The 72,089-nt window shown below is 39.2% G+C and overlaps 1 protein-coding gene across 2 annotated transcripts; it reads left to right on the top strand.

Moving 5' to 3' along the window:
• Positions 1 to 16,863: 16,863 nt before the first annotated feature.
• On the top strand, positions 16,864 to 42,548 carry OPRK1 (opioid receptor kappa 1). 2 transcript variants are annotated; one of them, XM_070749160.1, is made up of 3 exons: positions 16,864 to 17,126; positions 38,904 to 39,256; positions 41,695 to 42,548. In XM_070749160.1, the coding sequence occupies exons 1-3, from the start codon at positions 16,864 to 16,866 to the stop codon at positions 42,225 to 42,227; spliced, it is 1,149 nt and encodes a 382-aa protein (XP_070605261.1). In that variant the 3' UTR covers positions 42,228 to 42,548. The 2 variants fall into 2 exon arrangements, with proteins under 2 accessions (XP_070605261.1, XP_070605262.1); XM_070749161.1 differs by having other exon boundaries at positions 38,904 to 39,260; positions 41,705 to 42,548.
• Positions 42,549 to 72,089: the final 29,541 nt, after the last annotated feature.

Genomic DNA, 72,089 nt, shown 5'->3' with positions numbered 1-72,089 from the left:
AAAAATATAAGGAAAGTTTGGCTCCTAAATGATAAGCAATGTAGTGATATAATAAAATAAGAAATCTGAAAAAAGGTCCTTACCCTCATCATATTCTGAAGTTTATATTTTGATCACTTTGAGAATAGGAAAGAATGGCAGAACCTGAGTAAATTATATTCTGATATCTTTGTTAAATATAGATGTCAGAGTTCTGACAGTTATCTTGTAACAACTATTATAGAAGATATTGCTTTCAATAATTCACCCAGCACATTGTGGCTTCATGAAAGGATATAAATCCTCTGACAATATTAGAAGATTGGAGATATTTTAGCATTGTATTCAGATAATACTCAATAAGTCACAATAACTTTGCAAGATGCAAAGAAAACCTTAAGGTTGGGAACAAATTATGAAAAAATAGGTTTCTAGAAAATGTAATTCTTCAATAAAAAGTATTCAAAAGTTTTTGGGAGGGTAATTACCAATAGAATCTCTTCTATTAGTAGAATAATATCTCTTTTTTTGGTAGAATAACAGCTATTCATTAAGATGTTATATAAAATGCATCAAAAGTACTCCTTGTCTACTTTAATATTTAACTTGGTATTGGCAGATTAACCTCTGGCATGCTTAATATGACACTTTGATGGTATTTAAGGTTCTTGGATAACAGGAATTAAACACAAGTATTTTTTTTTCAATTGATACTAAGATATGCCTATAAATACATACAAATGACTTTTGTTTTCCATCTAGATTCTGTTACATATTTGGGATAATTCTCCCTAAAAAAAGGGGGACATTAAGAAGTGGACAAGATTTCCTATGAGTCCCCAAGGAAGATTAAATACAGTGATCCCCCGATTATCGCGAGGGTTCCGTTCCAAGACCCCTTGCGATAATCGTAAACTCGCGATGTAGCGGCACGGAAGTAAAAACACCATCTGCGCATGCGCGTCCTGTTTTCCATGGCCGCACATGCGCAGATGGTGGAGTTTGCATGTGGGCGGCGGGGAAGACCCCTTCGGCCGCCCAACAGCTGATCTGCTCCGCAGCGCGGCAGCAGCGAGGAGCCGAAGATGGGGTTTCCCTGTTGCCCGGGCAACGGGGAAACCCCAAGAACGCTTGCCGCTTGCCCGTTTGCCCACCCGCCCGGCTGCTCGCTTGCAGCAGCTGAGTCCTGAAGCCAGACGGCAAAGGCGAACTTCCGCGTTTGGCTTCGGGACTCAGCTGGGAAGCGGCGCTGGGGTTTCCCCACCGCCCACGCAAACTCCTCGCTGCCGCTCGCCCGCCCTTCGCCCGCCCACGCCGTTCGCTCGCGCCGCTTCCCAGCTGAGTCCTGAAGCCAGACGGCAAAGGCGAACTTCCGCGTTTGGCTTCGGGACTCAGCTGGGAAGCGGCGCTGGGGTCTTACTGGCCGCCCACGCAAAGGGGAAACCCCGGCTCCTCGCTGATGCCCGCTGCTCGCCCTCCCGCCAGCAAGAGGGGGAAGACCCAGGGAAGCCGCCCAGCAGCTGATCTGCCCGGGGAACGCAAACTCCACCATCTACGCATGCGTGGCCATAGAAAAAAGGGGCACGCATGCGCAGATGGTGTTTTTACTTCCGGGTGGAAAAATCGCGATATAGCGATTAGCGATGATCGAGAGCGCGAAACTCGGGGGATCACTGTATAGTAAAAATGAAAATGGTTTTATATATATGTGGAGAATAATAGCCATGTTGATTGCATTCAGATATTTTAAACTATTAGATAAGTTAATCTTTACTTTTTAACATTGTAAGATCCTATGGAAGTCTTTTTTAAAAACTGTTCTGCCGGGCTCTCTGGTAGGAGCCTCCCAAAAATTCAAGGGTACAAATTTCAGACACACACACATTTGAAAATTCAAAACAATGTTCTTTATCACAAAATACAAAATAAACTAAGCACACATTTTGTATTGCAAAGAGCACTCTTCCCAAAACAACCGGGTAGTCTGTACAATTTCCCTTAAGCAGTCATTAAGTATTTAGCTAGCAGCTGTGAAGAAACTTCACACCCCTTCTTCTTCCGACGAAGTGAGACACACACACACACACGTTGCTCTGCTTTGGTTTCAAAGGCATGAAAAAGCAACAAAGTCCAGCAAAGCAAAATTCCTGACGAATTCCGATCAGATATTCTTCCACAATGGCCAAACCCACATGCTGCTATTTATAGTAGCAGCCCTAATTACTGGAGCCCCACCCAAACACAGGTGGCCTCTCTTATCTCCTGTAATATGTCCTTACTTGGTCTCTTCTATGCATAATTCTGCGCTTGTGTGGGTCCAAGATGTCTTCATCCGAATCAATGGAAGATAATGGGGATTGACTGCCTTGGCTGTGTGCCAAGCCCCCCTCTTCCAAGTCACTCCCACCTTCTTCTTCGTCAGAGAAAACTAAACTCTGAACTGACTCTGTCGGCAATAACACAGGCCTATGACATGTTGAAGTTTCCCCTGCATCCACCTCCACATTCCCTGGGGCAGGAGCTGGACCAGACCCAACCACAACAAAAAACTATGCCTCTCATAAAAAAACAGAGACTTTAATTTTCCTGACTCATTTATGCCATTAACTTCAGTGATAGTTGTAATTGTACTATTATGATCCTAGTGGACTGTTACTATGTGGAATTTCTGGCAAGTACAGATAATCCTTATTACAAACCACGACTGAGACCAGCCATTATAAGTGATGCAGCAGTAAAGTGAAATGTCACATCACCAGTCTCGATTTCAGCTACCATCTGCTACAATCATTCAACAAATCACTATGCGTAAGTGTGACATCACATAACCATAACTGGCAACTTGCTGCAGGCTTCCCCGTTAACTTTGCTGTTGGAAACGTACTCTGAAGGTCGCCAAAGGCGATCATGTGCCTGCAAGCATTATGAATGTGTGCTGGTTCTCAAGTGCCTGAATCACGATCACATGACATTGACAGGTGCAACTTCAAGGATCAGCTGTAAATCTACTTTTTGAACATTATTGTAACTTTGAACAGCTTAAACTATTTAGGTTCTAGGTACATTAGGATTTTTGTGGTATTTTCAACATTTTAGAGTAGTTATACCTATTTTGGCGTTGTTGGATAACAAATTAAAATTTGATTTACTGGTAGATCTCTTGAGTAAGAAATGCTTTGGAATAATTCTTATTTTAAAATGTCAGGAAAAGAAAAAATAGTAACTACTACCATGGGTGGATGTTATTAATAATATTTTCAAAAGTTTTGAAATATTGAAAAGTAATACAATTTACCAAAAACTATTCAATGGAGCTTTGCACAGTTAAAGCCTTCGTAATGTGTCTTTGTTGGTCTGGATCTTTTAACTGCCTCTGAAGTTTTGGTAGCTTTAAATGAAAAAAGTTAGAAGCAAATCCAACAGAGAAAGGATTAATAATTAATTAATTAATTAACAATATACAAGAAGTTTAGAATAGAGAATTAGAATATCACATATTGGTTGGTGGCTGCAAGTTTTTAACAACCATTAAATATATTCCTTGTGGTTTGAAAACAAAATTCATGATATAAAATATATTTTCCAGTTGATTGGATTTCCCAATGACTGCTAAAAAAAAGGTTAATGTTTTCGTAGATTTTCACGGGTACAGGTATGTAGGTCTTGGCATATTTGGGTTTCTTCCCGTGTAAGGTTCAGAGATTTCTGGCGACGTAAGCATAAACCTACAAGCCTGAAATTCGGCACATATGTCCCTCTTGGCTTCTAGGTGCTCGCTAAGAAAGAAGTTTTCAAAATGATCATCTGATCATTATTAATTCTTATACAGTAATTAACACGCTCTTAAGCTAAGTTAGACATTCTGCTCCCCCTTCCTACCTGAAAAGAATTCTGTTCCAAATGCCAGTGCGTGACTTATCCAGCCTGTGGGCATGCTGCTCCATGCTAAGGAATTAGACATTCTACTCCCCCTCCCCACCTGAAAGGGAGAGAAGAAGATAAAATAGGAGAGGCTTCTGTGGAGCAAGCCTGAGGTAGAAAGGGGGATAAGAGAGGATCAATTGAGCCAGCCTGGGGGAGAAAAGGGGATAAGATAGGAAAGGCTTCTGTGGGGCAAGCCTGAGGGAGAGAAGGAGAGAAAAGGGGAGAGGAGAGGCCAATTATAACTACTCATTAATTTTCAAGCTTTAAGTGACAATTTATCATCACATAGTTTCATAGTGAAGCAGGGGTATCCAGTTAGTATATTCTATATTCAAAATGCAGTAAATGGGAAGGCACATGGATATATTTTCTTTGGCAGTACCATTTATGTTAGACAAGTAGTTTTCAAACTTGGCAATCTTAAGATGTGTAGACTTCGATTCCCAAAATTCCCCAGCTAGCATGATTCACATCTCTTAAAGTTGTCAGTTTGAAAAATCCTAATTAACTTGTCCCACTTATATGTTTATATGTAATACTGTTTTATTTGAAAATTAATATATGTTCAATTTTACAGTTTGTATTCCCAAAATAAGAACAGTCATATTAGAGAAGTATGACCCTATGGGTAATTATCAAAAAAATTGTAAAGCACTGCTATTAATTTTTATAATTTAATTTTGCATGACAAAAGGCTCTGGGACCAAACTAAACTCTGCATGTAATATTTATAGGTAACCTTTGTTTCATTCCATGTATGTCAATACACATTTAATGAAGTTCATCCCTGCTCCAATTTCTCTCTGTCTTTTTCCATATGAGTTGCACGACATTGAAATGTGTCCCAGGGATTTTTTTTTTGAATATTCATAAGCAGGAAAACTGGGTTCCCTTAGCAACAAGAAAGAATTTCATGAAAACTCTTAAAACACCTTCCAGTACTTTTCCTTTGTTGGCCCAGAGATACCTAAAGAATAATACTGTAGAGAAGTCAAATATATCGATTCCTAGATAATGAAAACTGGATAATGGATTTTCTCTCTTCTGTCAATTTCTAGGTTGCAATGCCCAAGAAGCAGGGATATATCATTTCATAATTTTAAATTGATTTTTTTAATGGATCATAATTTTAATTGATGTTGCAAAAGAATTAATAAATATCTATTACTTCTGAATAAAATATAAATACTACAACTTCTCACTGAAAATTATATTCATCTCAGAGAAAAGTTATGGCAAATACAACTTTGCATTTACTGCATAACTTAAATAAACATAACTTAATGGACTCAATATGTATAGTCTGGAGGACAGAAGGGAAAGGGGGGAAATGATCGAAACATTTAAATATGTTAAAGGGTTAAATAAGGTTCAGGAGGGAAGTGTTTTTAATAGGAAAGTGAACACAAGAATAAGGAGACACAATCTGAGGTTAGTTGGAGGAAAGATCAGAAGCAATGTGAGAAAATATTATTTTACTGAAAGAGTAGTAGATGCTTGGAACAAACTTCCAGCAGATGTGGTTGGTAAATCCACAGTAACTGAATTTAAACATGCCTGGGATAAAAATATATCCATCCTAAGATAAAATATAGGAAATAGTATAAGGGCAGAGTAGATGGACCATGAGGTCTTTTTCTGCCATCAATCTTCTATGTTTCTATATGGGGATTAGAATTTGTATACTATGACACTGTTGTATTTAAAAAATAATTTGGAAATGATGTTTCAGAATGCGCACATGTGCACACACGCATTTTTGTGCATTCTGATGCTACTGTATATGCTATTTAAAGAGCTGCTGTCTGAGTGTGTGTGTATTTTCCCTATCCCAGGAGCTTAAAATGGTTTTTATAAAGAGGTGCAGCCTGGTATTTAACATAATGTAATGTGTCTTATAATACAATATAATATAATAAAATATCCATATCCCAGCGACCAGTTAGGTCCCACAGAGTGGGTCTTCTCCGGGTCCCGTCAACTAAACAATGTCACTTGGCAGGACCCAGGGGAAGAGCCTTCTCTGTGGCGGCCCGAACCCTCTGGAACCAACTCCCCCCAGAGATTAGAATTGCTTCCACCCTCCTTGCCTTTCGTAAGCTTCTTAAAACCCACCTCTGCCACCAGGCATGGGAGAATTGAGATATTCTTTCCCCTAGGCCTCTACAATTTTATGCATGGCATGTCTGTATGTATGTTAGGTTTTACAATAGGGGTTTTTAACTGTTTGTATTGGATTGTCATATGCTGTTTACTACTGTTGTTAGCCGCCCCGAGTCTATGGAGAGGGGCGGCATACAAATCCAATAAGATAAAATCAAATCAAATCAAATATGCACAGTAACATGCAGATATAATAAAAGTAATATTATTAATAATTATTTTAATTTAATAATTAGATTAAATAAACAACTGGCAAGTTTAAATATGAAAGAATGAAGTCATCAAATATTGCTGAATTAATATGACTAATTTTACAACATGTCCAATTTAGGATTTGTATTCCCAATCCATCAGAAGTTCAGTGAAACATTTATCATTATAGAAAAACATTTACCATTATAGCACAATATTTTTGTTGATATTTTAAGGTTATGATATACAGTGACATCATAGGCAGAAAGTGAAGTTCTATCTCAAGTTTGGTTATCATCATTTGTCACACAAAGATTAATGGAATGTCCTTATTGGTTCTGTGCATCAGATGATGCCAAGGTCCATCCTGGTGGTCTGGATAGTTGAGGACAAGTCTGTTATTGTTCCAATTATTTTGCCACCTTTGTATATCTTACTGCTGCATGTTTATAATTATATGGCTCCATTTTCTCATCCAGTGGTTATAACTTACCCGTTCTTTAGAGTACATTCTGCTATAAGACAATCATTTTGGAAATATTTGGGACTTTGATTGGATCTTTTGCTTGTCCATAAACTGGTCAGCATTTATTAGGCTCTACATGGCTATTGGCGTTTTACTGATTATCTTCTTTTCGTTGCTGTTGTTGAGCATTCTTTCATCAGTCTTTATTCTATTTATCCTATCTTAATTTTCATTAACTATCTAAAAATCCTAGCTTTTCTCTATGTACCTGTGTGTGTGTGTGTTTGTGCCTTTGAGTCAGCTTTGATTCTTAATGATTGCATGGATTAATCCTTGCAGGTTTTTCTGGCAAGATTTTGGAAGTGTTATGTGCTTGCCATCTTCCTAGTATTGAGAGAAAGTGACTGGCCCCAAATCACGCCTCTGATTTTGTGCCTATGGTAGCTCAAGAATCACAGTCTCCTACATTCTATCTTGATGTCTTAACCACTACACTAACTTGCTCTGTAATTGGCTTTTTATAGTTAGGATATATGCATACGTTTTATGACACTATGCAAGTTTCATCCAACATGAATTTGACCAAGATGAAAAAGGGACAATTAAATAAACTGTTGACCATAGTTCTATGCTTCCCATTCTATAAAACCTCATTAAAAAATACAAAACTTAAATTAAAATGGATTCATCTTAAGTTTTATTGCCCACAATAAAGAAATTCTCAAATAAATGTTGGGATTTAATCAGATATGAACAAACAATTTATAAAATCGTTTACTTGCTAAGAATCATAGAGCACAATGTTAAATCTTATGATTATAACAGCTCACTATAATATTATTGCATCAGATGTGGAATAATCACATAGACACCAGAGCTGGATAGTATGGGTCACTTTATTAATGTTTCATTATAGACCTGCAGAGGTAAACCAAATGGGGCGGAATTCCTTGTCCATAACATCCCTGGCAACTATGGGTGAAGCTCCTTGCTGGGCAAAGGGAGGTTCTCTTTGGCCTTCCCTTGCTCTCAGCCCCTCCCAATGGCATGTGGGAAGGCTCAGGCCTGGTTCCTTGTCTGAAGCCCTGGCGCAGGTGAGCCCCAAGGGTACCCCCTCTCCAACACTCAGGCTGGATGTGCCCAAAATGTCTGGCAAGGGGCAGCCCATCACCTTCCAAAAGGTGCCCTAAAGGAGATCACACAGTTGCGGTTAACCCCCCCCCCCTTTCTCCCACCTCTTGCTTGTCCTGTTGCTCTGATGGGTTTGGGAGGGGGTATCTGGACTTCCCATATGACTCTGCTAAATACTCGTCAACCTACAACGGGGCAGACGAGTAGTGAAAAGGGGTGATGGGCTGTGTGCCAGCCTCTCTTATACTGGGCTCACTACCCTGCCCTCTGGCTCCCACTGTCCATGTGCTGTATGCCAGGCCTCCTGGGTGATCTCATGTGTTCACGCGAGATCACCCATCCTGCCTGCAACAGTGGCCATGTTTTCTGGCCCCGCCGCAAATGCCATCCAGCCACTACTCAGACGACCACACGGTTCTCAGAAAAAAGAGGATTTTATTCAGTTCCACCAATATATGAACAGTTTACTTTAGTGGGCATATATATTTCTCTTGCACATACTACACATTAAGGTCTTATTTGGGAAAGGGGGATATTAAAAAATAAATCTGCCGAAAACATACTTAGCCGGACAGGAAGACGTTCTCAGTTAAATAAGAATCTTTTATTTGTGCAATAAAAACAAAGCTTAGTTACTTTGTGAAATAAAAACAAAGTTAAGTTTTGGTGTGTTTAAAGAAAAAAGAAATTCAGAATTCTGATATGTGTACAGGTTTTCTGGATTTAGTTTCTTCAGAAAAATACTTCCTACTTTCAGCTTTGTTTTTAATGTAATTCAGATGTTCTCATTTTCTTAGATTATTAAAAGTTAATGATATGCCTCAATTAGCACAGGAACATCATCTTATAAATGTTATGAATGCTCAGTGGAGGCCATGATGTACTTTAAGGCCACAATTTGGCTATTTTTGGAATGCAAATTTATTTCATCAGGGTAAATTTACATGTTTATTTTTTTTAAATTAGCCAAGGTTTGGTTGTTTTTGGATTTTATTGAAGAAAGCTGATGCACACATGTTTTTCTTCATATAAAGTTTATCTTCAAGGATGAAGGAATACTGTACATTTATTATTTTCTTTTGTGTATTTTGTATCTGAAAAATGTTAAAGTTTGAGAAATGATGTGATTATAAATTCATTAATTTTGCTGTGTACTAATAGTCTCTTGGTTCTATTATAATAATGTGGCAAGTAGTATCTCTTAAAGATGAGATATTTTGTATAGCATAAGACAGACAAAATGTTAGTTTAATAGCTATCTTTATAGTTATAGCATAAGAGTGAAATCCAGCATTTCTAATAAGTTCTGGAGAACTGGTAGATGAAATTTTGAGTAATTTGGACAACCAAGAGCAGAAATTTTAAGTAGTCTGAAGAACTGGCAAATACTATCTTTGGCTGTCCCCAGAGAGGGATGGCTTATGCAGGATGTCCTGCATTTTCTTTCAATATCTTTCAGTGCAAATTGGGTTCTCTCAGATGGAGCTCTATTTTTGCTACCCCACTGCGTTCCCGCCCCCCGGGCAGTAGCCCACCCCTGGGGGTGGACTGGAGATTTTTCAATATCTTTTCTCCAGCAGTGGGGAGGGAATGGGGATTACCCTGCCATGCCCTCCAAGCCACACCACACTCACCAAGCTTCACCCCCAGAACCAGTAGTAAAAAAAATGGGATTTCACTAGTTATAACAGTGCCTAATGTTAAAAGTAGAATTAAACTATGGGTTATATGTCAGTATTGATATATGTTTGTGTATGTGTGTATGTATTATGCCATTACTAAAGCATTTGGATAATATTTGCATGATCAAACTTTATACACCTAGCGCACCCTTTATTTCTCTTTCAGTATACTGTATGATTATAGCATATATTTATGTCAAATGACCAGAGTGTGAATTAAAAATCAGCAGATCTACTTTTTATTCAAGTTGTTTCTTAAAACAATTTCATTTTTCAGTTTACTTGCTTTATTTCAGTCCTTGAAATACAAGCTTTCTTACTGTCATCATTTCTGATTGGAGTAGCATAATTTTGGAATAGTAATGGAGAAATCATTACTTTTAGCTGATCTGTACAAAAAATCATTGGCCTCTGTATTACCTTCTGTTAGCCAGAAATGGAGATAAATGTCCCCCCCCCCCCCCATATGACTGTATACCATGGAAATTCAATTCTCAAACTACCTGGAAATTTTCTGGCTAATTTATGTGTTGATGTCTCTAAAATTTCATTACATCTTTCTTGTCTATTTTTCTTCAACTTTTATTCTTTTCTTGCCCTTCTGTTTTTTCTTTGATTTCCCCCCCTTATTTGTGTTAGTTTTTTTCCTTCTTGTTTAATTTTTTAATAAAAATATATATTAAAATAAAGGTAAAAATATTTTGGTTTAACTAAGTTTAACTTTCCCCTGTCATATATACTTCACTATTACCAAGGGCTTTAAATATATACAGGAAGTCCTTGACTTAAGATCACAATTGACCCCAAAATTTCTGACATTTCTTAAGTAAGAAATGGAATACTGTGTTCAGTTCTGGAGACATCACCTACAAAAAGATATTGACAAAATTGAACGGGTCCAAAGACGGGCTACAAGAATGGTGGAAGGTCTTAAGCATAAAACGTATCAGGAAAGACTTAATGAACTCAATCTGTATAGTCTGGAGGACAGAAGGAAAAGGGGGGACATGATCGAAACATTTAAATATATTAAAGGGTTAAATAAGGTCCAGGAGGGAAGTGTTTTTAATAGGAAAGTGAACACAAGAACAAGGGGACACAATCTGAAGTTAGTTGGGGGAAAGATCAAAAGCAACATGAGAAAATATTATTTTACTGAAAGAGTAGTAGATCCTTGGAACAAACTTCCAGCAGATGTGGTAGATAAATCCACAGTAACTGAATTTAAACATGCCTGGGATAAACATATATCCATCCTAAGATAAAATACAGAAAATAGTATAAGGGCAGACTAGATAGACCATGAGGTCTTTTTCTGCCGTCAGACTTCTATGTTTCTATGTAAGTTTTCCTTGGGTTTATTACCTTTCTTGCCTCAGCTGTTAAGTGAATCATTACAGTTGATATGTTAGTAACCTGGTTGTTAAGTGAACCGGATCACCCCATTGACTTTGCTTATCAGAAGGTCACAAAAGGTGATCACAGGAATGATCACAAATATGAACCGGATTGCCAAGCATCTGAATTTTGATCACATGATCATGGGGATGTTGCAAAGATCATCACTGTGCAAAACAATCATTAGTCACTTTTTTTCAGTGCCATTGTGACTTTGAATGGCCACTAAATAAACTAGTGATAGCCAAAGACTATCTGTACTACTATTTCATTCACTTATTTATTTATTCAGTAAAACCTCCTGTTTTTCTTTTGGAGCCTTTGGCATTTTAGGAAGTTGTGCTTTCCTTTCAAGAATTAATGACATTTTTTCATTTCTGATCTTAATATCTACAAATTGCCCACAGTTATCATGACAGGGAATGCCTTTGTGTATAAACCTCCATATAAATTAAAATCTTATGTGATTCAGAGTTGCAGCTCACATTTGCAGAAATGTGTGTTTAAGGCTTCATCACTGCAGACATCCTCACACTGATTATCTCGATTGTACAACACAGTGGGAAATGGAGAAGATTCAGCCAAACAGTACAACCAGGTTGTTTAGGAAAGCATGGGACATCCTATCTATTCACTTAAAACATGTATGTACTGTATTCACCCATCTTACAGTATATCAACCTCTAGATGGCTCCAAATCAATTAAACCTATCAATAAGGAAAAAGACACAATACATATCTTACATGGAATATCCTATTAAAATCAAAGCCAACATTATCCTACAAATGTATCCATTTGTAAGATCAATGCATATATATGTGTGTGTATGTCTGATAAGTGAAAAGGGAGCGAGACTAGTATAGATCATATATACATATGCATTTACACATACACATACACATATACATATATGTTTTTGTTTTTGTTTAAAGCTGCCGCCTTGCAAGGCAGACCCCACAGATTCAAATCCCGGTGAGGATATGGCTAGCTGAAGAGAGCAAAAGAGCTCGAAATAGATCTATACTAGTCTCCCTTCCTTTTCATTATCAGCAAAAATATCTTACACACAGAGATACACAGACACATAGACACACACACACACACGTGGCTGAGAGGCAAAAAGGAAGCTGTGATGCTCCTTCAATATAATAGGTTGACTCAACAAAAAAATCACACATAACCCTTCCCTGCTTCAAGCTGATACAGGAGACGACCCTGTAGTCTAATGGCAGAGGCTCCAGGTTCAAATCCCAGTAAGGGTGTTGCCACCTGATGAAGGCAAATAAGCCGGAAATAGATCTATAGTCTCCCTTCCTTTTCATTATCAGCAAAATATATTAGACACACACACACACACACACACACATACACACATTATGGTTGTTTTCTGCCTCCCTTTTCAGTTATCAGCAAAAATATGTATATGCATATTTATAGAGGGAAGGCAGCTCAGACCACGCTTTGGTCACTCTAGCACAAAGCCAAAACCACCATCCTGAAGATGACGAGTCAGACCTCATTGAAATGTTGCCAGGAATCTCTGAAACTTACACAGGAAGAAACCTGAATATGCCAAGACTTTCATACCTGTACCCGTGAAAATCTATGAAAACACACACACACACGCACGCACACACTGCTCAAAAAAATAAAGATAACACTCAAATAACACATCCTAGATCTGAATGAATGAAATATTCTCATTGAATGCTTGTTCTGTACAAAGTTGAAAGTGCACAACAGCATGTGAAATTGATAATCAATCAGTGTTGCATCCTAAGTGGACAGTTTGATTTCATGGAAGTTTGATTTAGTTGGAGTTATATTGTATTGTTTAAGTGTTTCCTTTATTTTTTTTGAGCAGTGCATATATGCAGATTGATTTTTTTTCAAATACAGACTACACAATGAAAATAGAACCAAAGACAAAAAGTATGCTTGGGATAGTTGCGTAGAATATGTCACTATAATATTATGGTACCTGGAATTCTTCTTCTGAATGTAATTTGGATTTTTTTCCCCATCCTCATAATCCTCCTGTTCTGTAGCACTCAATATTGCAAAGTACCTTTTAACAATAACCTTTATCCTGGATATCCTTTAACTCCAGATTGATGAGTTACTTTGAATCCCATCAAACGAAAAGAAAAAACACATTATTCATCTCTACAAGGGTAGAATATGTAGTATATTTACCTACTAGGAAGCATACAAATGACCTTGATACATGTAAAACCAATAGATTAAAAAAAATCTGGGAAGGAGCAAGGAAAGATATCAATGATGGGCCAGGAGAATTGAAACAGAACAGAACCAGGGGACTCCTGGGTATTGTCAGAATACAATTGGGTGTTTCAATGATGCGATGTAATAAAACTCAACAAAAATGGTTAAAGCAAAATAGACAGGCAGGTAATTAGATCATCTTTTCATCTCTGAAACCTACTAATTAGTTTGAATTGCATTTTAGCAGTAAAATACCACATAAGCCAAAGAAAAGACAGCTGAGGAAAATACAGAAATATATATAGTTAAAAATAAAATAACACATAGTCAAATCGTATCATTTTTTTGAATTTTAAGTCAGTGGCTTGAATCAATGATTCAAAAGGGTAGTTGGACCGTCTAAAAACTAACTTGCCTGTGAGTTAGTACACCAGCTCACTGAGGAAATTTCTCACCCAATAAATTTTGCAGACTATATATACCGTGTTTCCCCGAAAGTAAGACAGTGTCTTACTTTCTTTTTATCCCCAAAAGCCCCACTATGTCTTACTTTCGGGGTATGTCTTATATTGTTAAAGGGGCACTGACAGCTAAAAAACCTGTGTAAAATGTGTTTTTTTAGTATATATGCATTTTACCTTCTGTGACGGGCGGGGGGGGGGAGGTTTCTTTGGAGTAGGGACGTGCCCAAGTAAATTTGCAGAGGCGGCAGTGACAAGTGCAGGGGACGGCGCGGCGACGTATGGAGAGGGGGACGGTGTGGACGTGGGCAGGAGGCGTCGCGCAGCTAGATGAGAGGGAGGCGGCAATACCCCCCGTGTTTCCCCGAAAGTAAGACATATGTCTTACTTTCGGGGTACGGCTTATATTAGCTGACCCCCCTGAAACCCCCGATATGTCTTACAATCGGGGGTGTCTTACTATCGGGGAAACAGGGTATATAGTCCAGAACTAGGTTGGCAAAATTGGGTGAGAAATTTCCTCAATGAGCTGGTGAACCAGTAACTCACAGTCAAGTTAGTTTTTAGACAGTCCAACTTCCCTTTTCATGTACAGTATTTCTGCCTCAATAGTAGGTCTGAACAAAAAATAATCAAATAAACCAAATAAATCTTTTTTTCTGATACAGATTTAGACCCAGTTTCTGTTTCTGCAAATAGAAAGGCTTACGGTAGAGGTCCTGGGATCAGGATTTAATCCATAAGGGACAATCAATTTTCTATGCTACAATTATGTTGGCTGTGACCAGTGATGGGCTACCAATTTTTTTACTATCAAACTCTGGGTGCAGCTTATGTAGGACACCCGGCATTTTCTTTCAACATCTTTCAGTGCAAATTGGGTGCTCCGGGGTGGAGCTCCATTTTCGCTACCCTACTGCATTCCCCCCACCTCCCTCAGTTCAGACAGTAGCCTACCCTGGCTGTGATCAATTTAGACCAATATATCTCAATTTTAAGATGTCTTGACTTCAATTCCCAGTATTCCCCAGTCAATACATTAGGTAGTGATGTCCATACCTTTTAAAATTGCCAAAGTTTAAAAACAGTAGTATAGACTGACTTTCAGATGAGAATATACTTTTGTAAACTGGAGCCCAAAATTAGAGGTTTTTCTTTTCTGTGGCTTTTGTGACTCAGAATCAATTTGACTAAGCCTTTCCTGGTTCCAGAATTTTCATTTTTGGAAATTTATTACAAATCATATAAATATGGTCTCTAAATACCATGTTATTTGTGTTATGAATGATTGAATGTGCATGACTGTACATGGGGTTTTCTAAACACTTTTAGTTATTTTGTATAATTTTGTATAAATCTTTTAAAACTAATTTAGATGTCTTTATATATATTGTTGCATTTATAATGTTATAGTCGCATCAAGAAGGGCGGCATAGAAATCTAATAAACAAACAAAGAAAGAAACAAATATTTATTTAAAACTAATTACTGAAGTATGCTCACTATAACACTAAAATGTATAACAAAAATATAACTTTGTATAACAAAAAGGGAAAGTGAGAAAATATTATTCAATGCATGTTCAATGTACAGATATGAATGTTAATCTATCTCTGAGATATTTGGGATGAAAGATAACTTTATCTTCCTTTCTTAATATGGAATGAACAAAGGTGTGTGTGGATGTGTTGTGAAATGCCAGCAAATTAGGGAGCAATCTTGAACGCTTAAATATGTGTCATGGGCAATCAGATATGCTTTATAGGAAATGTGTGTTTATCATAGCCTCTCATAGCCTTAACCCTAAGCTAATTAACTGCCATGGAGAGTGGGATTCAATTGTTTGAAAATCTAAAGCACTGGGAAGCAATTACGGTACAGAGCAAGAAAGCAACGTGGAGGTTGGGGGGAAATAATCTTCCAGAAGCTGTTAGATTGGCTGTCTCGCCTCTTACTTAATACTGTGTCTGCCTTTTGGGGCTTAGGAAGCAGTCATGTGAACGTGGAAGAGTGTGTGTGTAAGGACTGATAGAATACGGAGCTTGTAGAGTGAGAGGGGAGTCAGGGAAGTGCATTAGAGACGGTTTAGTAGAAGGGGAAAGTGCAGCCTGCTGCAGTTACAGCTCCTGCAGCTTTGGAGTGAAAGCTTGCGATCCAGCTTGATAGCCCATCTGCTCTGCATGCCCAGAAGTGCAAACCTTTTCATGGGGCGAAAATACTCCAGTGCCACGAAGGCAGAGGAATAGGGAAAGGAGGCTTTTCAACTTAATGAAAATATCTGCTGGGAGACCCTCCTAGTTTTCCTACACTGAAGGTAATGCTGTGACTTATTTTATTTCTCTGCCTTTTAATTTTCCAAGGGGACAGAATCCCTTCTTCCTTTGAAAAGGAATAATTTAGCAAACTTTTGGAGCTATCTCATATTTTTAAAAGTCCCTAAAAGTATCAGATCTTTTTATGTCTTATTGTTTCACACAGCATCTAAACAGAGTTGAGAATGAATCCTATTTTGTTCCATTAATTTCCAATGGATAAGATTTTTTTTAAAAAAATAAATTTGATTTGGCAACTAGGCAATTGTTTTATTAATTGCTGATATTCATGAAATGATTATTTATTTATTTATTTATTTATTTATTTATTTATTTATTTATTTGCCACCCTTCTCCAATGATGATGATGATAAAATCTTTCATTCATTAAACACTATTATTATTATTATTATTATTATTATTATTATTAATAATAATATTGTTGTTGTTATTTTTTACTACTTCTACTACTATTACTCTTACTATTATTATTATTATTATTAATTTGATTTGTTTGTTCTTTGTTGTTTGGTTATGGCTATGGCTATGGCTATGGTTATGGTTATGGTTATGGCTATGGTTATGTTTATGGTTAAGGATTTGGGTTTGATTTTGGTTTTGGTTTTGGTTTTGAGTGTGATTATGATTATGATTATGATTAAAATTACGATTACAATTGAGATTGCAATTATGATTGTGATTGTGGTTATGGTTGTGATTGTGATTATGATTATTACATTTCCCACCACACTAAAAATGTTAGGACTGAAGGAATGTTACTTTAGTGCGGATTTTTTCTTTGGGGGGGGGTGATTTGGTTCCCTTCCCTTCCCTTCTCTTCTCTTCTCTATTTCCAGATATTTATTTATTCCTTTCCATCTCTTTCTGCCATATCTTTTTCTAATAGAGCTGGAAGGAGAATTTTCCCATGGAGTCTCCAGTGTACATATTTCGTGAAGAGCCTGGTCCCACCTGCCCCCCAGGCTTCTGCCCTTTTCCAAGCAGGACCAGCCACAGCTGGCTTGCAGACTGGGAAGACTATGGCAACAGCAGCAATGGTAGATATGAGGACTTACAACAGAATCAGACCAACATCTCCCCAGCTATTCCTATCATCATCACAGCAGTCTACTCAATGGTTTTTGTGGTAGGCCTGGTGGGAAACTCTTTGGTTATGTTTGTTATCATAAGGTAAGTGGTACAAATGGCAATTATGTAAATCTAACCATGACAAGGGGAAATTCTTGCTGCAGCAAGAAAAGATCAATGAAGGGAAAGAACATAAGAAAATCAGAAAACTAACTGACTTCTGATTAATTATTGCACCTAAGGGGACAGTCTATGGAGTGTTGGTAAAGTGTATGTTTTAGATTCAGAAGGTTGCATTTTTAATCCTTAGCATTTTGAAGTACAGTGGAAAAAGTCCTGGAGTCTGCTATCAAGCGTAGCATAGCATTTTTTAAATTGGCCAAGTGTGATTGTGCACACAAGGAATATGTCTCGGTGCATGTGCTCTGAGTGTACATAAAAGAAAATATATGTTCGTCAAGAATCATAAGGTACAACACTTAATAATTGTCCTGGTACAAATAAGCAATAAACAATAGTATTGTGGCAAACTTTGTTAATATTTAAATGTCAAGATTCTTCAAGTGTTGCTTAATGGAGCATATTGGGGAATAATTTATAAACAGGTATATGGGGGTGCTGAGGTAAGGATTGAAGGGGGAGAAAAAAAATTCTTCCCAGAGAAGTGTTATCTTCTCTTTTGTTTAGCTGATGCAATAAGTGGATAGCTCTTCTGGACATCCAAGTGAAGTAGGAATGGCCATTAGTAACACCTGGAAAGGACACCTTCATAGAATACCAGGACTGGCATGAGATGGGGAAGTTGAAAGACATTCCATAAAATGATACTGGCAAGTCAGTTTTGTACTTTAGATATAAAATCTCAGGGATCTATTTAGTCACCAGAAGTTGAACTTTGCTATAAAAGATGTAATTTCTGTTTTGGATTAGTATAGTAAAACAACTAAGGGGAAATTGCCTAAATAGATTTAGTATCAGCCCTGATTTCCTTTGGAATATAGAGAAAACTGAAATGAACAAAGTGATGATAATTTTAAAGTGATCAACCTGGACAATGTGAGAGTTGAAAAGCATTGGAGAAATATGTGGCTAGAGCTCCCCTCCCAGGGATAAAAATGTCATTTGCAAGTTACTCAAGACCCACCTATATCGCAAGGCATGGGGGAACTAAGACATCTCCCCCAGGCTTTTTATATTTCATGTTTGGTGTGTATGTGCTATATGGTTTTTAATTATTGGGGTTTTTATATATTTTTATTATTAGATTTGTCCCATTGTTATACTGTTTTTATTACTGTTGTGAGCTGCCCCGAGTCTTCGGAGAGGAGCGGCATACAAATCTAATAAATTATTATTATTATTATTATTATTATTATTATTATTAATTTTATGTGAAATAAAATATACATGCTAATTTATTCTATGTATCGATCATCTTTCTAATGATTTCCTTAGCTTTCAAATAATATTTTTATTGTTTATACTTTTTAAAACAAAATATGACTTTTAATGAAATTCACCTAAAATGCTACATCTTTGCAAGAAAATGCTCCCTCCACTCACTCATTTCCTTATATGTGTGAACAAATTTACATGCATGAAGTTAGTCAGCCAAATGGAGGTTCCATCTCCAGATCTTCTTTATCTCAATATACATTTCCAGTACTTAGAGATTTGTCAGTGATCTACTATAAGGATTTGTGATTTATCAGGGGTGTGTGTGTGGGAGAGAACTGGGCAAGGTAATGGAGCTATCTTTCTGATTACTTGCTTCAAAATGCATTTGATTTTGAGATGGCATTGTTTCATATAGATTTATTGAACTTATATAAAATGTTTTGAGGCTCTTTTGGGGTTCAAATAGAACATTCTTTCTCTATCATGATGATTTTAAGGAAGGGTGGATGTTGATTCACAAAAATGAGGAGCTGGGGAAACTGTCAGTTGAAGTCCACTCACCTTAAAATTGCCAAAGCTCAGAAACATTAGCTTAGAAGTTTTTAAAATAAATACAAGAATGAAACATGTGTACCGTAGGAAACATTCAGCTGTCTGGCTGTTCTATGCTAGTCCATGGAGTCTAGAAAGCATCTTGTGGAGTTTAGATGAACAGAATTATCTGATCATGAGGAATGGATTGGATTTTAGTCAGGATTTTATACCCTTGCTTCAGGTTTGAGTCAGTTGCTAAATTTAATGAAATCATTATACGTAGTTTTGCTTCATACAATAGTCAGTGAGGTTATACCTCTGGTTTCACTATGCATGGTAGAAAAATAGTGGTGACAATATCCCCAGCGACCGATTAGGTCCCAGAGAGTTGGCCTTCTCCGAGTCCTGTCGACTAAACAATGTCATTTGGCGGGTCCCAGGGGAAGAGCCTTCTCTGTGGCGGCCCCGACCCTCTGGAACCAGCTCCCCCCTGAGATTAGAACTGCCCCCGCCCTCTTTGCCATTTGTAAACTCCTTAAAACCCACCTCTGCCATCAGGTATGGGGGAATTGAGACATCTGCCCCGGTCCTATACAATTAATGTATGGTATGTTTGTGTGTATGTCTTCTTTAATAACGGGTTTTTAAAAAATGTTTTTAAATTATTAGATTTGTCTTGAATTGTTTTATTGTTGTTGTGAGCCACCCCGAGTCTATGGAGAGGGGCGGCATACAAATTAAACAAACAAACAAACAAACAAACAAACAAACAAATAAATAAATAAATAAATAAATAAATAAATAAATAAAACATTGCAGCTAGTAAACTGAACAAAACCTGAGATTACGCCCTCTCCCTCCAAATATTTAAATCAGTTTCTGTAGTTTTTATTTAATTTAAGCATTAGGGCTCAAGACATTTCCTAAATCTAACAATAATCTAAAAACTCATTTTTCTAAAAGTCCTAGAAATCATGTGGAATGACATAGAAGATGCCTTGTCGATAAATAAGAAACTGTATTTTTTACCTTAAAGTCATCTTCAAGTTGAAGCTGATCCTGGTGCTTAAATCTATGTACTGATGTTACTTTCTTGGCAAAAAAGATGAACCATTTCCTTTTTCTGAGATATTTCCTAGTCTAATCTATGGTTGAGCTTGTTTTTGTATTTTTGATACATTTAATACATTCTCTTCCTGCATTTGGAAACAATCTATTACTTGTGATGAGTTTACAGCGTACTTGCTATTTTGATTAAAACCTTAAAACCTCATCTATCATGGGGTATTCAAGTTCTGCAGCTCGTTCTCCGCCAATAAAAAGTGTTGATAAATTAGAAATAAGGCAGTGGTGAAAAATATTTCAGAATAATATTAAAGAGAGAACTCGCATTGTGTATTTTCCAGCAGAGATCATTCTAGAGTAATGCCTATAAATGAGTGCAATACATAAAAAAATTATTGCTATTTGTCAGGGGAGTGTCGGATCTAGGGTATTTCTCCTGCCTTTTCTGATGTAATGAAGTTGTAATCAAAGGAGGAGATACAAACATTGGACTCAAGCTCTTATCATGATTTGGGGATAGGAAACTGCTAGCATGAAATTGCAATTGATTAAGCTCTTAATTCTTTAGTTTCTTGAACCAACATTCACTGTTAACCTGTAATCAGTGTCTCATTTCCTTCAGGGTTATGGTTTTGTTTTGTTTTGAATTCTGCTTCTTGATCTTTTAGAAAATCTTCAATTTCAGAATTATCATCCACAAAACTGGCAGATATTTTCTGAAATAACTTAGCATTATACAGATGTGTTTACCAGGGCTGAGTTCTCCTGATTTGGACCGGATCTCCCAAACCAGTAGCGACCCGCTGGTGACATCATAGATCTGATTCAGTTGGTGCCAGTCCATGGGCGCCACCATTAAAAAAAAAAATGGTGAAATTTTTCCCTGCTTGGATGGCTTCTCCTCTTTCGCTGCTAGAAAAAGGGTCCTTCCGCCCACCCCTGGATTAATACTGACCTTTATTTCTTCACCTGAAGCACAGCTGATCAGCTTCTTAGCTTTCAGGCTGATTCCAGCTACTGAGCATGGCCAGAAGCAAAATTGCACAAGGGGATGCGCACATGTGAGAGGAGCATGTGCACGCACACAAAATCTCACAATGCGAACCAGTGGTGAAGATAAGTGGAACCCACCCCTGGTGTACACTAGACACAAAATTTAATCAACAAGACACTCTATCTTTTACTGAGAATCTATGTGGGCTTGAAATGCATTCTATGGTGCTTGTAATCCCTTTATATTTTAAATCAGCATTCCAAAATTCCGCAGGTCACATAATCCCTTACTTCATATTTGGCTATATCAGTGGTTCCCAATGTGGAGCCCATGCCCCACAGGGTGGCAATTTGATTTTTAATGGAGACAATTGGAACCTTGTTAATGGTTTTTTAGGCTTCCTCCACATGAGTAGGAGGACACACTTTGAATAGTAAGGATTATATATCACAGAGGAGGCTTAGAGATGCCTAGGTGGGCCATGGCCAAAAAACCCGGAGCTATATTAACTCAAGAATGAGACTTGAATTTCAGGATACAAGATATTTTCAACAAACACAGCATTTGTGAGTTTTGCCTTTTATCTTTAGAACATCAATAGAGCATAACATTCTACTACAAATCCATGTTTCATTCTTTCCAAAAATTTTCCTTTGGTTCCATGAGGCTATAAAGACATGCTAATGTATCTTTTTCTTTTATGTACGCTGAGAGCATCTGCAGCAAGACAAATTCCTTGTGTGTCCCATCACACTTGGCCAATAATATTCTATTCTTCTATTCTATTCTATTCTATTCTAAATTAATAGCATTTGCAGCTGCATTTTCTCCTCTCTTTTTTCCATCAAGTAAAGATGCTTTTAAGAAGTTACCATTGTTCCATTTTAATTAACTGCAACACTGTCTGGCTTTACGGGCAAGCTAGGGAATACACATATGCCTTCAAAGATACAGTATCCAATATGTGAAATTCTACTGAGCTGTAATAGTTCCGCACTACTTCCTAAGTACCATTACTTAGGAAATCTCTAGTCCAAATGTTTTCTCAGCCATGAGAAGGTAAGCTAATTCCCAGCTACTGCTCCCATATAATATGGGGAAAATGCGGTTTATGGTTGTTGTGCTTCAGTCTGAGGCTCCTCAGGGAACGGCTGGAACTCTGCCGGCTCCATGCTCAGAGGGGGAGGACGAGGAACAGGAGGAGGAGGAGGACCAGGCAGATGGGGAAGAGGAATGTCAGGACGAGGAGGAGAGGGAACAGCCTGAGACCCCCGGGGGGGGAGCTCTCCCCAGCGAGTAGCCTGGAGTCATTAGATGAGAACGCACAAGCCATCATAGATATGAGGCAGAGGAGGGCAGCACAAAGAAGGGGACAATTAGCCAGGTACTTCCATCCCTAATAGGCAACAGCTGGGTTTGGGTGTGGTTCTCCTCAGAAAGGTTGAAAAGGCAGGCCCGCCCTTCCTGTATTGTGGAGAGTTATCTTTTGGGAGTCCCGTGACCTTGCTTCGATCCTTGGCGTCTCTGATTCTGGCTTGTGGCCTCGAAGGCTGAAAACTTGGGGGAGGCATGGGTTTTATTATCTACAGTGGTGTGTGTGCCAGCAAGAAGCCTGTTGTATTGTCTGGCCGCCGTGACTCTTCTGTGAAGCTTCATAGCATTCCAGTTTGTAAGAACAGTTTTTGTTATCTGTGTTTGTTTTCAAAGATATAAAAGGACTTTGCTTTTTACCAGCGTGTCTGGCTATTCTTTTTAGTTGGTGTTGACGTCTGGGGGAACCCAGACAGAACAATGGTTAAATACATAAAATTGTTTAACACATATTTTTTCAATCTTCTCTGAGAAATTAAATAGATGCAATGGAAGAAAGGGACAATTATGTTTAAATAAATGCTAGAAATTTATGACAGGTCAAGTTAAAAATAGTTCAATTAAGGGAAGCTTGGCATCCCTCCTTCCCTCACTTTGCAATCTGCAGATAGCAAGAAAAAAAATTCAAAATTTCGCAGAAGTCAAAGCAAGCCATCTGGCAATGTCCAGTGTCTAGCTTCTGTCATTGTGTGCCTAGTCCTCTTTCTCACAAATGGAAGCATCATCTAGTACCTACTGAAGGAATGCTGGCTTCTCTTGCTCTTGTTGTGACAATGACTTTCATGAACTTAACTAATATTTTAAACAAAAGTGGAATTGGAAGAGACACATGGAAACTGCCATAAAATAGAACAGATAAGCTTGAGAAAGGCAAAGAATGCTCAGAGCTGTGTATCATTAGAGACACCTAGCATTGGGCTTGTATTATCTCCAGGCTATTATTTATCCAGCCAAGTGCTTTTAATACTCCAAAACTTCTCATCACTGAAAAGTTCAGGCGGCAGAAAAGAGAATCAACCCACCATGTCAACAGTCAGTCTGTACAGTGCTTCAGCCAGCTGGCTAATTAGAACTTTCCCACCAATTGATTTATGGATTAATGTTTATAACTGCTTATTTGGATATGGCTGATTTCTGTTGCGAGTGGTCCACAACCAGGTCAGTTGGTGACAGATTCTGAGGAGAATTAACTGGGACCGTCTTGGTACCCTAGGCCAACATTCTTGCCAGCTGAATCAGAGAGTGGGAGTAAGAGAGAGTTGGAACCAGAGGAATCTGAGGAACCTCTAGAGACTGTAAAACCCCCACTGGTGGTAATGTCTGAGTCAGAGGAGGAGGGGGACATGGAAGACCAGGAGCCGATTAGATGACCGGGCCAGAAGGTCAAGAAGCAGACAGGAATATCTTTATGGGAAAAAGTTCAGAAAGTGAGTCTATGAAAGAAAGTCTAGTCATTATAACTCTAGGAAACAGTTGACCACACACAGTCGGTATATAAATTTTATTTATTTATTTATTTTGTACAACACACAATACACATTGAAGACAATAGACATGTAGTAATATATATAAAGAAAAGGATAGAAGAAAAGATATAAAAATAGAGGAGAAGATATATGAAAGGTAAAAAAGATAAAGGAGATAAAGGAGAGACAATTGGACAGGGGACGGAAGCCACACTAGTGCACTTATGCACGCCCCTTGATTTGTAGAGTACCATACAATGGAATTCATAGTAGCGGCATAATTTCACAATATCAAGTTCCTTGAAAATTATCTAAAAATTAAGAGAAACAGCACTTGAATGAGACTAAAGTCTGAGTGAGGGTTACAGTAGGATTAGAACTCACAAACTCTTAACAGGTACCTTGACCACTAAACTAAATTGTGTGCCATTTACATACATACATACATACATACATACATACATACATACATACATACTTACTTACTTACTTACTTACTTACTTACTTACTGACTGACTGACTGACTGACTGACTGACTGACTGATTGACTGACTGACTGACTGACTCACTCGTTTGTTTGTTTGTTTGTTTGTTTGTTTGATTTATATGCCGCCTTCTCGAGGTGACTCAGAGCGGCCTTATCTGTCACATTTCTCCTATTTCCAACAGTAGTTTATTTGCTGGGTAGATGGGGGTGAGAGGAAAAATGACAGACAAAAATGTGATAATTGTGGATAAAATTCCAACCTCTTGAATTTGAAAATTTAGGGTGATTGGAAAGTCTTCTCTGATAATTGTAAAAAAAGCCTTGCAAAGGTGCAACAATTGTAAACTTAATCACTAATATCAGTATCATTTTGAAACAAAAAAATAGGTCAATACACAAACATTTAGCCATTTGAAAACTAGCCAAGTATATTTGGGAGGGGGAGGGATTCCATTTGGGCTATATGTATTCCCGCTGCGAAGCAATTATTCTTTCATTGCCTCTTAATGCCATCACTGTTTTTAGGGGTATCTGGGTTAACCCCTTAGCCATAGAAGTATTCCAAGACCGGAGTATTGCAAATCTCTCAAAATATCCCTCAATCAGTATTGCCAGCAATGCAGTAAGTGAATCAGCAGAACAGCTACAGCACTGAAAAGCATAACAAAGGAAGCTGGTGAGTCCTTTTCTATATGATCTTTTCCAAGATCTTTTGGAATCTAATAGCCTGGCTGAATAAGCTATTTTGGTTCTATGTTGGAGATAAAGAACCAGCCTCAAAATGTAGCTGTATTACAATGATTTCATAGCATGGAAGTCAAGGAGGGTTCCTGGGTAAAGAAACATGGAGTTTCAATGTTCCTCATATGGAAGACTCAGATCTGGAGTTCCAGAAGTGCCATGATGAGAAACTGTGGTGGCTCCTTTAAGAGTCATGCAGAGATGCCGATGAATGAGAAAGAAAAGAAACCTGGAGATCTGTAGGGGTATGTGTGTGATTTATGGACCTTATCTCAAGAAAGAATAGCTCTGCCTCTTGGCTGCCAGCCATTTTTTAATCTCTTGGCCAATTTGAGCGAGGCCTCTGCCAACATGAACTGATAAATCTGCTCCTGTCTGCAAAAAGCATCTTTAACTATATAAAAAATATTTGAATTGAATCCTTTGTTCATGGGGGATTCTTTGTTCCAATCCGGTAGGTCCAAAGCAGAACAGTTTCCTCCCCCTCCTTCTCCTTTTCCCCCTTCTTCTACATCCCTAAATATATGATTGTTAATGGAACAGAACACAATTGGACATTTGAAATTTGGTGGACAAAAACATTGGGAAGAACGTTTTCCACATTTCTTCGTAGGAAAGAGGAATTCTTCAAAAAAAAAATTCACAACGTATTACTCTCTGGGAATTAAAAAAGCCAATAAGTCTTTCTCCAAGAGTCACTGGATACAGAGGATACAATTTTTGTTGAAAGAGCTAATATTTCAAAATTAGGAGGATGGAGCCTGCAGATAGGCTACTAGGTGTTGTGGTTCCGTCTGAGGCCCCTCCGGGAACGGCTGACCTTCTGTCGGTTTCCAGCTCAGAGGGAGAGGCTGAGGAACAGGAGGTGCAGACAGACGAGGAGGAGGAATTCCAGGCTGAAGAAGAGGGAGGACAGCCAGAGTCCCACCAGGGGGAGCTCTCCCCAGCAAGCAGCCTGGATTCCTTAGAGGAAAGTGCACAAGCCATAATTGATCTGCGACAACGAAGAGCTACTCAGAGACGGAATCAATTGGCTAAATACTTTCAGCATTAAAGTGGCAACAGCTGGGTTTGGGTGTGGTGCTCTTGGGAAAGGCTAAAAGGCAGACCCACCCTTCCTGGCTTGTGGAGTTTTATCTTTGAGAGTCGTGGGACCTGACTGTGAACTTTGGCGTCTTGGAATCCTGGTTTGTGCCTTTGACTATTGAAACCTTGGGGGGGGGGTGCCAGCAAGAAGCTTGCTGTATTGACTGGACATCCGGACCCTGCTGTACCGTATTATATCCTGTCTGTTGGGAAGAACAGGTTTTCCTCTGTGCTTATTTTTTCCAGTTATAAAATACTTTTGGCTTTTACCAGAGTGTCTGGCTGTTTTTTCCAGTTGGTGTTGAGGTCTGGGGGAACCCAGACAGAACACTAGGAAGTGAATATAATTACATTACACATAGCCTCATATTCAGTCCTGTAGAACTGAACCTGGCTTGCCTGTCAACTTGTTTATCTAGAGTTATATCAAGGGAATCCAAGGAATAGAGCTAAAAGTAAGAAATATTGCAATATGGGATTTGTTGGTGCTGGTAGTGTAAAAATATCATAAAAACCCTTCACGGTTAATGTTGAAATCAAATCTAAATAAATGAGCTATGATGTGCATACTTAGCAACTGTGAGGCTCATCCATATACACTTGTTAAGAAGTAATGAAATATTTTTTTGTGCATAAGTGCACCAGTGTGCCTTCAGTCCCCTGTCCAATTGTCTCTCCTTATCTCATTTATATTTTCTTCCTTTCAAATATGTTCACCTATACTTTTATATATTTTCTTCTATTCCTTTCTTTCTTTACATTATTACATATCTATTCTCTTCAATGTGTATTATGTATTGGAATAAATAAATAAATGAATAAATATGTGTGTGTGTGTGTGTGTGTGTGTGTGTGTGTGTAGGACAAACGTAAGAAAGACAGTAATGATGTCGAGAGAAAAAAATTCAAATACATAAAATACATTTTCAGTTGTATTGCTATTGAATTAATATCTATACCAGGAATGGGAAATCTGTGTCCCGTCTCTCACATATTGTTGCATTACAATTATTAGCCCTTTTCACCATTAGCTGTGCTAGTTGGAGTTGATGTTCAAGAAGATCTTAATGTTCCCATCTGTCTTCTATACAGGAAGCAAAACTGAGGATAGGTCATGCATAGTTCTGGGCATTTTTCTAATGCAATTTTGATTATGGCAATCATGGGGAGGGAGCCATTGCTATTTTAGCATCCTTTTCATAGCATGGATTTCATTGGAAATAGCATTTCCAGATTATTTAAATTTGAAGAAAATGACTCAAATTTCAATTTGTAATGGACAAGGCACTGCAGCATTATGGGCCTGCTGTCTCAATGTTTTAGCCAATTTAATAATGGCTACCAATGGCACTCATTCAGCAGTTTCCCAGTTCCAGCCGAACCAGGTTGTTTTTGAAACTGGAAGAACAGCTGGGTATAATCAGGCTTGGGTATTTCCAGCCCTCTCAAATTTTCTTATATTCTTCCAGTAATGTGCATAATTTTCTAGGTTTTACTTAACAAAACTTTTACCGTAGTATTATGACAAAACCCAGCTGGGAGCAAAAGTAACACCGCGAAATGTTTCTGATGAGTTTTGAGAGAAGGAATTGATTTTATATTCATAATCTTACATTCAGTTATAAGCTCAGTACTATATTAGAAAATACAGAGGATAAGAATCTCCACTTTGCCCTAAATACCTTAATACAAATGAAAATGCACATTATTTGTTTGTATGTTTGTTTGTTTAAATTGGTATGCTGCCCATTCATGAAGAATTCAGGGTGGCTTTTTTAAAATGAGTGTATAGAATAGAATAGAACAGAACAGAATAGAATAGAATAGATCTACCTACCTATCTATCTATCCATCTATCCATCCATCCATCCACCCACCATCCATCCATCCATCCATCCATCCATCCATCCATCCATCCATCCATCCATCCATCCATCCATCCATCCATCCATCTATCTATCTATCTATCTATCTATCTATCTATCTATCTATCTATCTATCCTTCTATGCTGCCCAATCCCAAAGGATTCAGGGCAGCTTACAACAATATAAAATTACCATATAAAATTACAAACAACGGTAAAAAAAAGTCAAGAAAAAAACCCATCTAAATTCTAAATCCCTAATTAAAACTCGTAGTAGAACAACTCATCAACATGCATGCAATAGACTGGAATGGAATGGAATGGAATAAAATAGAATATAACAGAATTCTTTATTGGCCAAGTGTGATTGGACACACAAGGAATTTGTCTTTGGTGCATATTCTCTCAGTGTACATAAAAGAAAAGATACATTTATCAAGAATAATGAGGTACAATACTTAATGATTGTCATAGGGTATAAGTATGCAATCAAGAAACAATTTATAAATTGGACTTGTATACCGTCCCTCTCCGTGGACTCGGGGAGGCATATTAATATAATAAGTATACAAGCAACAAGTTACAATCATACAGCCATAAGCGGGAAGAAATGGGTGATAGGAACGATGAGAAGACTAATAGTAATAATGATGGAACCTTAGTGAATAGTTTGACAGTGATGAAGGAATTATTTGTTTAGCAGGGTGATGGCATTCGGGGAAAAAACATTCTTGTGTCTACTTTTCTTGGTGTATATCTATAGTGTCATTTTGAGGCTAGGAATTGAAATAATTTATATCCAGGATGATATTTTCATGACCTCATTTTTACTCATGTAGTATACAAATCCTCAATAGAAGGCAGGTTGACAATATTTGTTTTTTCTGCAGTTCTGATTATCCTCTGAAGTCTATATCTGTCTTATGGGTTTTAGAACTGAACCAGACAGTTATAGAGGTGTAGTGACAGACTTTATTAAGTAATGTTGGTAGCTATTCAACATAACAGAATTCATAACATTCAACATGCTCTCTTTCGCTCTGTGTGTTTGTTTTATTAAATCATTAAAAAGGTATCATCAGAAATATTTTAGCTAAGAATATAGTGCTCTGTCTGAGAAGCTACAGCAATTAATTATACTTAACTAATCTTTGTGCTTTGATGACTGGCTGCCCTTCCTTAGCATTCTGATTCTTAATAGTTTGACCCCTAACTTTCAGTTTCTAGTCTCTTCCCTCTGGAACTTAGATTGGTTTGACATTTATTTCTTGAATGATGCAGTGATAAGTCTTCTTTGTGCTTTTGGACATGATAATCCCCTTTTGGATTTAGATATCCTTTTTGGAGTTAGATCTTGAATTTATAGTTGCATGTTTTGTGCTTTGTGTCCCTTATCTAAGATAGAAAATGACTACGCAATTTATTTTTTGGAAAGTGAGAGAGAGCACATGCTAGCATTGAAAACATCATTGAGAAAATGAGATATGGAATTTTGAGATTTGTCTCCCCAAAATCTACAAGCCAAAATAAATTTGAGTTCTTCTGTAATTATGCAATAACTTTTAATTAGACAGAGGAACTGAACACATGTCAGCCGGTAATTAAACTTCCACTGAAATCTGTTTTGTCCTTGATTTAGGAAAAGTGGGGCTAGGCCGGCATGATTCTCCATATAATATTGACATATCTTGAAATCCTTCAAAATCAGAATTAGGTGGTACTTGGATTCTTTGATCTTTCTCTAAAGACCATGAGATTCAGATCCATTGCTATTTTCATTTAAGTATAAGGGAATCAAGTTTCTGTAGTAGACATGAAAAGTAGGATAAGTTCAGTTATAAAATCTGAAGGCTTTTTCTTAAAGGCAGACAGGTGTTTCACGTCTTGTAATACATTATCAAGTGCATATACCAACCCATCCCTTTGAAAGAGTTATATAAACCTGTTATTTCTGTCTTTTTCACTAATGCAAATGAAAATATTATTTTAAAAAGAAGAGCAAGATATTAGGAACAAGAAAACCATTAGATTGAAACAGTATGGTGCTTCATAGGGATTATTCAATAATTCAAAGGTATGTACATTCATAGTACTATGGTACTGATTGAATATTCTAAATATTAGAAAAAAGCCTCCCATGATCTCTTTTCTCTCTCTCATTCCCAGGATAGTTGCCGCCTTGGAATTTCTAAATATTATGGAAGTAATGTAATCAGATTTGAGTAGCACTATTGCAGAAGAGACGGAGTAACGACTCGGACACAAGAGCTGGATTTAAACTTGGGTCATTTTTATTATAATAAATTTGCATAATTTATTAATTAAATTAGCATAAATTAGCATAAATTTGCATAATCAACATACTTAACTATGACCCGGAACCAAATGGACCTGCAGGGTCAAACAAACACTTCCGGGGCGGAAATGACGTAAAAGGTCAACATTCCTGGGCAACTATGGGCGTAATCGATGCTGGTCCAGGTGAGGGACCTCTCCCTCACCTGAGACCCTGCCATACACTCGCATGAGGGGGGTCCCGCCGGCTCACCCCTACCCTGGGACTTCAATAGCGGGACCCAAAGACAGGTTCCCCCCAAGAGCGCAGGTAGCACCCACCATGGTCTTGGAGAGAACCTGTCAATCATCCCCAAAGATGCCCAAGGGAGAACGCGCAGTTGCTGAAACCACCCAGATTTCCGCCCCTAACCTGCCTACCCAATGACCAGAGGTAAGCCAATTAACCTAATTAAATGCGAACACCCCCTAACCGCACATCCATCTCCCCAGTGTGGAATGGGCGAAAAAACAGCCTGGCCTAATGGGCAAAGCTGCAAAAAATTCCCATTCGGCCCCCGCAGGCGACCCCTAGGCACACTGCAAAATAGGGAAGGGCGGGTGGGTGTCTGCTCAGGCAACCAGGTCCGGGCGAAAAGGCTGTTTCCCGGCCTGCTGCCCCTTAAATAGGGCCAGCAGGCCCCGCCCAGACCTGGTGTCATGCCCAGCCACGTGGGCAGGGCATTCCCGGCCGAAATCTCGTCTCGCGAGATTTCGGCCGAAAACAAGATGGCGGCCGCCATCTGAAGGGTCCGAGTCTGCCCGGCCCTTCAGCAACATCGCCGTGGGGCCGGTAAGTCAGCCGGCGTTATTGCAGAAGAGACGGAGTAACGACTCGGACACAAGAGCTGGATTTAAACTTGGGTCATTTTTATTATAATAAATTTGCATAATTTATTAATTAAATTAGCATAAATTAGCATAAATTTGCATAATCAACATACTTAACTATGACCCGGAACCAAATGGACCTGCAGGGTCAAACAAACACTTCCGGGGCGGAAATGACGTAAAAGGTCAACATTCCTGGGCAACTATGGGCGTAATCGATGCTGGTCCAGGTGAGGGACCTCTCCCTCACCTGAGACCCTGCCATACACTCGCATGAGGGGGGTCCCGCCGGCTCACCCCTACCCTGGGACTTCAATAGCGGGACCCAAAGACAGGTTCCCCCCAAGAGCGCAGGTAGCACCCACCATGGTCTTGGAGAGAACCTGTCAATCATCCCCAAAGATGCCCAAGGGAGAACGCGCAGTTGCTGAAACCACCCAGATTTCCGCCCCTAACCTGCCACGGAGCGGGGGTCAGATCTCTATCTTGGCCCCCCGACTCCCCCCTCTATCTGCGCCAGCTCACGCAGAGACCTCTGCAGGTCCTGTAAGAAAATGGCGTTCCCCTGTTCTGACAGGTGAACGCCATCGGCCCGGTAAAGCCACGGCCGATCTACAGTGATGAGGGGATGGGCAACTACAATCCCCCCTAATTCTTTGACAGTCTTTCCCACGGCCTTATTCACCCTACGTCTAACCCGGTGGATGGCCCTAAGGGAAATGGCGTCCCTCCAAACGATCCGTGGGAGGATCTCTGACCACACCACTTGCGTGGTGGGCCATGCCGTGCGAAGCCGCCGCAGGTCTTCGCGCGCCTGGACGATCAATGGTAGACCGCCAAGCAGGCATAGGTCATTGCCACCAAGGTGCAAGACCAGCCATCTGGGTGCGGCTATGGGCTGCCGACCACCCAGTCCCATCTGGGCGCGACCCTGGGTGGCCGCCCGCCCAGCAGCGCCGGGTACCGCCCTGAGATGCTGCGTACCCAGCAGCGTCGGTAGGAGGCCCTCCCACCGCATACCCCTCCGGCCCATCCAAACAACATTGACCCACCGTCCCAACGACAGCTGGGTCCCGATGGCACTTCTGGCTGCTGAGCGGCCGGCCCAGAAGACCATGCTGTGGCCACACAGCAGCGCCGTCGGTTTCTGCCTGGACTGGGAACCTGGAAGAGGACACACACAGAGAGGTTACCTAGCCTAAACCCTGCCCCGGATCCTCAGCGGGCCTGACATAACCCAAATATGCCGCTGACCGCCAGCGGCCGATCTCCTGAATCCGTTGGGCCGGGAGACCAGAAAGTGCCGCGCTAGTGGCGGCGCCGATACGGAACGAATGCGTTCCATAGCCGGCGGGATCCATGCCTACCTGAGACATAGCCTTAGACACTATCGCCCAGAATTGATACCGGGTCAGGGGGGAACCATCCTGGTGTATAAAAAGGTACCCACACCCTGACCCACGCAAAACACAAAATTGCTGCAAAGCAGCCACCGGGCAAACAGACTTATCGGTGGCTGCACTAAGTTCAAGTCTAACCCCTCTGTGTAACTGATCTGTCTTGGAGTGTCTCACCAACAGAGAGACACCCCCCTGTCTAAAGGACAGATCAGCGAGCTGGAAGGCGCGGAGCGACGAGTCAGACTGCGAGGAGGCCATTGCCTCGCTGACCCTGAGGGCCCCGAAAAACATAACGCAAGTCGCTGCCCTGAACAGCCGAGCCTCGTAAGGAGAGGCGCACAGACTGCCAAACATCTGATTAATCAGAGACAGCTGCTGAACCGTCAGGGCCCGACGAGTGTCAGCGGGAAACCCCTGTCGCTCCCTCACCCAACCCTCCAGCATCCTCCGGATGCGAAAATCACCCGTAAAATCACCAAACCCCCCCGCCTTGGACAGAAAGGCGAGGCCGGCTAACCTAGCCCTGATAGTCCTCACTGAAAGGCCACGCCCCTTCAGCAGGACACAGAATTCAGCTAGGTGCTCAACCGGGGCAGGCCAGCAATGGGGGTAACCCTTACCCAGCCTGAAATCCCCAAACTCCTTACCTGCACGCTGATAAGCTCGCAGGGTACTAGGAGCTACCGATAAGGCGATCGCCCTGGAGGCCTCGTCTCTCCAGCTCTCGAGAGCCCGCCCAGGCTCCACAGGTGGGCTGGAAACACCTCCGGTGACTCTCGGGCCCACGGGGCCAGGGTCCGAAACCTGGACAACTGACCACGGGACAAGGCGTCAGCCACCCCGTTATCTAAACCAGGGACGTGCCTAGCCAAAAACAAGGCGTTCAAAGACAAGGACCTGTGCACAAAATGGCGGACAAGCCGCATCACCCTGTCACTCTTAGAGGACAGGGCGTTCACAACATGGACAACCGCTAGATTGTCACACCAAAAATGCACAGTCTTATCCCTGAACTGCTCCCCCCAGAGCTCTAAGGCCACTATTAAGGGGAAAAGCTCCAAAAAGGTTAGGTCCTTAACCAACGAACAGGCACTCCATTCCGGAGGCCATGCCGACCAGCACCACTGGTCACCTAACACTACCCCAAAACCGCAAGTCCCTGCGGCGTCGGAACACAGCTGCAGCTCCGCTTCCAAAAGAAGCTCCTGCCGCCAAAACGACAACCCATTAAAACGTTCCAAAAACTCCCGCCACACGCAGAGGTCAGCCCTGACCCCTGCACATAAGCGGGTACGATGGTGGGGCAAACTCAGCCCCTTCATCGCATCATACAACCGGCGAGAAAAAGCCCTACCAGGCACCACTACCCGACAGGCAAAATTAAGAATCCCAGCCAACTCCTGGAGCTGCCGAAGAGTAACCTTCCTGCAGCCCAGGACCGCCTCAAGTTTGTACCTGATCTTAATCAACTTATCCAGGGGCAATCTGGAAGATTGCTCCACTGAATCCAATTCAATACCCAGGAAGGTAATCCTGGTGGCAGGGCCTTCGGTCTTCTCGGAGGCTAAAGGCACCCCCAATTGAGCACAAAGGGCTTCGAAGTCCCGCATCAAAGCAAAGCATTGCTCTGATTGCGCAGGCCCGGCCACCAAGAAATCATCAAGGTAATGAACGACAGACCCCAGGCCACTCCGCCTCCTGAGCACCCACTCGAGGAAGGTACTAAAGCTCTCAAAGAGGGAGCAGGAAATAGAGCAGCCCATCGGCAATGCCCTATCCACATAAAACCCACCTTCGAAATGGAAGCCCAGCAGCTCGAAGTCGCCTGGGTGAATGGGGAGGAGCCGAAATGCCGACTTAATGTCGCATTTACCCATAAGGGCTCCCACCCCACACTCCCTAACCATAGCCACGGCCGCATCAAAGGATGCGTACCGGACGGAACAAAGCTCGTCAGGAATGAAGTCATTCACTGACTCCCCTTTTGGAAAAGACAAATGGTGAATCAACCTAAATTCACCACTCGCCTTTTTGGGGACCACACCTAAGGGGGACACACGAAGATTCGGAAAGGGCGGCTCCGGGAAGGGCCCAAGGACCCTGCCCTCAGCCACCTCCTTTCGAATCTTAGCCCGTACAATATCTTCATGTCCGACAACCGACCTGAGGTTGTCGGACATGAAGGCCCTCCTAATACCCACATAAGGGATCCTAAATCCCTCGGAGAAGCCCCTCAAGAGCAACTCGGCTCTCGGGCGAGGGTGGTAGTCGATCAACCAACCCTCAAGTACAGAAACATTAATTGGGCTGGGCCCCTTTTCCCCCAGCTGGTGGGGGAGGTTTTCCTGGACCCCCGCCCTTCTTCTCCGCCCCTTTCTTGGGGCGGGGACAGACTGAAGCTGCATGGGACCCCCCACAATTCCCGCAGGCATGCTTGTATTTACAAAAGGGACGAAAACACGCCCCTTTTGCAGCAAACTCATGACAAGCGGGCGAGGCCCCCTTGCCAGCCACACCAGGAGTCGCCTTGGCCGGCGAAGCCGCGCCGGGCTCCTCCTCCATAAAGTGCCCACTATCCGTGCGCTCACACCCTTCCTTCCCGGACATATGCGTGGCCCGGAACCACAGGTCCGGGACCACCATATCCCACGGCAAGTTGGGCTCCACAGACATCCTCATGCGGAAACCCTTATCATAATGGCGCCAGATGGTGCCCTTATATTCAAAATGGGCCCTGGCAATTAAGTCTATATACTTAAACATGGCAGAGGCCATAGCCGGCTGCCGTTGGATCACTACCGACCCATAGGTAAGAAAGGCATACAGCCAGGAGCTGAAGCATTTCGTTACCTTGGTCTTCTTCGTTTTCTCCCCCGGGACAATCTCTTTCTCCTGCTTGGGAACCTCGCGGTTCAAAAGCGAAAAAAGATCGACATATTCGCCCCGCCAAATAGCCTCCTTGACCGACGGGTGAAGGTGGCATCCTAGAGGGGTGGACGGCAGCCCGCACGGTATGGCCCCCGCTTTAATACAAGCGAAGGGGTCCCATACCGAGTTGGCCGCCACACCAAAAACACCCGCCCCATGGGGGTAGGGGAAAACCGGGAGCGGGGGCATGACAGGAGGGGCCGGAGGAACCCACCCCCCTGCCCCTGGCACCGCTGGTGTCCCCGCAGGACCCGTCCCAGACAACGGAGCAGCGCTGGCCGCCGGCGGCCCCGGAGGAGGAACCGGCGGAGCCCACACCTGCCCGCAGGTGCCCGCGGGGGACCCCAAAAAGCTGGACCCACTCCCGACCCCCGCCGGGGGAAAACCCGGGGCGGGGGGAGGAAGAAAAGACAGAGATGTGGTGTGTGGTGCAGCCTCACCTGCCCCGTACGGGGTTGAAGACATCCACGGGGGGCCCAATGGTGTGGGGCCCGGGAAAGCCGCCATCGGCCCTGCAGAGGCCTGCCGTCCGAACGGAGCCGGCTGCCCAGCCTGGGCCGCCGCCGGATCTCTCCCCAACGCCGCAGGCACTTGATCGCTGGACACTCCGGGGACCGCACCGCTCCTCCACTGCTCGAGCTCATCGAGCCTCTCCAACACCCTGGCCCAAGACATAGCAGGAGAAAAATCAGGTTGAGGGGCAGGAGGCACCGAGACCACCCCCCCCTGTTCAGGGACCACCCCAGCAGTCCCCTCCCTGCTGGCCCGGGCCCGGGCAGAAGGCCTAAGGGCCCTCCTGGGGCGCGCTGCTGGCGGAGCCATAGGAGCAGTGGCAGGCCTCTTCTTAGGAGCCATCACACTTTCCCCTTAGGTGAGCAATAAGCCACTAAAAACCACCTAGGCCGAAACCCACAGCACGAATGGCAGGCCCAACTCCCCCCACAGGGCCCTACCTAGGGCCTGGGAGCCCCTGCTACCCCTATTAACCCCTGTATTGGGTATAACAGTACAATGATATATCAATATATTGCACAGTATTTATTGATAATGTATTATTAAGATGGAAAACCTCCCTGCACAGGCAGGCCTTAGAGGCCTGCAACCAGGAACACCCCCCCGCCCAAGACCGGGGGCCCAAACCCAACACCCCCACCGCGCCCTCCTCCCAGCCGGGAGGAGGTTACCAGTCCCCCTCGGGCCCGAGGGGGATCGCTGCAAACAGCTCCGGTGAAGGAGTAAAAGCAAGAAGTCTTCCAAGCACTTTTCGCCCCCTCGGTAGGCCACAAAATGGCGGCCGCAACACGAGGGAGACACAAAATGGCGGCCGAGCAGCACCAAGGAGTGTCTGCTCAGGCAACCAGGTCCGGGCGAAAAGGCTGTTTCCCGGCCTGCTGCCCCTTAAATAGGGCCAGCAGGCCCCGCCCAGACCTGGTGTCATGCCCAGCCACGTGGGCAGGGCATTCCCGGCCGAAATCTCGTCTCGCGAGATTTCGGCCGAAAACAAGATGGCGGCCGCCATCTGAAGGGTCCGAGTCTGCCCGGCCCTTCAGCAACATCGCCGTGGGGCCGGTAAGTCAGCCGGCGTTATTCTATTATTAGATACACTCAGCATTTGATAAAACAGTCCTAACTAATACCTATGGAGTTAAATATTGATTATATTACGATAACTGCATTTTGCTTTGTTTTAAAGAAAATAAATCCTATATTTTAGTTGTTCTCAACAGATAACATTATATTTTCATTAGCTACAAAGAAATTTTATTGTTTTATCATAGCCTAATTTGCATAATCTAATTAAATCACTCATTAATTCAATTCTGCTTGTGACAAATAAAATTTAATTGTTAATGTGGCACTGCAGCATTATTGCTTGTGACAAGTAAAACTTAATTGTTAATGTGGCATGGCAACATCCTGAGTCCTTCGGAATTGGGAGGCATAGAAGTCAAATAAACAAACAAACAAAAAAATAAAATTAAATCTGTGAAATCATGGAATCAGTTGCTGATACTGAAGGTTAATGTAACCACCATGTTTGTTGCCTTGTTTTCCCTCTAGAAATATTCTCTCAAACTTCATGACCCAACAAAACAGAAATTTTGTACAAAGCTAAACGATTATCCTATTTACAATCTACTTTTCTCAAATGTGTTAAACTTTATGGCGTTCACACATCAATCAAGATATTTTGCGTGCCAGAGGAATCTAAACAAATATGAAATAGATTCAAACAATATAATTATAGCATCTTTTGGAGGAAAAAAATATTTTACCTTTTTTTCAAAGAAAAGCAATAAGAAAAAATTATTTTCCTCATTTAAAATATGTGTTTTTATTTTATTTATTTGTTTATTTTGTCCAATACACAATACATATTGAAGAGAATGGACATGTAGTATTATATATAAAGAAAAGGATATATATATATATATATATATATATATATATATATATATATATATATATATATATATATATATATAAATATAAAATAGAGGAGAAGATATATGAAAGGAAGAAAAGATATATGAGCTAAGGAGAGACAATTGGACAGGGGATGAAAGGCACAGTAGTGCACTTATGTACGTCCCTTACTGACCTCTTAGGAACCTGGAGAGGTCAATCGTGGATAGTCTAAGGGAGAAATGTTGGGGGTTAGGGGTTGACACTACTGAGTCCGGTAATGAGTTCCACCTTTCGACAGCTCGATTGCTAAAGTCATATTTTTTACAGTCAAGTTTGGAGCGGTTAATATTAAGTTTGAATCTGTTGCGTGCACTTGTGTTGTTGCAGTTAGAGCTGAAGTAGTCATTGACAGGCAGGATGTTGCAGCATATGATCTTGTGGGCAATACTTAGATTGTGTTTTAGGCGTCGTAGTTCTAATCTTTCTAGATCCAGGATTGTTAGTCTATTTTTGTATTTAATTAAGGTTTATTAAAAATTGGTGTAATAACATCATGCGATGGAGCAGAATTTTATCCTATAGTATTCATCCATCAAAACAGTGAATTGTGTCAAATTATATCTACCCCCAATAAGACTAAGTCTGGAGGTAACGTTTATATGTCAGGTTTGAGCACTGACTCTATGACATCACCATGGTGAACACTACAACATGGAAAAGCAGACAATATGTAAATGAAAGCTCTGTTCCCAGAGACACCGTGCATTTTTATTCTTGCCAAAATGTTCCCCCATCAGAACCTCAAAGTAATAAATATTACCTTGAAGTAAGCCCTTTGTAGTGTACCATATATGTGTGTGTTTCTCTCTCTCTCTCTCTCTCTGTTTTCTATGCAAAATAGTGATGTTTTGTAATAATCTCTGTATTAGATTTATGGAGAAATATTTACAAACACTTCTTTTATTTTAGGTACACGAAGATGAAGACCGCAACAAACATTTATATTTTTAATTTGGCTCTGGCAGATGCTCTTGTCACCACAACTATGCCTTTTCAAAGTACTGAGTATTTAATGAACACCTGGCCCTTTGGGGACGTGCTGTGTAAAATAGTTATTTCAATTGACTATTATAACATGTTTACAAGCATATTCACCCTGACCATGATGAGTGTAGACCGCTACATTGCTGTGTGTCACCCAGTAAAGGCCCTGGATTTTCGTACTCCTCTGAAGGCCAAGATCATCAATATATGCATTTGGGTTTTATCTTCATCTGTAGGCATTTCAGCCATAGTTCTTGGAGGTACCAAGGTCAGGGAAGGTGAGTACAAACACTAATTTTATGTGTAGACTATGAAACATTTAGGTATATTTTGCCGTTGATTCCTAAGCCAATTCTGTGTGCTTTTCTAACTTACTCAAAATTAGCAGAAGTAATTCTATTTCTCAGAATCCCTCCTTTGAAGTCAGCCCTGTAAGTCAGGAAATTGATTCCACTAGAATACTCTTTATTGTTGTAGGATATAATAACAAAATCTTGAAAGCCTGCCATCATTTCCTTCTGTCCTCTCTTATGCAATGCAGGATCAAGGCAGGAATATTTAAAGTCTCCTTCTACTCTTATTACTTTCCCATGGCTGAAATTTCATTTACGGTCTCCTTTATTTTATTTTATTTTAATTATTTTATTTTATTTTTAAAATATTTATAGAACCACCCATCTTTCAACAAACTTTGGACATCTCCCAACCAAATGATTTAACTTTCTAATTTAATCAATAATCTAATAAACATGAAAAGAATAAGGGTTCAGATTTTCACACTACTCAATACAATTCTGGTTAATAATACTGCGCAACTGCCAAACCGGTGGCCTGCGGGTGGGATGGGTCACATGCAGGCCACACCCACCCCAGGTTAACGAAAAGAAAAAAACATTGCAACTCATCACATGACGACAATGTGACACCACATATTTGGCACCCGTGATCTAAATGGACCCAGTTACCAGTTTCTGTGGACCAAACCTGTGATTTTCTTGGTAAAAGGCACTTTTTAGAAAACAAATGAATAAAGCCCATTTTTCTTTTTATTCGGTTGAGTGAACTGATGCATTATAATAGCAAATGGAATATTTTGTTTTCCTGCAGACATTTCTCAATTTCTCAACTGAACTTGTCACTTACATAACTCTTTAAAAGCTATGGCTTACCCTTTATTGGCAGTAGGATTGCCTGAAATTCATACATTTTTGATGTAGCTTTGCAAAGTTCACCCATGAAAATCTTCAGAAATATCAAGACAGTAGTGAGTGTTTTAGTAAGTAGCAAATCTATTATAGAGTTTGAAAGTTTGTAATTGGAAAGGACATGTTTAATTAATGATTCTCCAAAGTTTGTTTCAGTAATGCAGTAGACTATACAATACCCTAACTTAGATTTACCCTGATTCCTTAAGTTTTTTGTTTGAGTGAGAAAGTCCCTGTGCATACAAGTGGTTCTCAACTTGTAGATATTTCTTAGCAACTATTTGAAATTGCAGCATTGGAAATAAATAACTATTCCTTGTATTTACAACTGTCACAATACCCCCATGGTCATGTGATCGAAATTTGGGTACTTGGCAGTCAGCAAAGCAAAGTCAATAGGGTAAGCAAGATTCACTTAATGACTGTGCCATACAGTGGTACCTCTACTTACGAACTTAATTCGTTCCGTGACCAGGTTCTTAAGTAGAAAAGTTTGTAAGAAGAAGCAATTTTTTCCATAGGAATCAATGTAAAAGCAAATAATGTGTGTGATTGGGGAAACCACAGGGAGGGTGGAGACCCTGTTTCCTCCCAGGAGATTCCTAGAGAGGCCCCACGGAGGCTTCTCCCTGCCTTTTACGGTTACAGTTTTGAAGGCTCAGGTTTGTAAGTGGAAAATGGTTCTTGAGAAGAGGCAAAAAAAATCTTGAACACCCGGTTCTTATCTAGAAATGTTTGTAAGTAGAGGTGTTCTTAATTAGAGGTACCACTGTATAGTGACTTGATTAACAACCATGGCAAAAAAAGTTCATTAGAAAAAGTCACTTAACAATTTCTTGCCTGGCACTTGTGGTTGTAGGCCAAAGACTACTCATAATTAAATTCTTTGCATTTTACTGGGAGAAACTGCTGTTAAAATCTTGCAGATTTTATTAGAATTAATTTCCATCTGTAGGCCATAATGGGGGTGAATTTCCATGTAAACTTCAATTTCATCAGTGAACCCATATCAGGGTATATTAAAATATGCCTGTTAATTTGTAAGAATGACCATGGATACCAATCGGGGGTGAAATGCTCCCTATTGGTAGTTGGAGAGCCGGTCATGTAGGCAGTCCAAGACTCCGCCTACATGCCCGCCCATCACCATTTGGGTTCTTTTACCCTCTGTGCATGCGTAAAGCATTCTGTGCATGTGCAGAGGGTAAAAGAACCCAAATGTCAGCATCTGGGTGGGAAGGCGGAGCCTCGGACTGCCTTCATGACCGGCTCTCCGATGATCTACAGATACAAGCGAAATGGGAGCATTTCCCCCTATACAAATGCAATGAAAGAGAAAAACAAACTTTAAGAATCTTGCCTACAGAGCTTGATTTTAGCCTTCGAAAGTGATATAGAAACATAGAAACATATGACATCGAGTCATTGTAAATTCTATGCTACTTGCTTTTTCTGAAATGGTTAATTTACATATTCATTTGTTTTCTTCTTATGTGTCCCTTTATGTACAGATACTGGCAGCATTGAATGTTCTCTTCAGTTTCCAGATGACAACTATGTTTGGTGGGACATTTTTATGAAAATATGTGTTTTTGTCTTTGCCTTTATTATCCCAGTCCTAATTATTATAGTTTGTTACACTCTGATGATCCTGCGCTTGAAAAGTGTGAGGCTCCTGTCTGGATCGCGAGAAAAAGATCGAAACCTCCGCCGTATCACCAGATTGGTTCTTGTTGTAGTTGCAGTTTTCATTATCTGTTGGACCCCCATCCACATTTTTGTGTTGGTTGAGGCTCTTGGAGATGTCTCACATAGCACTGCAGCCATTTCTAGCTACTATTTCTGCATTGCCTTGGGCTACACCAACAGCAGTCTAAATCCCATTCTATATGCTTTTTTGGATGAAAATTTCAAGCGTTGTTTCAAAGATTTCTGCTTTCCTTTTAAGATGAAGGCAGACAGACAAAATACCAACAGAGTTAGGAACACAATTCATAATGCTACTCATTCTGGGAACGCTGATGGTACAAACAAGCCAGCATGACTAGTTGTGGAAATGTCATCATATTGTCCTCCTGGAAGAGAAGAATCCAATGATCTTGGATTAACTCAAATAACTACAGCAGTGTGAAATGGACAGTAAAAGGACCATTTGATATTGTTTATGAAGCCCTACAGTTTCAATTTAAATAGAGCCACCTAGATGTCCTTCATCTAGATTCACTGATATTCTGTTTCAACAGAACTTTGTATATAAAGCAAAGTAATCATCTGGGACCGAAGAAGAGAATTAGAAACCACCACCCCATTTATTTATTTTTTTACTTTTTACGTGATTTTAGCATATCACTAGTTTTATTGTACTTGTCAGAATGGCAAATCAGCCTTTCCTTTTATTGATTATAAGTATACAGTACATTTTCAGCTATTCATATGGTCATAAATAATGCAAAAAAGGTGACATCTAGCCTTCTATTGCAACGGTTTGGAAATTTCTTCTGAATGGATTCACATAGCACTGTAATGATTGATATGATGATAATGTGTCATGTGATAAACAGAAGCATTTTAATTATAGACTTTCTATTTTCAATGAATAGGTTTTAATTGGAGGGAACACTATATGATGAACAAGGCTATGTGAAATTTTATTTATTTAAGCAATTTGTATTGTACTTATGGGCTATAGCTTAATATAAGAATTCTGTGTCCATTCTCCAGGTAAAAATTATGATGTGTCAAATAGTTAAATACTTTATTAAACCTGATGGACAATCAGGTTGTCCCGAACAAAATTCACTGAATGAATCCCAAAATGTGCATATATTGACCCAAAACTGGAGCTGCTAAAGAAGAATTAGGGATCATGTACACTGCTCAAAAAAAATAAAAGGAACACTCAAATAACACACCCTAGATCTGAATGAATGAAATATTCTCATTGAATACTTTGTTCTGTATAAAGTTGAATGTGCACAACAGCATGTGAAATTGATTGTCAGTCAGTGTTGCTTCCTAAATGGATAGTTTGATTTCACAGAAGTTTGATTTACTTGGAGTTATATTGTGTTGTTTAAGTGTTCCCTTTATTTTTTTTGAGCAGTGTATTAATAAACATATCTAATGCAATTATGATATTCAGTCAAATCATAGAAATGTAAGCTCAATGTTCCCCTTAGTTTCTATCAAATTAATTCATCTCATTCACTAACAAAATTTATAAGTGAGTGAATTTTTTTAAAAAATGAACCATAATGGAAATACTTTTATATAAAAAAACAAGCTAGACTGCTTATTCTTTGCAATATAGATGGAAAAATACTAATGAAAAATAGATTGGATGCTCCCACGTGGCTGTTTTGAGGCGTGGACTTTTATTTTATTTTGGAACTTTCATAGTCCTCTATAGCAGTGTTTCCCAACCTTGGCAACTTGAAGATATCTGGACTTCAACTCCCAGAATTCCCCAGCCAGCATTCGCTGCCTGGGGAATTCTGGGAGTTGAAGTCCAAATATCTTCAAGTTGCCAAGGTTAGAAAACACTGCTCTATACCAATCTAGTATTTTTCTTTTAACATGTCTAAAGGCCACAAAAACCTGTGTCTAAACATGCACATATGCCTGGGGTTTTGTGAGTTGCATATGTTTCCTTGCTATTTTAATGTATGCACTTTCCTACAGATGCTTCTAGATTTGTATGGAAGCAAATGCCACACTGTGGCTTTGGACCTAATTATTTGAGGACCATCTATACCTGATAGTTTCTGCCCATCCAGTAAGATCTAGCAAATGATACACTTGAGGTTCCCTTAAGTAAGCAATGCCATAGCATGATATCATAGAGGCATGGCTTCTTGATCCAACCCTTGCCCCCCCCCTCCATTTTCATCTCAAACATTAGTTCCCACCAGGATGATGTTCCAAAAAGAATTGAAAAAGCTTTTCCCCCAGATCTTATAGTAGATTGGCTGGTGGACTCTGAAATATTTTGTCATGTTAAGTATGTTTTGTTTTTCCTGGATATGCACACAAACAAACAAACAAACACACACGCACACACTTCTTACTTTGTATAATATAAATTTTTCAGCATTTTTTGGACTTGAGCATTCATTAAATATATGTCAATCTATCAATCATATCAGGATATGGTGACTCTGAGGTGTCATGGTGGAACAATTAAATTTTACAAGTGAAATGAGCATCTCAGACTAGAACTTGGCGATATTGGGCTTCAGGAAAATATATTCATTGCCCTTTCACTTAGTTCCAATATTTTATTTATTTATTATTTTTATTTATTTATTAGATTTGTATGCCGCCCCTCTCCGAAGATTCGGGGCGGCTAACAACAATAAAAAAGACAATGTAAACAAGCATACCATGTATAAATTCTATAAGCCTAAGGGGGAAGGGAAATTTCAATTCCCCCATGCCTGACGACAGAGGTGGGTTTTAAGGAGCTTGCGAAAGGCAAGGAGGGTGGGGGAAACTCTGATATCTGGGGGGAGTTGGTTCCAGAGAGTCAGGGCCACCACAGAGATGGCTCTTCCCCTGGGTCCTGCCAGACGACATTGTTTAGTCGACGGGACCCGGAGAAGGCCAACTTTGTGGGACCTAACAGGTCGCTGGGATTCGTGCGGCAGAAGGCGGTGTCGGAGATATTCTGGTCCAATGCCATGAAGGGGTTTATAGATCATAACCAACATAGTAGCCTTTTTATAATAGTGCTGATCTCATCCTTTCAAATTTTGCTTATAAATCTGTAATAAATGGAGATAGCTATTCTACCCAGAACAGTCACCTAGAAATGCTTGTTAAATATTAAAACAATAAAAAGCATGTGCCATTTTTCAAAACTGTTCAGTATAATTTTTACTATATAGATCAACTATAGAGAATAAGGAAATATCCTTTACTCTTTCTCTCACTATTGTGGTCTTCTTGAAAATGGCTTTCCCCCCTTAAAAATATTATTTAAATGTTTAAACTGTGGATCATCATTGTATTAACATAACTATTTTCTCATTATTTTAAAATTATTTTTTAATTGAGTTACAGAGAGGAACTTGTAGGTCACACTGAGTAATTATTTCACATGTCGTGGTTTCTAACAAGCAAACATATAACAATGAGAACTTATACCAGTATTAACCCAACTTAATAATAATAAATAATAATGGGTTTATAACCCAACACAGCAGCCAATATATTACACATAATATCAGTGTGAGTCGCCCCGAGTCTTTGGAGAGGGGCGGCATACAAATGTAATAACTAACTAACTAACTAACTAACTAACTAACTAACTAACTAAATAAATAAATAAATAAATAAATAATGCAATTGAAATTGACAAGTGGAGAGTTAGTTTCAAGAAGACAGTCCTAGTGCAGGAATCGAGGGCAAGTGGGCTTGCCCATCCACTCAGTTTGCTGACGAGCCAGAATCATGGGCTCTGTCACATACGTGGTAGGGGTAATCTCATGCGGAAGCACGAGATTCCCCCCAAAAAGCTGATAAGCCTAGCACAGGCCTATCCAGGGACTGGGGTGGGGCAGCAGGACATTTAAAGGCTGCCCTGGCCCAGGCTCTTCCTCTTTTGGATCTTTGCTGGATCTTTGCTTATTGGCTGGTTGCCAATCAAGGCTGAGTAGAAATTTTTTGCAGCACTAGCACATTTATTACAGCCGTTTTTTTGCCTACTCCACTCCAAGAAAAAGAGGAGAGGGGTCTGGCAAGGGGGACTTCAAGTTTAAATTACCAGATTATTTACAATCTTTTATGTAACTCCTTTTGGCCCCTGATGGTTGGTGGCTGGAAATGGGAATTAGCAGCAGCTGCGTGTTTTCCTTAGGGCGCCTGTTGGGAGGTGACTGGCTGCCCCTTGCCAGAAGCTCTGGGCATGTCAGGCCTGAGTTATGGAGGGGGCGGTGCCATTAGGGATCATCTTTGTCATTACATGTCTTATATTATTAACAGAACACTCTTGTTTTTATTATTGTTGTAAGCTGCCCCGAGTCTTCAGAGAGGGGCGGCATACAAATCTAATAAATTGAATTGAATTGAATTGAATTTCAGTCTCCCCCCTCCTTCTCAAGTTCCACTACACTGCATCATTGTGTTTGGAGATGTTCCTGGGAAGGATGAGTTTTAAGCTAAAACAAGCAAGCATCTAGAAGGCAACGATAAATCACTCTTTTACCAGGAAAACCGTGGATAGAAAGTATAAAATTACTAACCACACATTTATCCACACAGTTAGTAAGAGTCAGTAGTGACTTAATAATCAATCAGGAACAGCACATCTGAGACTTCAGAACCCCAGATATTCTGCCATCTGAAGGTAAGAGCCCAGTGAGTTGTGAATAATGATTTGGTTGTGGGTGTGTGTGAGTGAGAGAGAGAGTGTGTGTGTGAGAGAGAGAGAGTGTTGATGTGGAGCCGTGAGTCAGGGGCTCAGCGTGCTGGCAGTTTAAAAATGGCTGAGGAGAACCCGAAGCAGCAGCGGTGGCTGAGGGAAGTCCCTGGTTACCTTCTCTCTAGTGCATGTTTCCTCGTCACCAGATGTTGAATCCTTGCTGGAATGAAGGACTGCAATCTTGTAGTAAGTAACGGTTCTTTATTAAACAGGAAGTAACGGTTTACAGAACTGAACAAGACAAAACATGGCCGTGCCTGGCAGCTATATATATGCCGGGCTGCCAGGCTAAGCCAACCAATCACCTTGCAGTATTTTCCCGCCCAAGGAATGTGGGGCGGGTACAAGGCCTAACTGTCCTCTGGACACAATAGAGAGAGAGAGAGGGAGAGAGAGAAAGAGAGAGAATGGTGGCACTTATTATGGATTCCTCTTTCTACTAGAAAATATAATTAATCCAATATTGTTAAAACAAAGAAGATTCAAAAGAAGATTCTTCACATGCATTTTTGAGACAGTATTGTCCAAGGCCCAGGATGTTTCTGGATCCTTCTCAAAGTTATAATTGATATATTCCCTCCCTCCCTCCCTTCCTTCTTCAGTCATATTTGCATCAGATCATAACTTCAGACAGTGGAACCTCTTTCAAGACTTTTAAGAGAAGATAAGGTGTCTTGCACTCAGCACCTGGGGATGGTTGATGACATGTCTGATCAATACCTTGATAACATACCCATCTTATCATCTGCCAAAAAGATGCTTATGAAGAAATTGTTCTTAGTAAACAGCTATTGTTAAGTACAATTGAAGGTCTGGTCAGTTTCAGGAAGCAGCAATCACCAGCCAGAGGATATTAAGGTTACAGAGCTGATCTCGTTTACTTGCTGTGCTGTGTGAAACATCAAGTCAAGAAGGGATGGCTTGTTTAAGCTCTCTCTCTGCACTACAACTGCAGTGCAATGTTTTTATGTATCGAAGTATTCCATATAGATGTCCAGTGCTTAATGAACTACTAAAGGAAGTTTAAGGCTCAGGATTACCAGTAACTCTAATGATCTCAGCATTTATTGGGTTTTCCTTGCAGGCATACTATTCAGCAGAGCCTTAGTATTTTGCTATAGCTTTCACTCCTGACCTTGGTCATTGTTTATTCTTGTCTTTTTCCCATTAGGTCTGGCTGCTGTTTCTCAAAATCGCCATACATTTCATATTTTTAATTGCTTTTATTCTTCTCTTTTGGCTATGCTCACCAGAATAATAAAATTGGAAGATCATATATTCTGTATAAAACTCCTGATCACAACTCTGTGATCTTTTAATCAGGGGTAGAGTTGGGACGACAGGATGGAGTTTAGCATTTACTGTTTGGATGCCTTTCCTGATGCTATGCAGAGTTTATAGCAGATTTTTTTTGCAGCCTAGGAGAGAAACATCTGTCACCACCTAGGATTAAACTCTCAACCTTCCAAGTTCTTTGCAACTAAGCCACCATGCCGCTCATATATTCTCATACTAAATATTCTGTATCTATGGAGCAAAAGGTTAGCAGGGAATAATGGCAGGTGATGTTGGCTGGAATTTAAAACTCCCTTCAGTGCTATTTAACCTTTGTCCTGGGGACTGCAAAATTTACTAAACAGGGAACAACATAGGTATTTTATTGCTAGACACAGCTGATAATTAATGAATATGCTAAGAAATAAAATGGTTGTTGAAGTCCACACATTTTAAAATTGTCAAGAGTGACAAATACTGCTTTAGCCCAGAGGTTTTCAAACTTGGCAACTTTAAAACTTGTGGACTTCAATAAACCTCCAAAACTTTACCCTTAGACTGTTCACTGTTGACCTTACCTGATTCCTAAGAGGTCAGTAAGGGGCGTGCATAAGTGCATCAGCATGCCTACCATCCCTGTCCAATTGTTCCCTCTTATCAGTACCCATCTTATGTATATAAACATAAAGTTATATCTATGTATATTACAAATACGTGCTTGACAAAATAAATAAAATAAATATCTAATCAATACTTTGAGAGCATGGATAAGTTACTGTCTGTCAATTGTGAGAAAAATTGCTCTTAGCTAAGCAGCTATTGTTCCTCCACGCCTAAACAGGTGTTAGATAGGAAACTGGTGATTTCCTCTGTCTGAACAGTTTATAAATAAGAATAAAGATAAGGAGCAAGTGTGAATAATAATACAATAGTGCATTTTGTTGAATCTTACTGGAATGAAGGACTGCAGTCTTAGGATAAGAACGATCCTTTATTTAACAGTATGTAACGGTTACCAGAACAGAACAAATACCAAAAATGCCCATGCCTGGCAGCTATATATATCCTGGGCTGCCAGGCTGAGCCAACCAATCAGGAGACAGTATTTTCCCGCCCAAGGAATGTGGGGCGGGTACAAAGCCTAACTGTCCTCTGGACACAACACATTCCACAAAGGCTTATGCTAAATTGCTTCAGGCAATTAAATAGCCCTTTCTGCACAACTGTCTTGAATGACTAAATGGAATAGACCAAATTCTTTATCAATCTTCTCTGTGCCTATACAATTTCATCATAGTTAGCCTAGACCTCTCAAACTCATGACCCGTGGGCCAGATGTGTCACACGCTGGCCACACCATGCCCAGTGTAGTGAAGGGCATAAAAGCCCAATATGTCATGTGATAACATGAGTTTGACACTCCTTGTTTAGCCTCATATGTATTAGCAGGTCCCTCCATAATCCTAAGGGTTGAAGAATGTTTATGATTTTTTTCTTCATTCATTAACAGCAATGGGATACGGCTTGGCCAGAAATAACTTTAGACAAAGGATATTTGATTTGAAAAAACAAAATGGACCTAACCAAATTTCCACTGATGTTTTCTTAGGCAACCTAGTTATCAGTCATAAACTGATAGGTGTTAATTTCACCAGTCTATTAATATTCAAAAAGTTCTGTTTGTTGCACTTTCTGATGTCTTGAAAACTGGGTTCCAAGACAAAAAATTCCTGTAACTCTATACAATGAGATAAAATGAATGTGTTTGTTACCAGAAATCAGGAGTCATTGAAGTAACAGTTCTTCTTGACAGTTAGTTCCATCAAGTTCTGTAACACAAATTTATCACACCTGCATTTACTCAATGTCCACACTATAACTGATTCTTTTAATTTCAGTTATGTTTCCTCCAAGCAGAACAATGCACTTTTCTTTAATGCCAGCAAGATTGGACATGATCTTACTTAGAATAAATTTACCATATTAAACATATTCCAAATTTGGTAATAACAATAATTGTTATTCCCATTTATAGTGGTAATAGCTTCATTACATTATTCTGAAAAAAGAAAGTTTATTTATTTATTTATTTATTTACTTACTTACTTACTTACTTACTTACTTACTTACTTACTTATTTCTATTTCTTCTGTTTTATTTATCTTTTTTATACTTTATAATCTTTTTTATTTCTTTTTATGCTATGTAAGGTATGCAATGACTGATGAAATGCTAAACTCTAAAATCAAGTTTATAATTTATATGCTTAATATGTGTAATATAAACCATACTCTAGCTTATGTGATGGCCTGGTTCACACAACATGCTAAGGCACAGCTGGAGTTTTACAATTGGGAAAATATTCAATGAATAAATCTATGAATCATTCATTCAATATTAACGTCAAAATATAGGTTCCCCAAGACCAAAGGGGATGGTTTCAATGCAGAATGTCCTGTAACCTTCATCATGTTCTTTTACCACACTCTGATGTTCACTCAGCTAAAACATTGCATGTAAAATATGAAAAATATATTTAAAAAAACACCCCCAGAAGATAGGCTCAATATACAGAAGGATCTTGACAGACTTGAACACTGGGCTGTATCTAACAAATTGAAAATCAATGGTGAGAAAATAAGGTCTAAACTTAGGCAAGAACAACTAATTACAGAGTTATAGAATGACTCAATGGAGAAATTGTGGAGTCCAAATGCAAAAATAACTTAAATCTGAGCCAGTGAGTGCTTCAGCACCCTAAAAAGCCAACATAGTTTTAGGATGCATTATTATTATTATTAATAATAATAATTATTATTATTATTATTATTATTATTATTATTATTATTATTATTATTATTATTATTTATTGGATTCGTGTGCCGCCCCTCTCCATAGACTCGGGGCGGCTAACAACAGTAATAAAAACAGCATGTGACAATCCAATAATAAAACAACTAACAATTCTTATAATAAAACCAAACATACAAACAAACATACCATACATAACTTGTAATGGCCTAGGGGGAAGGAATATCTCAACTCCCCCATGCCTGGCGGGATAAATGAATCTTGAGTAGTTTACAAAAGACAGGGAGGGTGGGGGCAATTCTAATCTCCGGGGGGAGTTGGTTTCAGAGGGCCGGGGCTGCCACAGAGAAGGCTCTTCCCCTGGGGCCCGCCAAACAACATTGTTTAGTCGATGGAACCAGAGAAGGCCAACTCTGTGGGACCTTATCGGTCCAGCTTATTTGTCCTTCCAGCTTCATGAAACTTTTGTGGTAGTTTAATTATGATCTTATTTATTCATTGTTTTATTTATCTTATCTTCCTGAGAATAAAGATTTACAGTAATCCCTACCCTAAAGTATGAAAAGTATGCATTTTAAACTAATGTTTATCATCTCATATGTACATATTAATTTTGTCAAATTAATTTTCCTCTCCTTCATTCCAATACAAAAGTTAGTATTAATTTCAATACTACAGCTATAACTATTTCAGAATCTCTTTGTAATGGAGATATCTGTGCTTGCTCTTTATTTCTCCCTATGTTTTTCCTGGTCTAAATTTTTACACAAATCATTTACATTAATTCTAGATTTTAAGAAAAAAATGTTTTCTGGATAATACAATTACAACTTTATATAATTTGTGGACTATTTATGGAATTTTCAGTCCATAAAAACCAAATTGGGAAGCACAAATGGAAGGACAACTGAAGCCAAAAGGAGCTATGAACATGTTTGTGAAATGCATCCTGTAGAAATTTTTAAAACTGCTCTTTTAATTGGAAAACCAAATTAGAAAGCTGGAATTGATGCTTTTGTTTCATTTTTTGGAATATCTCAAAGAACAAGGTAAGAATTACATGCAGCTATTTATGACAAGACCACCTAATTTAATATAATACTAATTGAAAACATCATCCAATTTACTTCATTAATTTAAATCATTTAAATGCCCTTTTCATTAGATTTTTTTTTTAAAAAAATATCCCCTTATCAAAACCACACCATAGAAGTTTATTTTAAAAACAACTGGGAACCTCTTGAGGCACAAAGTGTGACAATTACTACTATATTTTACAGAGTATAAAGCATACTTTTTTCCTCCCTAAAAGAGACTGAAAATTTGGATATATCTTAAACTCCAAATGTAGCTTTTTCTAATCTTCCCCCCCCCAGCCCTAATTAGGTGCTAAAAATCTTCCTGGCTTCCTATTCCATTAAAGAAGGGTTTTTTCCCCACCTGCCCTAAGTCTTTGCAAGCTTACTTTCATTCCTACTTTCTCTAAAAAAGGCTTTTTCAGACCTAACCAGGTGATACAATAATGTACTGAAGCGGACCAGACTAAGATGCTGGCCAGGTGAATACATGGTAGGTAGATTTTTCCCCCCTATTTCCCTCTCCCAGAATTAAGGTGCATCTTATACTCTGGTGCATTTTATACTCCAAAAAATATGGTACTTAAGTAAAGGAAAAAAGAAACATATACATCTTCCCTTCTCTTATTAAAAGGGTACTTTATTATTGTTCCCTGCTATGGACAGCTTCATTATTGCCACAAAGGATAATAACACTGGCAGTATGAACTAAACAGATGGTAAAAAAAAATTAATACAGCACTATACAATGTTATTATCAAAGCTGGGATGAAAATCCAGTATTGATGTTTTAGATCACTGTTCCAGACTACTCGACTTAATTAGGATGTATATACACCCCCCACCCCCCAATACACACAAAGATAAATTGACAGAAATGGAATTGATGGAATCAATTCATGACCATTGGTTTGTGACATTTAAAGGTTAACCTTTTTGTAGAAAAAAAGGGAATATCTCTTACATCTCAAATATCAGATATCCCAGTATAGAATAAAGATAATCAGCAAAAATATGTTACACATATAGAATATAATTTGTCAGCTATAAAAATTAACTGCTTTGAATGGCTCCTGGTGGGGCCAAGTGGCAGAAAGGAATTAGTATGCTCCCTCCCATATTTGTATTTACTAGGGTGATTCGACATAAAATTACATACATACATATATACATACATACCCCCCACACATATACACACTCATTCTTCTGTCAGGATATATATATTAACAAGTGATATTTGAAACATTTAATTTACCATTAGAATTTTACTGGCTATTTGTAATTTTTTATTAGATATAAAACTTAGGTGACATTAATGGCATTCAGAAACCATGCCAAACACTGAATTCTGCATTTTCACAGCAATTAATCTTACCAGGAATATATTTGCACTGTATTTTCTTTCTTGGCACAATACAGCCAATACACTAAAATTTAAACGCCTAGATTAATTTCAATAAAAATATAAAATAAGGTATATTAAAACGTATTTGATCTAAAGCAAGATATTTTAAAATAAGTTAATGTCAATTCACAATGCAGTAAAGAAAAAGTTAAAAAAGACCTATATCAGATTTTTCCTTAGTAGAAGTCCTCATTACTGGGTAACAAAAAACTTCTCAAACTTGGCAACTTTAAGATGTGTGAATTTCAAAGTGGCTGGACAGAGAGAGCTCAAATCCACAAATCTTCAGGTTGCCAAAGGTGAGATAGAGTACTGTAATCCATTCACCTGATTAAAGGGAAAGAGGGAGAATAATAAAGTGTGCAATTACCAGTCCTGACTACAATGGACTGGCTTTTCTGATTCCTTTTGGGTCACAGGTAAAGTGTTGCAAGATACTGGTGTTCTTTACATTTCCTCTCTCTGTAAAAAGAGTATAACCACATTAGTATTAATATTGTGTACACTTGTACAAGACTATAAACCCAGCTCTAGTTGAAATTATATTTTAAAGAGCTTACATTTCAGCCCAGTCCCCATACTCTTATTCTCTCTCATTTTCCCTCTATCTCAAGTGGCTAAAAAATATGGGTTTAAAACACACCCCCCCCCTTCTTTCACATCTGCATTACTACTATTGCAACAATTAAAGAATCTTTGTGTTTTTGTCTTCTGGTCATTGAACACATGTTTATCTTTTTGTGTATAGGTTCTTGTAAGCCAATGATATTCTAGTGGAAAAGAAACGAGGCATCCATTAGATTATGAACTAAAACCCACAATGGTTTAAGGTCAGTGGTGGGTTGCTGCTGGTTCAGACCAGTTTGCCCATATTGGTGCCAGGAATTTGCCACCACTCACTGAACTGGAACTCCCACTCCCGAACCAGTCTTCTCTTGCTGTTTTCTGAAAGTGGCTTGCAAAGACCCCTCTGCATGTGTACAGAGGCTTCTGTGCATACTCAGAGGGCAATTTGCATGTTGTGATGAGGTGCAATTCTGACATGATATGAACCGGTAAGGAAAGTAAGTAGAATCAACCCCTGCTTAGGGTTGGGGATATGGGTTAGGGATATTCATGTCTTGGAATGAAATCTTATATGGCTTTGACTTATATGGTTTGACTTTCTCTTGCTTGAATTTAGGTGAATTTGTTATATGTTAACCTATAGCTGTGTACATAGTCTGATCATTTCATATATTTCAGTTTTACCTGTTACAATCTATTATAGACGCTTTAACTTAATTTAAATAGTGAGATGGGAAGGTTTCCATCTATGAACTTCTTTTAGTTTATAAACTAGTTAGTTCAAAACTCCCAAGATGGAGTTTGATCTTGGCAACATATGCTGCCAGAATGCTATTGAGATGTACACAAATAACAGAACACTAAAATGGCAGTGGGGAAAGGAAGGTGAAAGACAGGTGAATCGGGATGAATAGAACATTACTTTTGGGACAGAAAATACTTAAAAGAAGTAAATAACAAATGTTCCCTCAAGTATTTTTGATTTTTCTTTTCAGAATCCAGAATCAAAAAATATGTTTGGGGGCAGTACGAATCTCTTGGGGGAGCTGATTCTAGAGGATCGGGGCCCCCACAGAGAAGGCTCTTCCCCTAGGCCCCATCAAATGACATTGTCTGGTTGACGGGACCCGGAGAAGGCCAACTCTGTGGAACCTAAACTGCCGCTGGGATTTATGAGGCAGAATGTTATCAGATATCACATATCAGTCAATGCAATATTTATCTGTGGGAGAAGTAAATTCCACCTGGTAAAATTTTATGCATATAATTTTATTTGGGTGAATTCTTCATGAATTGACAGTTGAGGCTGGAGAGGTACATATCTCAGAAACACTCTATTTAGGCAGAGATTTATCTACTTTCAGGAGTGTGGAATGATGACCCTTTTATGACTTGTGGACTTTAATTCCCATTTCATAAAGAGGAGCCATTATTCCCCACTTCTGATCTAGATGAAGAATGATTGTGAAAGAAATCTGTAAGAACTCTGGATGCAATTTTGCTGAGGGCGAGCTTACTGATTATATAAAAGAACCTGGAGCTCATATGCAGATTAAAATCTGCACTTCTCAGAATATTAATATTGTTTGCATCTCAAAAACTGTGCACAGAATGTTACCATTAGAAAAAAAATCAAGCAGTATAAACTGCTTGATATAAAGATATAAAAATATAGACAAATATATGTGCATGTTATAATGTCAAATTCATGGACAACAGGTGAAAGGAGAATTTATTATTAATAAGGAAGATATTTAGAACAGGAGATGAACTTGACAGGAGTGTTTATCCTTGGAACAGATACACCAATCAAGGGCAGCTAAAGCCTGATATTCTCCATTCATTTAGTTCCAGGTTATGGTGACCCTGCTAGGTTTCAGTCTGGGAAAAGGTTTTTGGGTCTGTGTGCACGAGTATATAAATGCACTCATTACAGATTCATTATCTGTAATGAGTGCATTTATATACTCATCCACACAGACCCAAAAAGAAAAGAAAATTAACTTTTGGAAGACAATACTATATGGGTATTATAGCCTTGTTGCTAAAATAGGCTTAAGAAAAGTAGAGTACCCAACTTCTTTATCAAAACCAATCCTACTCTAACTACATCCCTGCTCATTTTATAATTATTTTTCTCTTAATAGTTATGCACACACACACACACACACACACACACACACACACGACTGAAGATTAAATGCTATGCCAGGGGATCAAAATGTATGCATTCATATTATAATATTTCAGGTAGGCATTATCATTGAACTCTAAAGCTATTACCTTTCCAAATTTATGTGACCTAATTCCAGAAGACAATATACTTACCACCAAGAAATACTTCCATTAAAAAATAATTATTCCTGAATAAATTACATTTAGATTGCCATTTAAAAATTAGCCAGACTTTTAATCATTTATCTATTAATTCAGGAATAAGTGCAGTTAAAGTCAGTGAAATATATTTCTTAGTAGATGTGTAACATTGTATTGTTAAGCCCTTTTCATACATTCAGCTGAAGACATATCTAGGAAGAAAAGAGTCACATTGGCTGTCTACTATTCCTAAGCTCCAATATTCTGAGTCTCATATATATGGCTAAATACAGATCAAAATCCAATATTGTCCTTTTCTATTTTAGGTTTTATTGCTTTTCTAAAACCCTCAGGATGTTTTGCAATGAGATTTCTCTTTTGGGGAAAAGATTAAAATGAAAATTACTTGATGGAAAGATGGGCAGGAGGCATAATTGTATGCTTGGTTTCTTTTTAAACATTCTTCTTCTCTTTATATTTCTGCTTGTTATATTTACTGTATTGAAAAATTCTACTAAAATATACATTAAAACAAGAGAGAGATAGAGGTCTCATCCTCTTGATATGTCTATATGTGTCTTGGTATACAGTGTTCCCTCGCTTTTTGCGGGGGATGCGTTTTGAGACCGCCCACGAAAGTCGAATTTCCGCAAAGTAGAGATGCGGAAGTAAATACACTATTTTTGGCTATGAACAGTATCACAAACCTTCCGTTAACACTTTAAACCCCTAAATTGTAATTTTCCATTCCCTTAGCAACCATTTAGATTATTAGTCACCATGTTTATTTATTAAAGTTTATTAAAAAATATTTATTAAAAGCAGACGAAAGTTTGGCGATGACATATGATGTCATCGGGTGGGGAAAATTGTGGTATAGGGAAAAGTATTTTTTAATTAATATTTTTGAAAAACCGTGGTATGGACTTTTCGCGAAGTTCGAACCTGCAAAAATCGAGGGAACACTGTATAGCTTTCCCTCCATGTGGTTGCAGAATCTGGGAAAATTAAGATTTTTGAATGATTGTGAATATTGTAACACAATTACATAATTCAGAGAAGGGCGGCATACAAATCTTCTTCTTCTTCTTCTTATTATTATTAATAATAATAATAATACTAATAATACTAATACTAATAATACTAATAATAATAATAATAATAATAATAATAATAATAATAGATGGTCTGGCTGAATGTAGAAGTGTTTCACTTCTATGTTTTAAAAGGGTCTAAACTTAGATCAATGAATAAAAGATAAATGATAGATAAATGATAGATAGGTAGGTAGGTAGGTAGGTAGGTAGGTAGGTAGGTAGATGATAGATAGATAGATAGATAGATAGATAGATAGAAAGATAGAAAGATAGAAAGATAGATGATAGATTATAAATAGATAGATGATCATCAACCATATTTTCCTCAAAGTAAAATAAAAAATTCTTAACTTGAACTATTGGACATGTTGCTAGGCAATTTTCCATTATGACATTGATGAACATAGAAGATAAAAGGAGCTGCTTTATTCTGAATCTGTGTTATTTATATTCTATCTGCAAAGTTCTTCTGGAAACGAAACCATTCATCAAATTCTAAATTAACTAGCCATCCATCCGATAAATAAAGCCTTCAGCTGGGTTAGAATTTAAAAACTGGATATTTATTCTACCCACAAATAGTCAGTGACATACAGCCCTTTAAAGCAACTTCCCCTTCTGGGCACAGATAGGGAGAGGGAGTAGGGGGATGATGTAAGAGGTGACTCTGGGCATGCAGATTTGAGTAAAGAAAAAATAAGAGGCGGAAAGAAGGATGGAAGAAATTAAATCAAACCTTTTAAAGGGCTGATAATTTGATTTGATTTAGAAAAGCAATGTGTTGAGATTAAACTATTTAAAACATGGACATTCAATTTGAAATATATTTTTGAATAGGGACAGTTTGCACAGATATCTATCTATCTATCTATCTATCTATCTATCTATCTATCTATCTATCTATCTATCCTCTTTGGAACTCTGAGCAAACTGTCCCTCTTCACAGTTTCTGAAGCTGCAAATTGCCAACTACACTTGAAATGTCTTGGTCACTTCTGGTTGGTGTAGAGTTACACTTATGGCTGGAAGAACTTGCTTTTTCAAGCTACAACAGTCCAAAATGTATAACTATGTCATCTGTTGTTTCACTGTTGTATTTTGCAAAGCAATAAAAATGATTTTGCAAATTACAAGTATTATTAAGTTGCATTGGAACTAGAACTCTGAGGCAATGCATTGCTATCCATTTAAAGCAATTCTTTATCAAACTGCACATTTCATATTTCTCAGCATTTTGCTTAAACAGTTAAAATTTCTAAATCCAGTGACCTTTCTGTAAGTAGACATTTTGGTAATAACGTAGACCTTTAAGGCTTTTTTCTGTTTTTCTTTTTTTTTAAGTTATATTCTCCGAAAAGTCCTTTTTTTATAAAGAAATAAAAAATAAGTGAAGCTCATCAAAGACATTTATTCTTTTAAAAAAGAATAATTTGTACTACCACATTTTAATAATTTCTATTTCTGCAGGATTAACCTATCCACTTTGAATCCAATGACAAGCAACATTTTAAACTAAAAAATGTCTATTACTGAAGGTGATAACTATTCCTTTGGTTTTGAAAGGAGATTTTTGTGTGTGCTGTAGCTCTGCTAATCTGAATAGCATGCTAGATAATAGCCCATATGGGTCAACTGATGGAAGCTAATATTAAGAGGTTGCCTAGAATGTGCCTGACTTTAATGAGATATCCATTGAGCCTTAGGGAAAATGCTGTTTAAGCTTCCAAGGGACAGCTGGTAGGAAACAGGATGTTGGATTTTATCTGTCCCAAAATGCTTTTTCTTCTGTTCACAAAATTAAAGACCAGATTGATAGTATCTCATAAACAATGATACTTTAATTATACACAATTTGGAAAGAAAATATAACTGCCAGATTTATCTACAAGAGGGGCAGGTTATAATTAATACTTTCATTTGAAGTTGTATCATTTGAAGTTGGACAAAAATCTTTAAAATATTGTAAGTTACCAATGTATCTTTTATTAATGGGATGATTTTTGAAACAAAATCAATTTGTAAATTGATTAGATAAATTAAGAATAAGAATGTAAGTCTATAATTGTGAAAGTACATATATTTCAGTAGAATTACCTTAGCTGCCTGAAAGCTCTGTATCTGGGAATTCCAACAATTATAACCCTTCTCTTTTATTAAACAATTGTAGAAACAATACAAAAGGTATACATTTCATGTTGGTTGTTAAAAAAATCATTTAATAAAGATTATTTTTTAAAAGAAAAGAAAAGTACAATCAAATTTATTATTTTGTACAAGTTTCCAAAAGTACTCAGAAATCTACCTGAGTGAATTTGGCATAGTATAGAAAACATATGGACTAAAACAACTGAAGTCATGAATAAAAATATTAATATTGAAGAGCTACTATTACCTGCCTAACTAAGGAAAAATATGGAGGTTATCTTCCAAAATTCAGATTGCATCTTTTGAAGAGTCACAAAGTTGTGGACAGGTATAGAGGGGCGGCAGAATCAATTGTCCTGAAAACTGTAGGTGTGCAAATTTGATCAAGCAAGGTCACACCAGGAAATTCCAAGGAGAAAGTCACAAACCTACCAAACTGGCAGGCAAGTCAATGTACATAAACAAAAAAAGCCCACACTCCGTTATACAGATGATGTTACCTAGATAATAAAATTCTATAAGCAAACAATCAAGTTTAGATAGCAGTAAAAGTTTTTTTTTAGTTTGGAAAGAATAATTAAACAAATAAGTTGAGTGATATATGGCTTAACAATAATATTACTGTAACGCTCTCTACATGGGGCTACTTTGAAAAGTGTTCGGAAACTTCAGATCGTGCAGAATGGGGATGGATTTTAAAGCAGGACTTCAGCAGGCAGGCACCATAGTGAAAACAAACTTTATTTTTATAAACAGAAAAAGTTCATTGAGCCAGCTGCGCTTTATCAAGCAGCTTCTAACAAAAACATGGCTACAAGCACACAAGAAGGTTAGATTAGAATGTGCTCGCTCACATAAGCAAGCGGATATATATATAGGAAACAGAGAAAGATAAGGATTGTGGGAGTGATGTAAGAGGGGGTGTGATCAGAGCAAATAAAGAAACACAGCAACACTTTAACTAAGGAAAGTCTCTGTTGGCTGGCAATTCTCAGCGTGACACCCCTTCTTTGGCAGTCATCAGGGACTTTGATTCACTTCAGGCACAGTTTCAACATCAAACTGGAAAACTTCTAAATTCAGGGCAGCGGCAGTTGTTAAGGCAATTTTGACACTTTCATTTCTGACAGTAGGTGAATAAGTATCGGTGTAATCATCAGAAAAAGTCTGAGAGTAGCCTTGTGCTACTAATCTAGCTTTGTATAGTTCCTCACCGTTTGGCTTTCGCTTAATTCTATAGACCCATCGTGTGCCAATAACTTTCTTATGTTCTGGAGGGTCAACATGTTTGTACACCTTCAATTTCTTTAAACTGTCAAGTTCAGCTTGCATGGCATTATACCATTTTTCCTGTTCAGGTTCAGGTAAATGTTTTATTTGATAAAAATTATCGGGAGGAAGTAAAACATTGTTACAAATAACAGGAAACAATTTTTGAGCTACTTGCGCTTGATATCTCTGAGGAGGAACTCCTTTTGTGGTTCTCTTGGAACGTCGTAGAACCGTGGTCCATTCATTTTGGTCATCTCCATCTTCATTTACATCGCTAATAACATCATCTGCGACTGATGAAGACTGTACATCAGGAACATCTGGGACAACTGGAACATCTGGAACATCTATCTGAGAGTCAGGTTGCGCTGTACCTTGAACATCTTTAGGAAAATAAACTGATGTGTCGTTACTGTGTATCCTGGACCAATTTGTATCTTCCTCAAATTTTGCTGAATTGGAAACAATAGCTCTGTAATTAGAGTCAGTAAATTTATAATACTTGGAACTTTCATCAAAACCTATAAATCTCAATTTTTGTGCCACTGGACCACCCTTCTTTCTTTGAGCCAGTGGAATGTTAACCATGGCATACGAGCCAAATATGTGAAGGTTTTGAATGTCAGGCTTCTTCCCATAAAACATATAGTACGGAGTTTGTTTTAACACACTGCTCCAAGTACGATTAACAAGGTAGTTTGCATACCTTAATGCTTCGCCCCAATAAGCATTATCGAGATCAGCGTCTTCTAAGAGACAGCGATACATAGTCTGTAGAACTCCTTGCCTTCGTTCAGCTATCCCACTGTGGGCCGGAGTGTAAGGTGCTGAAGCTTGGTGCCGTATTCCTTTGCGTCTCATCCAGTTTTGGAATCGCTGAGACATAAACTCACCACCACGATCACTTTGGATTCTTCTAATACGGACACCGAATTGATTGAAGACCTTTGCAGCAAAGTCTGTAAAGATCTGAAACGTCTCTGATTTCTGTTTCATTAGATACACAAAGCCATATCTAGAAAAACTATCAACAATTGTTAAAAAATACTTATTGTTACCCCTAGTAGGCCGAAATGGACCGACAATGTCGGTATGAACCAAATCGAAAATGCGTGAAGACAAACGAAGGGCATGTTTAGCAATGGGGGCAGCCTTTGATTTAGATTTATTACAAACAAAACAATCAAGATAAATAGGACAATTACTATCAACTTTGAAACCGTTCACGCACTCAGGCATCTTAGATAATACATCATAGGAAGCATGGCCCAAACGTCGATGCCAACGGTGGATGCACCTAGAATGAAAAGGTTTATTTTTTAGTAAAGGTTTAGCATTTGCAACATTATGCGGAACATCTTGTGATTCATTGGCTTTATGAGCCTCTGATTTTATAATAGCAGCAGGTTTTCTCTCTGGGCCTGCGCTTTCATGTTTTGGAACGCTCATACTTACATCTACCAATGAATGAAAGTTCGGCTTGAGGTAGAAAACACCACCAATCGGAATGGCATGTGCGACAACAGTGCCATTTCTAATCATGTGGATATCAGAGTTCAATAGCATTGCTTTGTAGCCTAAGTCTTTGTTTAGGCGATGAAGGCTGAGTATGTTGCTTTCAGAATTTGGAATGTAGAGAACGCGTGGAATCGTCTGGTCCAGTTCATCTATGTAGATTGTTCCTTCTCCTTCGACTCGGGATAAGTTTTTTGAGAATCCATACACCTCCTTAATGTCAGATTCACATAATTCCGTAAAAAGTTCTTTTTGGTGAGTAATATGAAAAGCAGCTCCACTATCTATAGTCCATAAACGTTTTGTGTTGTACTCACAATTTAAGTCAGGAACGTTTTTCTGAAGCACAGTATTGATTTTTGATTGTGATTCGCTTCCGGAACCTCGTTGAGCTGACCTATAGGTACTGGAACCTCTGCGTCTACTGCCTGTGGAACGTCTTCCTCTATTCTGGGCAGGATATTGAGAGCGTTGTGGATCAGCAGATTGAGAGCGTTGAAGATCTGATCTTCTAGACTGGTTACTCCTTTGTTGGTAACCACGACTCACTGGAGATCTAATAGTAGTGAATCTGGGTTTCCGCATTCGTTCCATAATGATTTCTTCTTCGGTCAACATTTGGCAAACTCTGGTTGTAGTACGTTGAGGTATGGGTATACTAAGACACTTCGTGATAGCTTCTTTCCAGTCCTCATTTAACGACGTGAGGATTGCAGTAGTCATTTGTATATGGTCAATATTGTATCCTCTTTCGATCAATTCCTTCTGCAACGCCAAAAGCTTCGACAAGTGTGGAGCAATTTTCTCTCCAGGTTGTAATTTCGCATTAAAAAAATCAGTGAACAACAGGCATGTGCCCTCAGGAGAGATAGGATGGTACAGTTCATCGAGCGCGGTAATTACGGCGTTTGCAGTATTGGCAAGAGAGAATCTGATAGATAAATCTGTAACTAAAGACATGAGAATCAAAATGGTCGCTCTTCTATCTAAGGCTCTTTCTTCTTGTGTCCAGAGTCTGTTTGGTGGGTTGAATACAATGGTGTCAACCCCTTCTGCAGCTAATATCAGCGTGATCTGGTGTAACCACGTCTTATAATTTCGCCCATTATTTTGAAATTGAAACTCACCTTGCAATGGTGACAAGGTAGAGAATTGTCTTGGAAATGCAGCCGGCATCTGTTGTTGCAGTTGAGGGCGTGGTGCCAATAATGGCTGAGCTGGTTGAAGTGGAATTTGCGCCGAGTGCACGGGCATAACAGGAGCTTGGGGCAGTTGTACCTGTGAATATTGCACCCCTTGATCTGGTTGGGGTACCTGCTGAAAAAAGTTCTGTTGAGGTACAAACCTTCCCTTGCTTGCAGAATAAAATTGTTCTGCTGAAGCTTCTTTATTCATTTGAAAATCTAAAAAATAATCTTTTTGGCGCGAATCAACATTTCTCCGATCATCTGGTAACTTATATTGCTTCAAACGGTCACTAGATGGCGCTCCTGAATTCTCTGGCGATAAAACAACATTTTGATGCAGCTGCTTAAATTGTCCACCAGGTGGCGCATTTTGGATCTGGCTTGGAATTGAGCCAAATCCCAGAGGAAAAGTTAAACCGGGTGTTTTCTCAATTTGGCCACTGGGTGGTGCTGCATCTAGTTCCTTGAATGCTGGTAAATGCGTGGCCTCAACAGACTGTCTTGGAACAGAGACCATATTTTTCAATTTTAATGAGTCATGTATTTTCCCTTCACAGTATTCTACTTGTGCACTTCTTATCCGGCTCAGTTTCCTTTCATTGACAATAATTTGGGAGCTGTAGAACTGGGCAAGTTCCTTTTCAGACTGGCTGAGGTCTTTTGACTCATTATCCAGTTTCAAATCTAATAAACATTTTTGTATTGCAGCAATATCATGCTTTAAATCATCTGCCAAGGACATAGTAATTTGAATATTTATGTCATCGTCTAAAAGGTTGCTCTCATATAAAGTTGGCTTAGACATGAAACTTTGTTGAAATTTAACTTTTGGCTTCGCTCCTAGCTGTTCCGGTAAACTAGGATTTACAGCTATCTCTGCCTGAAAATGTGGGCTAATTGCCCTTGCTTCACCTATTTGATTTACAGGCTCAGTTAAACTAAGCAAGTTAGTAACTTCACTTATCTGTTCGATGGATGTCTGCTGAGTTGAAAAATTACTTTGAGCGAGGCCCGGCAGATGTTCAGACGGAGTCGGCATGATGCTTTGAAGTTCAGAAGAAGAAAAATCAAAAGCTTGCTGCTGCCGTTTCTTAGCAGGCATATCAGCCTGATTAAATTAAAAATAAAAATAAACGAACCATCTCTCGGCGTACCATGTTGGGGATGGATTTTAAAGCAGGACTTCAGCAGGCAGGCACCATAGTGAAAACAAACTTTATTTTTATAAACAGAAAAAGTTCATTGAGCCAGCTGCTCTTTATCAAGCAGCTTCTAACAAAAACATGGCTACAAGCACACAAGAAGGTTAGATTAGAATGTGCTCGCTCACATAAGCAAGCGGATATATATATAGGAAACAGAGAAAGATAAGGATTGTGGGAGTGATGTAAGAGGGGGTGTGATCAGAGCAAATAAAGAAACACAGCAACACTTTAACTAAGGAAAGTCTCTGTTGGCTGGCAATTCTCAGCGTGACAGTTTCGCCATCACTCCGCAGTCTGCATTGGTTGCCGATCAATTTCCGGTCACAATTCAAAGTGTTGGTTATGACCTTTAAAGCCCTTCATGGCATTGGACCAGAATACCTCCAAGACCACCTCCTGCCGCGCGAATCCCAGCGACCGATTAGGTCCCACAGAGTGGGCCTTCTCTGGGTCCCGTCAACTAAACAATGTCGGTTGGCGGGCCCCAGGGGAAGAGCCTTCTCTGTGACGGCCCCGACTCTCTGGAACCAACTCCCCCCGGAGATTAGAACTGCCCCTACTCTCCCTGCCTTCCGTAAAGTTCTTAAAACCCACCTTTGCCGTCAGGCATGGGGGAACTGAAACATCTCCCCCGGGCATGTACAATTTATGTTTGGTATGTTTGTGTGTGTGCGTGTTAGTATATTGGGGTTCTTTTTTAAAACTTTTTTAAATATTTAAATTTATTTGAATCTATTTGGATTTGTACGATTTGTTTATGCCTTGTTGTGAGCCGCCCCGAGTTCGCGGAGAGGGGTGGCATACAAATCTAAATAATTAATAAATAAATAAATAAAATAAATATTTACTAAAATGAATGTGCTATAAAAATTAAGTAAGAAACTGGACATGAGTTAGCAGTGTGATGTGGTTGCCAAAAACTAATGCAGATTTAGTCTGTGTCACAAAAAGAACAAATTCCAGATCATGGAAAATAATAGGCCCACTTGATTCCGTATTGGTTAGATAGATAGATAGATAGATAGATAGATAGATAGATAGATAGATAGATAGATAGATAGATAGATAGATAGATTTTATTTATTTATTTATTTATTTATTTATTTATTTATTTATTTATTTATTTATTATTCATTCATTCATTCATTTATTTATTTATTTATAGATTTTTTTATGCCACCCTTCTCCTTAGACTCAGGGCAGCTTACAACATGTTAGCAATAGCACTTTTTACAGAGTCAGCATATTGCCCCCACAATCTGGGTCCTCATTTTACCCACCTTGGAAGGATGGAAGGCTGAGTCAACCATGAGCCGGTGATGAGATTTGAACCGCTGACCTACAGATCTACAGTCAGCTTCAGTGGCCTGCAGTACAGCACTCTACCTGCTGCGCCACCCCGGCTCTTTACAGGGACTCCAGCTTTGCCTTTTTTTGTAATACACGTTTAACAAATCATGCCATATCATTTCAACAGTATAATTGCTACAAAGAGTGAAAGTGGCAAAATTTGTAAATACAGCAAAAGTTAAAAATACAACAAATAAAAATACAACAAAATCAACTAAACTATAATAGTGAAATAGTGAAATGAAATTTTTGCAAGAATCTTAATTGTTTGCAAAATGTTTTTCTTTAATCTTTAATATGTGATACTATGTTAAAATTTAAAAATAATTCTAAATGGTTTGCATATTTATTGCATATTTAAGTATTGCATGCTTAAACACAAAAGCTATGGTATATTCAGTTTTTCTCCCATTCCAAATTAATCAGTCTGAATGCTTCAGTAAGTTTGCTTCGTCTTTTAAAAGTAAGGTGGGAAGGTTTCTTTAGCAGTTCCATTGGTGTGGAATATTCTCTATCGTGGATATGTAAAGTGGCTGAATTTGTTTTATTTTTAATATTTTTAAATGCTGCTCATCTGTTTTGGCATTTGTGGGTTTTAAATTAGTTCTGGAGTTAAATTATTGGCTTTCTATTGCTCTAATGAATTGTTAGGTTTATTACCTAGGACGTTGGAGCTGAAAAATTTAGCCTACACATTATGAAGAGACACAGAGGGAGAGAGTGGAAGAGAGAGAGAGAGAGGGAGAGTAATGAACAAATGATCTATTCCTATAATAAACAAATAATAAATTAGGAAGCAAATTAATGTGATTTTAAGCGCAAATGTAATCCCTTTGGTTATAAGGAAACCATACTTTCAGTTTGGATGATGTCAAATTTTCAATTCTGCCATTGTTTCTAAATCAATTACATATAAGCCTAATCAAAGTAATTTTCAGCAGCTAAGCTCAGGGGAAAACACATTGTTGAGAAAAATGGAGTAAAATTCAATTGATATGACAGCCTTATGAAATGCAACTTTTCTTTTCAAATCACAGCACAGTATGCCATCTTATAACAGCTGTTACATATGCCAGCAGCTATAATTTCAAATCTCTGTGATACCATTCTATAAGAGAACTCTGGCTAGAAAAGGCAAGCCATAGGAATTTTCTGAAAGTTAATTAAGCTGGCAAATAAAAGCAGTTTTGCATTATGGTAGCTTGTCGCTCATTGTAAATGTACGACAAACTAATAGAAAGTGTAATTTGCACAATTCCTTATCAACATTCAAATAGTCCTCGAGTTACAACAGTTCATTTAGTGACCATTCAAAGTTGCAACATCACTGAAAAAAGTGATTTATGAACCATTTTTCACACTTACAACCTTTGCAGCATCTCCCATAGTCTCATGATCAAAATTCAGATGCTTGGCAACTGATTCATATTTATGACCATTGCAATGTCCTGAGATCACTCTGAAGAGTGTTCGGAAACTTGAAATCATGCAGAATGCAGCCGCGTAAGCAGTCATGGATCTTACTAGATATACCCATGTTTCTCCAACACCCCGCGGACTGCATTGGTTGCTGATTGGTTTCCGGACACAATTCAAAAATTGGTGATGATCTATAAAGCCCTACATGGCATCGGACCACATTACTTACGGGATCGCCTTCTGCCGCATGAATCCCAGCAGCCGGTTAGGTCCCACAGATTTGGCCTTCTCCAGGTCCCATCGACCAATGTCATCTGGCAAGTCCTGTGGAAAGAGCCTTCTCTCTCGCAGCCCTGGCCATCTGGAATCAGCTCCCTCCAGAGATTCGCACTTCCCCCACCCTCCTCACCTTCCACAAGAGTCTCAACACTCACTTACGTCACCAGGCATGGGGCAATTAGATCAAGAACCCCCCCCCCCGACTACTAATTGTGATGTATCACTGTGATTGAATTGGCTGACTCATTTTATTATATTTGTTTTTTAGCTTGTAGTTTTTAATTACTTAGATTTGTTTATATGCACTGTTGTATATTATGTCTTGTGAGTTGCCCTGAGTCTTCGGAGAAGGGCGACATACAAATCTAATAAATAAATAAAAAATAAATAAATCATGACCACTTGCAACCCTCTAACAGCAAAGTCAATGGGGAAGCCAGATTCACTTAGCAACCAGATAACTAACTTAAAAACTGCAATCATTCACTTAACAACTATGTCAAGAAAGGGTCATAAAATGGGGCAAAACTCACTTAAAGAGGTCACTCAGTAACAATTTTGGGGTTCAATTGTGGTCAAAGTTGAGGCCTATCTGTGTACCTTTTTGATGTGTACCTTTGCCCAGTATACCTACTCATTTCTGGACAAAAAGATCAATTGCAAGCTCTTTTTTGCCCATCAAAACCTTTTGCCTACCAAGTGAGTTTCATTTATGAATTAATTAGGTCTATTTATTCATCCTGTTTGTCTTTCTTTTCCCTGCCAAATAGTCTAGGCAGAAATTATTGATGGATAGTTGATGTTTACTTCTGCTATTCTGTGTGCCCACACATGAATCACAAACAAAACTATCACACTAATCAGTTACATCCACAGTAAGCAAAAACTTTATGAAGATAACATTTTAGCACTCTTGCTGGGCAGTAGAGGAACAAGATAATAACTGCAGTTATTTCTAAGAGCAAATCCATAATGAAATTCACTACCCCAGGGTTTTTCCACCCTGTAGATACAAACCTAAAAGCATTTCCATTAATCCCTTCACAGATGTAATCTAGTGTATAGGGAGTAGCATTGTATGTACAAGATTCATCGACTTTGAAGCATGAGTGTGCAAATTCACCTTTTAGCATCACCCCCCAACTCCTGCAGTACTGCCTGATCAGAGGGGATGTTTGTGGGAGGGATGAGCAAAGAATGTTGGGCGTGTATGTCAAGAGTGTGTATTCCCTGGAGGGTCACACAAGGCCTTAAGATCATCACAGCTGCCTGGCTAAACCAAGGAGACACCTCTATTGAGCAGTGACAATATAAAAAGATGCTGGAGGCAGGGGAATATTTAGCGATAACAGCAAAGGCATCATTTTATGATGGCAATGGTTTTCCTGGTAAAGAAGCAAGAAGTGAACTTTGATGAATAGAAAAGATAATGATGACTTTGAATTTTAGTGTTGGAGAAAGCTCTGAAAAATAGGAACATAGAAACATAGAAGACTGACGGCAGAAAAAGACCTCATGATCCATCTAATCTGCCCTTACACTATTTTTTGTATTTTATCTTAGGATGGATCTATGTTTATCCCAGGCATATTTAAATTCAGTTACTGTGGATTTACCAACCACATTTGCTGGAAGTTTGTTCCAAGGATCTACTACTCTTTCAGTAAAATAATATTTTCTCATGTTGCTTTTGATCTTTCCCCCAACTGGCTAAACCAAGGAGACACCTCTTATTGAGCAGTGACAATATAAAAATATAATGGATATCTCCAAATAAAAAAAAGCAAACAAGCTCACTTAGAAACATAGAAACATGACTGACAGCAGAAAAAGACCTCATGGTCCATCTAGTCTGCCCTTATACTATTTCCTGTATTTTATCTTACAATGGATATATGTTTATCCCAGACATGTTTAAATTCAGTTACTGTGGATTTACCAACCACGTCTGCTGGAAGTTTGTTCCAAGGATCTACTACTCTTTCAGTGACACAAATGGCCAGACCAGTGATGAAATCTACTTACCTTTCCTACCGGTTCAGAGGTGCACTCTGCTCATGCGGGCACCATTGTCACATGTGCTTTTTCACTCACTGCACATGCATATAAGGCTTTGTGCATGCACCGTTAAAAAAGAATGGCAAAATCTGGGCAGGTGGGCAGACACTGGAGCTGCCACCACTACCTGTTCTCTGAACTACCAGGAGCCACCATTACTGGTACGCCCGAACCAGTAGCATTTCACCCCAAATTATAATATTTTGTATATTTTTTGTGAAGGCCTAGCTCTCTGGAAAAGTTTATAATCCTTGGAAATATGGTATCCAGGGGTGGGCAGCTGGCAGGACAGGGTGGAACACATTCCTACTGGCGGAAATGAAGATTCGTGTGCAGCTCCAGCTGATCGGCGGCTGTCACTTCCTGGATTACTGATCTTGGCTTGGTTCTCCTCTTTTTCCCTGCTGCTGCTGCTGCTGCATCTGTGCGCCTTGCTTTTTTCTTCTTTCCTCCTTCCTGGACTCAGATGAGCTTCCCTCTCTCCTGCCCGGCTCCTCTCCAGCCTCACATGGTCACCTTCCGCCTGAGCTGGAAGCAGAAGGCATAGGTGGAAGTGGCGCTGGCAGTGTTTATACTTCTGGCAGCACCCATTCACCTAGCTAACCAGCCTGAGGCGGGGGGGGTGACCCAGGAAGGAGAAGGCAGGAAACATGAAGCAAATAGTCACCCCAGCGAGTGACACTTGCGAGCTTGTAAGTCAAGAGGAACTTAACAGTTCACTTGAATGATGATGATCGTTCAAGCCACTCCCACCTGATCACATGGCCGGCAAGCCACTCCTGCCCAGTCACATGACCATTAAGCCACACCCACAAAATAAGCCACACCCACAGTGTGACAGTAAAAAATTTGGGTGCCCATTACTGATGGTATCTGATATATTATAGTAGTATTGCAGTATTGTATTAGGATTACATGCAATAATAGTATAGTAGTATTTTATTAGAACTATAAAGTGGTTTTGAATAGTATTTGGTTTCATTGTCCTGGGATCCTTTGTAGATCATCAGTACTGATTATATCTGAATTATAATTGATATGTATTTCATATTACCTTTCCGCTCCTGCTTGGAACTGGAATGTGACCAGATAGTTAACTTTGTGTTAGCTCTGCTGTTGACATTGATTCATTGTTAGTTTAGTGGTTTTGCAATAATAACAAATTATCCAATGGTGTAATGGAGATCTATTCCTATATCTTTTCAGGAATGTAAGTATGGATATTGTATCCTAAAAAAGTGTTCCTTCGATTTTCACAGGGGTTGCGTTCCGAGACCGCCCGTGAAAGTCGAATTTCCGTGAAGTAGAGATGCGGAAGTAAATACACCATTTTTGGCTATGAAAAGTATCACAAGCCATCCTTAACCCTTTAATCTCCTAATTTACCCATTTACCATTCCCTTAACAACCATTTACTCACCATTATTACTGGTACTCACCATTGAATAAGACACTTACTGATCCTGATATTTATAAACATAATTATTTATAAACAATAATTACTTTTTTTGTTATTTATTTGCAAAAATTATTAGTTTGGCGATAACATATGACGTCATGGGGGGGGGAACGCAGTATAGAAAAAAACCCGCAAAGTATTTTTTAATTATTATTTTTTTAAAAAAACCGTGGTATAGGCTATTCATGAAGTTTGGACCTGTGAAAATTGAGGAAACAGTGTACTAATAAATAAGGAAACTAATAAATAAATAATTGAAGATAGCTAATGGGTTTTATGCTAAGAAGGCACGAATAGTTGAAAATCCAAGATTTGGCATGTTTCTCTGGAAATCATAGAAACCCCATGGTTAGAACATTAAAGGAAACAATCTCAAGCTGAACTGAATAGTCCAATGCAGAATTGTAGAAAAGCTATGACAAAAATGTTCTAGAACCCAGCACACAAATTGCTTTGAAGGCAGTGAGAACTTAAAGAGCCAGGTTATAGCTGTCTGGAAGAGTGCCCTTAACATCTATGTCATGTTTTGGTTCACCTAAAACAACTAATCATTTTGAAGATATAATATGACTTTTTGTTAAGGATGCAGTGTATATTAAGCTTCCGACAATAGATTGATAGCATGCTGGGCAGTCCATATGCTCTTGCAACCTATTACATTGCAGAGGCAAGGCAAAGAAAAAGGTTATTAGCAGAACAGTAAGCTTGCTATAGCTGCAATAGGATCAGTAACTACAATCAATTCAATTTATTGAGCCACAGGTTCCTGACCTTGTCACCACCCAGAGCTTGCTGAAAATGTTTTATTACAAGAGCATTGTAAGTGGTGGACATGTATGAGGGAGGCTTCCCATAAGTTTGGTAATGTGAATACAGCTCTCACATATATGTAGAACTAGTTTTTATCACACTCCTGACCTGGGTCTCAACCTCTCAACTGAACATCTGGTTCTTCTCTGATTGCTCTTATTGTATCCGTCTGTCCCAGAAAGACTGAAAACTGCAGATACATATAACAGAGTGGACTTCTGACTTTTGTATCTACAGGT

Source organism: Erythrolamprus reginae, chromosome 3 (genome assembly GCF_031021105.1).
Source record: "Erythrolamprus reginae isolate rEryReg1 chromosome 3, rEryReg1.hap1, whole genome shotgun sequence".
Classification (NCBI taxonomy): domain Eukaryota; kingdom Metazoa; phylum Chordata; class Lepidosauria; order Squamata; family Dipsadidae; genus Erythrolamprus; species Erythrolamprus reginae.
This window is presented reverse-complemented; position numbering and strand designations above follow the sequence as displayed.

What these genes read in the sequence shown, in the direction of transcription:
- OPRK1 (XM_070749160.1), top strand. Translation starts at nt 16,864, where the DNA reads ATGGAGTCTCCAGTGTACATATTTCGTGAAGAGCCTGGTCCCACCTGC. An exon ending in GTTATGTTTGTTATCATAAG is followed by an intron (nt 17,127 to 38,903) that starts GTAAGTGGTACA and finishes CTTTTATTTTAG; the next exon opens with GTACACGAAGATGAAGACCG. An exon ending in AGGTACCAAGGTCAGGGAAG is followed by an intron (nt 39,257 to 41,694) that starts GTGAGTACAAAC and finishes CTTTATGTACAG; the next exon opens with ATACTGGCAGCATTGAATGT.